The following is a 72089-nucleotide window of genomic DNA, read 5'->3' on the forward strand; positions in this document are numbered from 1 at the left end:
TCATTCAATTTATCCCCTTTTCTCCACCTTAACTTTTCATTGGCCTTAATACCTAGGTTGGCAAAATATTCCGCCACCTTGTTGTTTTTTCTATAAGTGAGATATATAACACTGTTCAAAGGATTGAATAATTGAAAGTGAAATATTTATCCAATTTGCTATGTTCCAAGAGGGACTTGAGACTTTTTAAAGGCATTGTATAATATTTTTTGAATCCCCTTCAATCCAAACCTTAGAACAATTCATCTATTTAGCAATCAGGAGTGCCTGGTAGGCTCCAATGGCTTCGACAATGTGGTTGGTCTAGGTACCCAAGGGGAGTACCACAACCAAGATACAAATGCCATTACTATCCCTTATCACTCCCCCATACCTAGCAGGACCCGGATTACCCTTTGTCGCCCCATCAAAATTAATTTTGAACCATCCCATAGGAGAACCAAGCCAAAGAGTCCCAACACGGGGTTTTCTTTCAGCTTGAAAACTCTAGAGATATCCATTTGAATTTATCACACCTTAGCCATCTTATAATCATAATTCGAGAAACTTTGAGTTTCTTGTCTAAGATTGGCACCATTGAGACAATTAAAATTTTCCTTAATAACCCTCTGAATTTTTTGAAAGACAATCTCAGCAGATAAGGCCATATCTCTGAAGATTTTGTTGTTCCTCTCTTTCCTTATACCCCAAACAAGATGTAGAAGAGATTAGGACCATAATCTTCTGATAATTTTATTGTTGCTAGGAGACCTCCATTGGTTGAAAAGATCCAACATAGAAGAAGGTAAGACCCAACTGAGATCCCAAAATTGTAGCATTCTTCCCTAGATTTCCTGAGCAAAGGGGCACGAATTGAAGAGGTGGAGAACAGATTCTACCTCAACCATAAGAAGAATACAAATGTTGGGTAATTGAAATCCTCTCTTACATAAATTATTTGTGGTCATAATTTTGTTTTGGAGGAGAATCCAAAAAAAAATATTGACCTTTGGAATAAGATTTTTCATCCAAGCTTTAGCCCAAATAGGTCTATAAGGATTTTGATCCTAAAACATCATAGCGAAAGTAGAAGAAACTGAATACTTACCAGAAGGGTCAACCTTCCACACCATCATGTCCTCCAATCGAACCATAGAGATCAAATTATGCAAAATTTGTAAAGGGAGAAGCTTCGGACTAATCTGAAGCAAATTGACCCAGCTACCATTCCTCCAGTAGTCTTCAACCATATGACCAAATATTCTAATGCATTCATCCCTAAAGGGATTGAATGAGGAAATAAGGACCAGAGGATCTTTACCAATCCAATTATCCTCCCTGAACAGGATGCTCAACCCATTACCCAATTTCTGACCATCACCTTTTGCAGCAAAACTTCTAGCTTTGTTCCAAAGATAAGATCCTTGAGGTAGACATTCAGAAGTTATGAATTCTTTAAATGAGGTGATTTAGCTTAAGTATTTATTGTGTAATATTGAGTTTCATTCTATTCTCTTTGAGTAAATTCTCCACACCTGCTTCACCAACAAAACCTCATTAAAATATCTGATATCCCTTAGACTAATCCCACCTAGCTTCTTAGGCTTATACACCTCATTCCAAGAAATTAGTAGAATTCTCTTCTTTTCATCAACTCCTGACCACAAGAATCTCTTCTGAATACTATCAATGGTGTCTGCAAATTTAACAGGAATTCTAAAAAGATTCAAGGCATAAACTGGAAGATTCTGCAAGGTAGCCTTGAACAATTGAATTTTTCCAGCCTGACTGAGAATGGCACCTTTCCAACTAGCAATTTTTTTATTGAATCTCTCCACCAAGGAAACCCAGAAAGAGTTTGGTGGTGAAGATCCCAAAGGGAGCCCCAAATAAGTGGAAGGGAAGTCACCAATTAAACAACCCAATAAATTTGCAATTTTATTCTACCTTTCACTAGGAGTTTTGAGAAAAAAGAGAGAACATTTACCTCTATTAATAAATTATCCTTAAGCATCTTCATAGCTAGCAAGGACTTTTTAAAAAGTTCTATCCTCTCCAATAGAAAAAGTTCCCATCAAAATGGTATCATCAAAAAATTGTTGATGAGAGCAAATAGTAGAGTCAGAGGAAGGGTGGAGGCACTTTAGGCTTCCCTCTCTAACCATCTTCTGAAGATACCTTCCAACACTTTCCCCCATAATAGTGAAAAAGACAAGGGAGATGGGATCCCCCTTGTCTAATGCTCCTAGAGGACCGAAAGAAATGAGAAGATGACCCATTGACTAAAATAGAGGTGTTGGTTGTAGAAATAAGCTGCCATATAAGCTCCCTTACCTTCTTTCCAAAGACAAAATCCTCCAAAATCTTAAGAAGAAAATCCCAATCCGTCCTATCATAGGCTTTTGAAAAATCCAACTTAAGAAGAAATCCATGACTCTTAGACTCAACAAGAGAATGAGTATTTTCGTGCACTGTAACTATTAAATCTAGGATTTGTCTCCCCAAGATAAATCTAGTTTGCTGAGAAGAAATGAGAAGAGGAAGCACAATCAACAATCTAGATGTGAGCACTTTGGATATGATCTTGTAAAAAGAATTACAAAGACTAATGGGCCGAAAGCATCAAAAGAATCAGCTCTAGGCTTTTTCGGGATAAGAACAATGAAAGTCGAGTTAATTTCTGTAAGGATCCTTCTAGATCCAAAAAACTCATTCACTACATTACAAATGTCTTCATCAACAATCTCCCAAATGCTATGAAAGAAAAACATAGGAAAACTGTCAGGGCCAGGGGCCTTATTGCCTTCAAAGGAAAAAAAAAGAATTTTTAATCTCTTGACTAGAAGGGATAGCTGATGACATTTTGTTATGCTCATTATTAAGAATATTTGGAATGGAGTTAATGAGACACTGTTGAACCTTAGGTCTTAGTCTCGTGTCAGCAGATAAGAGTCCACTAAAATAGAAAACAACCACACTACTGATATCAGCCTCAAAGTCAAACATAGTGCTATCCCTAAGAATGTGGTTGATCCTATTTGAGGCCCTGTGTTTCATGGTTGAAAGGTGGAAGAATTTTGTATTCATGTCACTAGCAGCTAGCCAAATAGCTCTCGACCTCTTCTTCTAGATTTCATCTTCCTTCAAAATAATATCATGTAATTTTGACAGGATCTCATTTTCTCTTGCTAAGTAGTCATCCTTATAACCTTCCGCCTAAATTTTGTCTTGACTTTCCTTCAAATCCAAATAGATAGCAGCCTTGTTAGCAAAAATATGCCCAAAGGACTTCTTATTCCACTTTGTAATATTCTTCTTAACCTCCCCAAGCTTCTTTGCCAATTTAAACATGGCAGAACCATTGATGTTGATATTCCACCACTGCTTGATATTGTAGACACCTAAAATTGTCATGTCTAATTAAATAAATATTTTATTTATTTAATTATTTTAGCCTAACTCTTCTATTAATTGAATAAATCTTTATTTATTTAATTAATTCATTTATCCTCTTCTAGCCTTATTTCTCATTTAAATAAATACATTTATTTATTTAAATTATCCTTTTCCTAAATTAAATAAATACTTTTATTTAATTAATTGATCCCACTTCTTCTATTAATTAAATAAATCTTTATTTATTTAATTAATTCATTAACCTTTTCTACCTATGACACATGTCATTCATCTCTTAATTCCTACACTACCTACCCTCTCATTATTTTCGTATTTCCTCTACCTACCCTCTAATCCTAGCCGACCATTTATCTTTTACACCTCTCAATCTTATCACTCCATTTCTTATAGTGTCTTCTATATAAGGAGATGCTTCCTTTATTATCAACCCTAATCAACCTATTATATTCTAATCAAACCCAACTACTCTAGCATTTGAACTTTCATATGTGATCAAGTCTACTTGCAACCACATTTTTGTTCTTTGTTGAGCTCTTGTGCACACATAAAATCTGAGAGCAAATATACCAAGCAAGATCAATGGAGATAGGAAGAATGGAAATCCAAACCCTATTGGACATGTGATGGTATAATCTTTGTGATTTCATTTGATTTGCATTGTCTTAGGTAATCTTCATATGTTATGGTGGATCTTTCTTGTTGTTAGGATAGAGTTTTGTGGTTGAATCTATTTAGTCTTTCAATATTGTTCTTATCCACTTTTCACCATAAACAGATATTATCATAAAGAGAGGGATGTGAAAGCCACATTTTTTCAAACCTAAAGGGAAAGTTCCTTTTCCTAGACACATAATCAGCAACAAAACTTATAGGGTAATGTTCAGAGCCAATTCTAGATAGAGTTGAGAGAGAGCACAAGTAATTACAGATCGAATCATTAAAAGCCAGAGCCTGATCAAGTCTAACCTGAATAAGGTCATTACCAACTCTTCTATTGGTCTAGGTGAAGGAGGCTCCTTTAAGATCCATATCAATCAACCCTTGGTTATTTATAAAATCCATTAGATCCAACTTACTATCCATCTGCACTTTGGATCCTCCAAATTTCTCAAAATCACTGATCGGAGTATTGAAATCATCTATGACCAACCAGACCTTATTCAAAAATTTGGCTTTGAAGTCAACTAGGGACTTCCAAAATTTTCTTCTCACAAACTTACTATTTGGGGCATAAATGTTAGAGAGAATCCAACTAAAATTATCTCTAATATGATGAAATTTAGTGGCCACATGATTAGAATCTTCCTAGACCTTCGAACCTGTTATAAAATTTAGATTCCAAAAAGAAACAATTCCTCCTGAAGCACCATCAAAACTATTATCATGAACCACACAATTAGCAAATAACTTCAATTTCTCGATTCTTTCCTTAGGCATTTTAGATTCTTGAACTAAAATAATATCCGGCCTGTGATCTCTAACAAAGTTACGCAAAATTTCTTGTTTATAAGAGCTATTTAGCCCCTGCAAATTCCAGGACATAATCTCCATTGCTAAGAAGGGGTTAAATTCTTACAAATCTCAAGGATAGTTCATTGTATCCCATCAGCAATATCTTGGTTGTTGTCTTATTCTCTATGCCATCTTGAAGATTTCCTCCCAACACTTCCTTTTGTCCCCACATCAGCCCTAACTTTGTTCCTAGTAGACATCCCAGGTGCATGTTAGAACTTGCGACACTCACACGAGTGGATATTTTCTTGCCAAATAGATCTTATGAGTAGGATACTATTGGCCCGCCATGGAACACGACTGTTGTGAATTTGTCAAGAAGTGTGTGCCCTGTCAACAACACGAAGACCCGATTCATGTTTTAGCACAAGATTTGTAGCTGATTACTACACCATGGCTTTTTTCTACATGGGGCCTTGACCTCATTGGTAAAATCCATCTCCCTTCCTCAAATAGACACAAGTTTATTATTGCATCTACTAAATACTTCACCAAGTGGGTTGAATCCATTCCCCTCACCCTTACCATTACTGTTCAAGTGTCCAACTTCATACTCTACCACATTATTTGCTTCTCTGGAGTTCCTTCCACCATCAAAACTAATAATGAGACACCTTTTAAGAACCAACACATGCATGATCTTTGTTCCACTTTTCATATACAACGTCATTGGTCCACCCCATATTACCCATGAGGAAATGGCCAGGGTGAGGTAACCAACAAAACTTTGCTACATATCCTCAAAAAGGTTGTCAATGAAACCAATCATGATTGAGACCTCCACCTCCACCTTAATCCTACACTTTGGGTATATCACACTAGCATCCGAACTCCAACTGGAGCCACTATGTATTACCTTGTCTATGATGCAGAAGTGATCTTACCAATCGAGGCTAAGGTGCCTTCCTTGCAGTTATTCTTAAAAGAGTTTGTTTTTTATGAAGATTATCAAGTGGCAAGGCTAGCTCAACTAGACCTTCTTAATGAACAATACCAGAAAGCATATGATCACCTATACGTTTATCAAACTAGGCTCAAGAGACAATATTAGAAGAAAGTTTACCCTTGTAAATTTAAGGTGGGTGATCTGGTGCTCTGAGAAAATTCATGAAATTAGCAGGACAAAGAGAATAAAGGAAAGTTTGAAGCTAATTGGTTGAGCCCATATGTAGTCACAACAAAATATGGTTATGGGGCCTATAAATTATCTACACCAAGGGCCCCCCTTAGCAATCCCCTCAATATCCTGCATCTTAAGTGGTTATATGCATAATTTGTGGTAGCTTAACTCCTATTTAAAAAAAATTTAAAAAAATGAAAAATGTAAAAAAAATTCAAAAAGCAAAAATAAAAAAAAAATGAAAAAATAAAAAAAGTATCAAAAATAGTAAAGAGAAATAAATTTGTCCTATGGTGAAAACTACTTCCTGTGGCACCTTGGGCATGTACACATGGTGAGAACCTAGAAACAGAAAGGGCAGTTTCATTATCCCTTATAACATGAATAAAAGCTTTGAGAGATGATTTTCAAGTAGGAAATATCTTTGAAATTCTAATGATGCCATATGCAAGAGTACTATGAACAAAAATAAGTAATGTAAAGTGAAAGAAACCATTATCCAACACATGATTTTGATAAGTGTAACTAAGAAATAAAATAATCATATGTGAAATAGAAAACCAATCAAATTTAGTTAATTCCATTATGAGAATTGGATTTGAAAACACAATTGAACAATTATGCAATCGACAAATTAATTTTTAAAAAAAAATTAGGGTTTTAAGAATTTAACCTCTAAATTTATGTAATTTAATTGCAAATATAATCTATGAATGTGAATACAAATCAAATCTAAGATAATGAATAATAAATAAGCATGTAAGAAGTTGGGCTCAGCAAAAGGTAATGGTATAATTTAGAATTAGGGTTTCACCGATTAAGATAATAAAACCACTAACTAACCAAATTAACCATTCATTAAAAAGGAGAATGAATCCAATAGATCTAGCCACAATTCAATTAGAAAAAGGGTTGTAATATTGATCATATTCACTTATAGGTTGTCTCTCCTTTTTGAGTTAAAATTGGATGGAAATTGTATAGTTTAAGGCATAACAAATAATTGATATGAAATGACAATACCAAACTACTACAAATATCAAACAAAGCCACATGCATAGATCTGAGCAAAAGAGAATCAGAACTTATTCTTGAAAGTTTGGGCTAATTTTTTGAGACTGGGGAGGTGTGTTGTCCTGGTCCTTTAATTCTGAGGTAGACAAGTAGGATCTATTTTGGATTAGGGAGATGCACTAGATTCATTTTTATAAGCTTGAGCCTAATCTCTAGGATGGGGGAGGTGTGTCACCCTGGTCCTCTACTTTTCGCTTCATCAAAATTTGAACCTATTTGTTGTCATCAACTCTATCAAAATCTCAGACTACAACTCTTGAGTCAACTGTCAACACATAGAAATAAAGGAAAAGTGTTGTGGATAGAGGTTTTCCTTAGGTCAAACCCCAGTTTAGGAATTAACCTTGAATTGAATAATGCAAATACTGAAGTAAATGTTGTAATATACTTTACGTCTGTAATGTAGATGATAAGTAGATTGATGATGCAATGCTCCTTTGATATGATCACAAATGTTGGATGTAATAGCATGGCAAACACATGAACATGAAAAACCTAAATCAAACACACATGCTTGCATGAAGATTGATGTAACTTTGCTCCACAATGCTTGAAGGATGAAATGCTGCCTTGAATTCCTGAAAAAATGCTTGATGATGAATCTTTGATGGATGCACAAATGATGGGGTGTGTGTGATCTTAATATATTCTAGGTGAAAATGAATTGATAGGATGTCTTTATATAGGATTTACTAGGTAAATTATCGATTAGGCCAACCTTCAATAGTCACATTAAGGCACGAGGACCAAAATTCATTAGTCAGGGGGAGTTCTCACTCTCGTTTAAAATAGGTCCTAATCAAGGGGGATCGGGATGCCATGGCATCCTAGTTTGGATAGGGACACCATAATGCCCCTATCCTTTGAAAATAGGACAAGTAGCTAATAAATAATGGGGACACTACCATGGGATGGGGTCCACTCAACCATATATGCAAGTGACATCAGGTCCAGAGTAAATCGGGGCCAAAACGGGCCTAGGGGAATGAAGATAGGGCACACTAAGGTAGGAGCACAAATATGAGGTGCAAATTGTACCAATTACAATTTACGATGCTATAGGTACTACTAATCTTTGATCATCTAGCATAACATAACTTTTTAGACTACGATCTATCTTTTTAATCATTATCATCTCTATGACTCCTAGCAATAAATTAGCTAGTGCCAAAATCATGTAGTCTCTTTGACATTGGTCGATTCTCTATCTTTTGGGCACATTCTTCCTTAAAATAATTATCACTAAATTCTTCTCTTCATTTTAGAATTCTTCTATGTGTTGTTTCTTGTTATTTTGGGGATGACACATAGTATTGAGACAACCTTTTGCATCAGAGTCTCTTTCACTCCATTGACTCAAAATTTTAGTTAGTTTGTTATTTACCTCTTTGTATGTGTTATGCATATTCTTGTATAAATATCTATATGTTGATCATGTTCTAAACTCATGGCTTTGTGACTTTCATATTCCAATCTTGTTGTCTTGTGCTAATTTTTTTGTGTAATATATTTATTTTGTAGGTCTTCACCCTGGGGGCATGCTTCCTTGGTTCAAAGAACTTTATGCTTCCTCCAAAATATCCTTTTGGCATCATGATGCTATTTATTTTTATTAGATTTCCTTTACCATGCACATTCATGTTGATTCATAAGCCCACTAAAGTGGAGGCAAAATGTAGAGAAAAAAATTGCATACACATTTGATATTTTACCTTCATTTTTGTATTCACTTTAGTGTCCATTTCCCTAGCATTGTGTAGGGTCATTTCAACCCTTGCATCAACCTTTTCCATTCTTTAGACAATAGGAAATGGTTGAAAATTTATAAATATGTCATCCAAATTCAAATGCCAGGGTTGGTGAAGAAGGGAATAAAAGAAAAGTGAAATTTGACATGAAATGGGGTTACATTTTCCAAATTTTTACTATTTTTTAGTCTGAGTTATTGATGGTACGACCATGTATGGTACATTACAAGCCTGAAACCAATGGGAAGAGTTGAATACATGAGTCTAGTTTAATCTAATTTTGGTTTGAGCAAATTTCGTTTGGTTTTGAATGAGTTATGCCATTTTTGGTGAGTGTGGGTTTGTTAAAAAACTAGGGTTTTCAATAAGTAAAATTAATTCATAAAATGAGTTTCCATGATTGAAAATTGATGAAATCTTGTGGAAATATCTATACCAACACTACCCAAAATCCTCCAAAAGGAGAGCTCTTGATTCATTTATTTCTGCGAGTTGTTAATGAATGCTATTTTTAGATTGCAGTGTGATAGTTTGAAAATCTAGTTTGAAGAGGGTTTAGTGTTAATAATGTTTTGTTTTGGTTTTCTCAATGGAAAAATTGGTAGGACAACCTCTCAATGCATTGTATAAGGCTTGGGTAGGCCTGGTCATATATGAAATTAAACAAAGTTGAAGAATGTGCTACTGCTAGGCCTAAAAAGAGAATTTTCAATCCTTGGCAATGAGAGTTTGGTGTGTTAGTGCATAGTTTGAGTTGCTTAATTGGGAGTGATGTTTTGAAAGGTTATCAAATGCATGGGAAAAGGATTAGTAAGTTAATATTGAATGGGATTGGGCAATGATTATAGTAGTATGTGTTGGAATCCAAGAACATTGAGGGGGGGGGGGTGTGAATCAATGTTCTATTGGTGAAATCAATTTTAACCTTATTAACAAAGTATTTTAGTAACCGGTAACCATAAAAGAATATAACAGTAAGTAGAAATGAAGTGACCACAATAACATACACCATAACAAAAAGATTTATATGTGGAAAACCTCAAAGAGGAAAAACCATGGTGGGATTAGTGATCCACAATATCTATCCACTGTCCAAATGAATAAATATTACAATAGGAGCCTGCACATGCAGGAAGGCCAACAACCTAGAGTGCACTGCTCATCACAAAAGGAACCTCACTGACTACAAACACCAAATATGGAGTTACAAACAAAATTCCAAACTCAAAGAATGCATCTACTATGCTGGATGAGTTTCGGTTCAAGCACTGTCTGTATTGATTTTCACTGTGCCCTCCCTTACCGGTAACCTACTTCGCATCCCAAACCTCTAAACCAATAACCAAGACCAACTACAAAATATTATATTCGCATTCAGTTGATCAACATTGTTCACATAATATCACATCACTATACATTCCATCTATCTGTGTATATCTACAAAATAACCTAACTGGACTGACTTAAATGCCCTTCCCAATCATAAACATAAATGCCTTGTGTTGGCTTACAATGATATTACAAGTTATTTACATGTCGGCCTAGACAAAAATAAATGCATTAAACTTCGTGACCGATGCCGCTGATCGCTATTGTGTAAACCTACTGGATCAATCTCCTATGTCGGCCTCATATACCAGTTCCTAGTTTGTCAGTTTCCTTGAATGATGGTTGTCAAATCATGAATATCGGTGAGTACTGGTTAAGTGTCCAACCCAAGATGATGTGTGTTGCCATCAATGACAACACAACTAAACCAGATGAGTGTCAATTGCCAACAATCTCCCCCTTTGACATTGATGGCAACACTCATGTGAAAAAATGTATCGCTAAAGTGTTATCCCAGTTCCTCCTGAAACTGATGACCAAAATTGATCTGGCTCCCCCTGAGCTATACATTACTTCTTATGTCCCTTAACATTTTTCACAGCAATTTCTCCCCCTTTGACATCAATGACAAAGGTCGGAGCAAATAAATGAAAGAATTAAATCAAAATGTGTTTACCAGATCTAGATGTACTTGAATATATCCGGGTAAGCGCCCTTTAAAAATCCTAAGTAAGTATCCCAACCCGTTTTCGATGTTCCCAAAATAGATACAAACCCATTAAGAATGTATGCATGTAGTTCTTCTTCTGTTAGATCTGTCGATGTGGGTTTATTCATCAATTCTTCACTTTCCCACTTATGAAGTAACAAAGTCTTCAACCGGGGACTAACCAATCCTCTCAATTCCTTGCTCGCCAGATTAATCTGTCCATATCTTTCTCCAAGGCTGATATCTCTGATTTTGTAACCAAAATTTGACCATCAATAGCACTAGTCAATGATTGAGTACCATCAAAATCATTAGCTAGATGTTCCAACCGGGCCTTTGCCACTTTTATTTTTACCTCCAAGTCAATTGTAACTTTGTTGGTGTTAGTACAAGACCTATATATACAATTGCACTAATTAAGAGCCTCATCAATCTTTGTTAGTTGCTCTGTCATCTTGACCTTGTCTGATGTGATCATATTGTCATAGGTGACCTCCTAGCTGCATTGTACCTCTCTATTAACTATCAGTTTGATATCTGTTGAAGAGTTTGAAACTCTTTTGCAATGTGATATGTCAAACTCTTAAGCTTACCAAAGGGGCTAACTACCAGACTAGTGTATCCTGGAACTAGCTACTGCATAACTGGAATGGCCTACTCAATGACTTGCTTGTCTTCTGATCCTTCCTTCCTTAACTTCTGAGCTACAATAAACATTAATTCAAAACTGCTCAGTTGCTTAATATTCCTCTATCCAAAATCAACTTGATCGAATGAGCCAAGTGCCAACAATGAATGACTAGACCCTCCAACTTGTTGACTGGCACTGGTGGCTTCGCCACTTGGTGCAGTAACTTGCTCAACCTTAGCCTCTTCTATATATGTACACTTGTTGTCGAAGGTTCAATATCCTCAACCTATTTATTGTTTGTATTCACATCAATAACCTCTACATCTAGAATGTTCTGTTCTGGTGTATCCTGTTTATCATGCACAACTTCAATGCTACCTATCGGTTTCTCTATATTATGTATAGGTGATACTGCTGGAGGAATATCCTCTGTTAGTTTCTGTTCCAAAACCGGCGAATCCAAACCTAATATACCTTTCCCCTTACCATCAACTGAGATGTTTTGAATACCGGACTTAGGAAAAGAATATCGGTGGAGTAAAGAAATCAGGTTTATCTACAAAGAATTTTACCCATACCTCGTGGGTCTCCTTAGCTATTTCATTTACTCTACCTACCATGAGACTCACATGCTGGTGTCTGCTCCATAATTTTTTTTTATTTGCATATTCCAAACACTATTGCATCTCTTCATCAGTTATAGCACCACAAACATTCAATAACTCCTGCATATTTATATATTTATCCTCTTCAACTGCAGATAATCTCCTAGCATCTAACTTATTGTACAAATCTCCCAGTATTTGTTTTTCAATCTCAAGTAATGCTTTCTTATATATATCTAAGTATAACAAAACTGCTTCCTCAATCTCTATTTATTCATTATCATCCATATGTACATAGTAATGCAAGATATTGCTCAAAATTCCATCTTTAGTTATTTGATCAATCAATTCAGTAACTAAGGGAGGAGGAATGACTTCAATACTCTTACTAGATTCGAGAGCTATATCTATATCTAATTTCTTCTTCTTGCTGAGAGTAGAAGTAGACTCCTTAACCAGTTTTCTCTTCTCTGTGGGTTTCCTCTCCTTCAAAATTTTCTTTGGGGCTACTGGAGGGGTGACCTTTACTTTCTATTTCTTTCCTTCCTCAGGCTTCTTCCTCTGTATCCTGATGTATTCTGGGGAATCTTTGGGGGCACAACATCAGTATCGAACTAGATTCAACATAGGCAAGATAAGTTTTTCGGTTTCTTTCTCTTCAATACACCCTTGCCAGTTGTTGTTGCCGGTGGAGTCTGAACTACCATTGGAGATGACCCTTCTGCTAGTCCAATGATCTATTTGATTTCAAGGGACATTTTCTCCACAGCTTCCCCAACCTTCTTGATTTTTCCTTCCCTTCTCTTCTTGCTAAAACCTATGTGAACTTTGGATACCTTGTTGTTTGCTTGATGCTTTTCTTTTTGAATGAGTTATCGGGATCCTAGTAAAACACAATGGGCATTTGATATGCCGGTAGGGAAAAAAAAAAATGCTATAAGAGGTTTGGGACAGGACAAGGAGATAGACTCCATTTTATGGGGTTATTTCAAATCATTTTAGAAGGCAATGAAGAAAAGAGAAAGAGTGCTTTAACACATTGTTGATAAGTACTCTACAAAAATATGCTTTATGGTGAAGAAGGATGAAACATTGATGGAGGCAGTGCAACCAATGCCAACACAACTAAACTAGATGAGTGTCAATTGCCAACAATATGTGCCTAATAGACCTAGTGGTAAGGTGTCTAGGAATGAGAACCTAGGATGCATCTAGATTGCATTGATGATATCATTATGGATCTTTGTGTATTTTTTTGAATTGCAATCCTTCCTCTGCATTAATTCTCAAGATTCTTAGGACACCTTTTCAGTAGCTACTTTTCTATGTCATTTTTGTGTTAACTGCATGTTTCTCTTGTCTCACATTATTTTTTAGTGTGATTTGTTTAGACACTAGCACGTTGCATGGATGTCCATGCATTACACTAGTGTCCCATGACATTTTAACATTAACAACTATTTATGAGCATTTCTCCACTTATCACCTATCTAGGTGAGTGGAAATAACTTGGAATATTTTGAAACAACTCAACAATCAACAACCCTTTTTTTCCCTCGTATTCTCACTTTGCAATCTATATCTTTCATTTTGCACAATCTCTCTTGGTTATCTTTTGCATTCTTTGGCTTTCACAACTCTCTCTGTCTCTGTCTCTATCTTTGTCTCTATCTTGTCTAGCTTGCACAACTCCATATAGCTTTCTATAATTGTCTTTGCAACACTCTTGGCTTCCTCAAGACTTGCTAGTAATACCTTTCTTATGCATTTGAGAATTTTGGGATTTATCACATCCATTGTCTACTAAATCATTTATCATTTATTTGCCTATTTGCCTATTTGTCTTTTGATCTATTTATCTATTTGGCTATTGTGGAGGTGGAAACACCAAAATAGGGACTTAACTACGGCAAGTCTCCAAACAACCCCAAACATTTTTCCTCTTCTTTATGTGTGCAGGTATTTGGAGACATTCAAGTTCATAGAGTTTTTCTTGTATCTATTTATCTTATTTATGCTTATTTTTATTATCTAACTTCTTTGCTGCTACAGTTTTTAATTTTGGCTTTTGTAGATTGGTCAAAGTATAGAGTTGGGTTTTCATACTTTTCAGTCTTTTCTATTTCAGTTTGTACAAGATTATAGTGCATCATGAAAATGTCTATGTGCTGCACTAGCGTCCTTGGTTGAGACACTTAGATTTGGATTGAAGATTCCCTATCGTCTGCACTTTATGTTTCTATATTTACCACCATTTTATTCATCTATAATTAGATATCTTCACCAGTTTAACTAGTTGTAGATATCTGAATGTATGTTGTGAAATTATCTCTCAAAGGAATATAGTTTTCCTTTTGCGAGGTCACATTTCCTCCATTATAGTAGGTCCTTGTCTCTCTTCCTAGATATCCAACTACTAATAGTAGAAACATTGTCATTGCAAGGCCTTGATAAAACTATGGCATAGCTAATCTTAGTTGTCACCCTAAAATCTCTTTCATCTACATTGAATTACATAAATTTTGAATTTTATTATCAAGATGCCACTACTAACAATTGCATCCTTCAATGCCCATTCTATGCTACCAACCTTCCTTCAACTCTACTATTTAGCCTTTTTTTAGCATCACCAACATTACCAATACAATCCTTATTACCAATCTTAATCTAACCGCTTTGCTAAATTGAAGTGAAAACTATTGTCTTGTTTATTTCTTCAAATTTTTCGCTACAACACCCTCATTTGAGATTTATAACCCATTATCATGAAAACATTAAGCTTTAACATTGTAATTGCTACCACAAAATGTTCCAATATAAATTTATGTTTGTTAGATCAAATAATCAAGAAGTTCCTCCCTCAATTCAACAACATCAACTTTGACATTAGTACTAATAATGTTGCATTTGATTTGTGCACTACTGATATAAAACATGATAAACAAAAATTATTAGTGCATATGTACTTAAAAAACAATATTAGTAAGTGTAATTAGAGAAATATACCATGAACAACAAGATCGACACCAACAAATTCCCAACTTGCCATCAATGCTTTAGTTCTTTTGTAAAAAACATAGCTACTCTTCTTTGGGAGCTTTTACAAGAAGCCACTTCAAAGATAGTTCACATGACCACTTAAACAACCTTAGATACTCTTAAACATTATTGCCTCTTTATTTATTTAATTTTTATATCTCCACACTTTACATTAAAAGCATAAACAGAGGAAATTTTGAATGACGAGGATTTAATGTAGCTCAATGTTTTGCTTTTGCAAATTGTAACATAGAACCAAAGCTAACATTTATATTGAAGTTCTTCCTACTCCCTTTTGACTATCATGATGCCATTTTACCTATAGCTATCTCACTTTATAATCATTTCTGTCTTTGGGATCCTTTTATTCTCCTACACTAAAAAAGTCATATAGTATGGATATAACAACTTCATTGTCATTAAAAAAGTATAACAAATAAAATACATAGTTAGATTCTATATTTTGTTTAGTAATTTTATAAACACTTAATTCATTACATATACTTTCGTTTCCTTTCAAATTTTTACATTATAAATCATATTGCTAGATTACTTATAAATTTGAGATAGTCATTGTAGGAATATTTAAAATGTCTTTATGAAAAGATCAACTAAAAAAAATGGCCATTCCTATCCTGCAAACTTTGATTGTCATTCAATTAAGACATGTGCCACCTTTTCATTTATTCTTACGTCACCCTCAATGCATTAAAAATGAAATAAGCAAATTGAACAATCATCTACAAGGACAACCACTTCATCTGCTTTTATGATCACCCATCATTTATGCTAACCCCACCCTCAAATCATTGAAAATGAAACATATATTGCAATCAACCATTCACTAGCACAACCACTTGATCTAATTTTACTTGATCCCCAAATTTATTAGTTCTAGTTATATATGAATGCTACTATAATCATGTATCATATTACCAAAAACATATTTTCTTTTACATTATAATTATAACAGTATACTATATATCAAAATTGTATCGACTCTATTCAATTCAAAACAAAAAATTATTGCTCAAAATCGTAGACTCTATTCAATTCAAAACAAAAAGTTATTGCTCAATATTTGAAATGAACCCATCCTTGTATGAAATCACCTATTTTTAATATATAGTTTGACATGTTCCAAATATTAGCTCAATCCAAATGCACTCACATCATAGTCGAATGCACTTCAAAATACAACCAAAAAAAACTACTAAAACACATTAAACTAAATAACTATAGTGTAAGCAATTTAAGGTCAAAATAGTAGTAGGAGCTTAAAAAACATGAGAGATCCTCTGGTGGGAGTACAAGAGAACCTTTTTAAGCTCGATACAAACCTAGTCAAAGAGTTCAGTCCAATTGTCCCCTGCCAAACGCGTAGGATTGCGCGTGGTTCGAGAAGAAGTTTCCACTCTGCTCTAATCGCCTCCACTGCACACACAAGAATGATTATTAATGAATAGAGTCCGACTTCATTAAATAGCCGCACCATTCGCACCATTGTTGTATCAATATCATCCCTCCATAGGCCCTTCCTCATACGTACCACTAACATAATGTCGGTGGAAGAATTGTATCAATCAATTACAAATAGATTGTTCGTGAAAGGATTGAATCAATTATTGCTAGCTGTTGCACTCCAGGTTTTAGCACTGATTGTTGAAGGGTTGGCAGGATGGTTTTTGTCGATTGCCAGCAGGATTTTCTTAGGGATTTTCTCATGGATTTTCTCGTTTGCAAGATGGATTTTCTCCTGCATTGGAAAATTTTGCAGCAGGCGTGGGTCATCTTTTCAGCCTTCATCTTCGAAGACAAGCTTACCCATTCCAGAAGTAACTGTTCCAGAAGCACCTCTTTCAGAACTATCCGTTCCAGAATTACCCAACAATCCCGTGGGTTTGGATCATCAAGTATGGGAGTTGAAAAGACGGTTGTTTGAAAATCGTTTTAACAAGGTGGGAGTGAGCGCAATGGGGGGCAGTGGCAAAACAACCTTGGCAGCTGCTCTCTGCAGGGATCCTCAAGTCAAAGGTGCGCTAATTTTCTGTATTGTATTTTCTTTCTCGATTACCAAATTCTTTTTAGTGCACTTTTATATTGACTTGGCTATAACAGAAATTTGACGGGACAATGAGGGAGGTATTTTAGATCTGGTCTTTCTCAACCCAAGTATTGGACAACCTCAGGGATTTGCTGCAAAGGAAAATATTAGCGGGCTTGTGATTCCCTTGCTTATGCCAGGGCTTAACTCTTCCGAGTTTGGTCAAGCAGGGTAGTTCTCTCACTCCTCCAAGAGCAGAAAAAATTCACTCCTTAACCTGCTTTCGACGGTGCAGTTTTCTCTCTTTCTCCTCCCCGATTTACAGTGTGGGTTTTCTCTGCAATGAAGACTCAGAAATACATTTCAGTCCCTGTGAATAAATTCCATGGTATGCTCTGTTCCTACAAGTCATGCATTTCAAAAACAGTATATAGGCCAAACATCACAGAAAATTGGATCAATAAATCCAAATGAACAGATGATAACCAAAGGAATAGAGACAGCAATATTGGCATATCCTTCATCAAGCAATACCAAATTACAGATAGGAAAACTCCTCTAGATAAGAGCAACACAGAACCTAAAAAATCCCTAAATAAGGAGTCACAAAAGCCCCCAAAATAGGAACTGCCAGAAACAGCAGTTACAACTCAAAAATCCACGAACAGTTATTAAGGAGCAAAATTGATGGGTAGAGGGGACCTATCAATTAAACAGCTGTTACATGATCTTCCCCATCTTCAAAAAGTCTGAACCTCCTTGTTTACAAAAACTGGACCATATTGCCACCAGTATGAGGGTACAGACCTTTCAGAAGGCATGTCATCAAGATATTCTCTTGGAAATCCTTCGCACAATCCGAGCCATGCTAAATTTCGAACCCAATTTCAGGAGTCCAGTACTGATTCCATCATTTGGTTTGGCAGGCAAAACTAGGCAAAGTCCCCAATGTAGAGCCAACAAAATAATCACTGCTGCTATCACCAATAGATTTGAAATTTACCCCTTTGTCATGTTGACGTGTTTTTTAGAACTACGCCAAACACAGAATAAAGTTTCCAACGGTCACTTCACTCTCTCTTTTTTAAAATCAGACTGTACGCTAAGATTGCAAAGAAAGATCAAACGGTTAATCTCAAGGTTCCTTTTGCGCATGGACGTGACTCGGTTAATCTCAAGGTTCCTTTTGCGCATGGACGTGACTCGGTTAGTTGATGGGTTTGCTGTTAACCCAAGGGGCCTTATGTATGCTTATAGAAGATCTTAACAAACTTGCGGGTTCAAGGATTTCTATGCGAATGATTTGCAATGAAAGCTCGATTTTTAGATTTTTTTGGGTTTAAAATGTGCGGAAAGTAATTGAGTGAAGGGTTTAGAAAACTAGGTTAACACTAATCTAATCTTATGAACATGGAGACGGGACTACTTATGTGAAATCCAACCACGCTTCGCTTCGCCAGCAGATCACAACTACACGAAGGTGGTGCAATCTTCAGAGGGTGTGTTAAGGATTTTCAAATCACCAACAGAAACCATCAAATTGAACAATCTCCACTGGTAATTTAAGTTAAACATACACATATAACAGAGGCTCAGGCTAACTTTGCACAGTATGCAACAATCAGCTACACACCAAAAGTATGAGCATGAACTTTGCAACAAGCAACCCTATCAAAATTCAGGTCATCTAACAACATGAAAGCAAATCTAATCTATATGAAGAGAGTGAGACCATGCAAGCTTCAAAACAACACAAGAACACACCAATAATTGAACAATGTATTAAGTGTTTGCTTCAAAAACTCTTAGCAACAATCTCTCCTCTCTTTACAAATGAGGGGGGTCACCCCTTTATATAGGCCTTGGGCAATGAAAACATGCAAACCCTAATTAGGGTTTCACCCTAAAAGATTCTCCACTCGAGATGCAACAAGGTGGGAATCAACAATTAATACCCATCATGCCCATATACTATTAATTCAATAAGCCCAAAAATGGCATCCATTTGTGCATTAAATGCACCCCATTACATCAAATTTGCCCAAAATATTCCCCATGCAAACATAAATGCCCATCATTCTTCATGCGACGACTGCATGCAAAAAGATTCCTCATGCATTCAACATGCATGGACTGGGCCATCACTAAGTCAAAATATTCCAGCAATAAATGCGCCACGATTACTCATGCAAACATAAATGCCCATCATTCTTCATGCGACGACTACATGCAAAAAGATTCCTCATGCATTCAACATGCATGGACCGGGCCACCACTAAGTCAAAATATTCGAGCAATAAATGCGCCACCACTACTCAGTCAAAAGATTCTCGTCCAAAAATGGATGACCATTATCCCGTTCACTAATTGCATACGCAATGAACTTACCGATGACGACTTCCAGCTCTCCTACGGAGAGACTTGGCACACTTCCAATGTCAAACTCCATCAAGGTGATTTTTCCCTCGCTCATGGAGAAGAAGTTTTCCCATTCCATAATCATTTCCTGTGCCTTTTTCATTGTGTTGGAAAATGAGGAAACATTCTAAAAATGTTCTTTAGAAAAGAACCTAAGAAGAAGAATTGATTTCAAGGACTTCATCGTTATTCCATCCTCATTTAGCCTCTTTGCGAACAGTGCTTCGATCACATTATTGACTTTCTCCCGCACTCTTCTAATTGAGTCTTTCAAAGTTAAAGACTCCATGCTGAACTTTTCAAAGGTATTCTTCCCTAAGCAAACAATGCAGAACCATCAGGAAAAGTCATAAATTTCATTCTCTTGGATAACTTTTCCATCAATATGTGTTTGCTTCGGAATCTTCATTAGAGCCCCAAGTCGTGGAATGGTTAAGTCTTGATAAATGTGGACATCTTCCCACAAACCTTCTGCTATCTCCAATCTGTTTAGGAGGGCCACAAATCTGGTATGAAGTTGAGCCAAATCTTCAATGAACTTTCCAGCCACAGTAAATACGTCTTCCACCCATTTCCTAGAACTCTGGGCCATCACTCTGATTACTTTTGTGTCTTCAACAACTTCCTTAGGGAGGGAGGAAGGAGGAATGAAAGATGGATCTGCTTCCCTGAGTGGCTGCTTGAGACTTTTGATATATTCACATAATGCCCTATTTTCTTCCTTCAATCTTTTACATTTTGCTTTTGTTTTCTGCATCTTTTCCCTCATGGCCAAGGAAGATCCTTCGAAGTCTTCAATTACCTGTCCGGTGGAAGCGTGCCCAAGGTCAACTTGTCTAATCACATAATCTTCCGGCCTAATCTTATTCCTTCCTTTATCTATTGCAGGCTCACTTATATGCAAGGTTCAAGATCCAGATTCATCCCTCACAACCTTGGAGAATTTCCAGGGAGCCTTCTTCTTTGCTGGCTGATCCATTCTTTTTAACAACTCTTCTAATTCCCGTGCTGGATCAATTTCCTTTTCCAGCTCCTTTCTTAATCTTTCCATTAGCCAATTAGGATCGGGAATGGAGTGATTGTGAATTTCCATCTGCTCTTGCTCCTGCGATACTTCCTCCATCTCACCAAGGATGGCCTCCACGAAACTATCCTGATGAGTATCTTTCTGATGAGGAGGAATTTCTTGTCTCTGACGTCCTAGCTGATTGGGTCTATGTGAAGCACTGACGCTAAGAATATCTTGTGCTGGAGCACTGTCGAGGATGTCGCTTGGAGGTGGATTTACTGGATTTTCTTGCGGAAACATTTCTACCTCCTACACATTGGAAGAACTTGCTGGTGATTGCATTCCTTCTACCCTTGCTCTCTTTTGCAGTGGTTCTTCCTGTTGCATTTCCTACTGAACTTTCTGATGAATTTCTTGTTGGACTTCCTGTTGGGCCTTCTGTAGGGCTTCCTTTAGGACAACCTTCTTCTTTGTTGTCCTCGGCCTTTTTGGAGCACTTTTCCCTCTATCAAGCCGGATTTCTCCTTCTTCCTGAGCTTGTGAAGATCCTTCAGTTGCTTCACTATGGGAATCTAGACTTCCCATCAACTGAAAAGTCAGGTGAACATTTCCCTCCTTCAACCTTATGATGTGCCTATCAACCCAATGTTTGGTAAACTTTAAAATAGGTCTGGCCAAGATGTCTAGATTGTAAATTTCAGGTTTTGACAAGTCTGGCAATTGAATGGGTTGATCTTTCACCCTTTCGAATTTTGGTTGCACCAAGTCCAAATCTTCCTTCACTTGATCCGGCACCTGCATTATTTCACCTATCCTGATGGTGTCAAGGGGCAGTCTGGAATACATTTTCTTCCGAACTTCAAGGTCATCCTTGGCACTTGCCCAATAGTCTTCTAGGTGAAACTTATGTATAAATTTCACCCTAGCAACCTTTCTGATTTTGCAATAAGGATCATATTGAGCTCTAGATGTGTAAAATGCTAGGCGATAGAATGCCAACTCCTATGCTGCTTTCTCATCTGCCTCCAAACTCGGGCACACCTCCACATAATCACCTAGGACAACCGAGAATTCAATGGACTGCTTCTTCTTCTTCTGTAGTTGATCATAGGTTGTTAACTGCCTCATGAGTTCAAGCAGTACCAATTTGTCGGATGGATACCTTGGCAATTTGTATGACAGGAATGAGAATCCCTGTGTCCTGATATAGGTGAATTTTGGAAATTGCAAGGACTTGGCTCCATTTTTTTGGACTAGGGCCCTAGCCTATGGTGACACGCTTGTGTGCAATTCATTCTGCATAAGTCTTGTCAAGTACATAGTGAGGGTGTCATTCGCTAGCTTGTAAGAATTAGTATTATGAAGATGTAGTTGAGGATAACACTCTTGCACTTTTAGCTATGCCAGTCCGCAACCCATGACTCCTTTGGCCGATAGACCGTCAAAACTTCCCCTTCTTGCGAGCATATAAATCACGTAAGAGCTCATGAAGAAGGATTGGGACTTCCTTTCTTTCAAATCTCTCAGCTGTTCGTGCAAGTAGTGGTTGATCAACCTGGCCCAATCCACTAACCCATTAGAATTCATGATTTCGCCGATGTAAAAGAACTTCCATGGTTCAAAATTCACAGTATGTGAACATCCCACTATCCTGCTTAGCATCTTTATCAAGTCCACATATTCCTGTTTGAATTCGAAGATAGTGAGAACCTTAGGCATTTTGGAGACATACGGCCTAGGCTTTAGCAACCACTGTTTATTGATCATATCCGCACATTTGCCAGGTTCTGCTTCATAAACTGCCTTAGCTCCATTTATGGTCCTGTATGTCATGGAATGGTTTGAAGGAATTCCGAAGGCTTCATCAATTGATTCTGGAGTCAATGTCACCAACACCCTGCCATCTGACGTTGAAATTGTCTTCCGCTTCGGATTTTAATGCTTTGCACATTCAAGAATCAAGTCTAGACACTGGCTAGCAAGAGGAAAACCAATTGCTGCAACAATTCCACTTTTGACCAACTTGATAGTTGTAGGGAATGGATTGTGCCCTGCTGTTCCAAACACCTTGATCTTGAAGGCAACCAAGTTGAACGTGCCTAAGTTTGTATCACTAATCTCCTTCCACCTAGAAGCAATCTTGGAATCTGGAAGAAAACCCTTCATTTCTGCTTTTATCTATGCTTGCCTGGTGATAGTAGCCGCCTTGCTTGATTCCGTCATCTTGGAAAAGGTCCTTGAAAATGATGAAAAACTCTCTAAGTATGACTTTCTTCACTTCTCCAATTCTTCTTTCTTAAATCCTGCACATGAGAAATGAAATGCATCTTCACGATTATATAGAATTTCTCCAATTGCACTGCTAAGTTGGGAGGAATCCAATTTGGTAGTTTCATTAATTGCGCGTCATACCTTCTCAATCATTGCGCCATGCAAATGGAACCTTCCTTTATGGCATTGAGTTGCATGTCTTGTTTAGAATATTCTTTTGCCAACTCACTACTTTCCATTTTTAAAATTTTGGAGGGAAATTGGAATATTCTTCAAGATTCACCTAATTCGTCTCCTTGGCTTGACTTTTCTTGCTCCGGAAGGAATTTTCCATGCATTTTTCTTAAGGGGATTTCCACTTTTCCATTCCTCCTTGACCCTTGGATTTTCATACCTTAGATAATTACCCTTGGATTTTCATACCTTAGATAATTTCCTTAGTTTTTTGGCTTGAGTGTGGAATTCTGGTGGAATTTCATCATCATTTCCATGCCTTAGTCGTTTTGAAGCTCATCTTTGTGCATGGGCGTGGATTCTTTCCTGCCATGGAATTTAGCCTTTTGAGATTTTGCATGCCTTGTGTGTTTTGGCGCCTTTGTTTCACCTTGAGCACTATTGGCATGCAAGGAAGGAATTCACTATTTCTTGTGCTTTCCACGTCTTCCTTTGTTTGGTGCCCTTGTCAATTTCTTGGGTGGAATTTCCTTCAAGGTAAGGATTTCATCCTTTTCCCTATTTTCCATCCTTACCCCTATTTGGCGCCCCTCCTTGGACTAAGGCACAATTCTTCACAAGGCATGGAATTCAATGTCTTCTATGCTTTCCTTCACTCCTTACCTTTGGTGCCATGACTCATGCCTTGGGCGCTAAAACTCAACGAAGGAGAAATCCCTTTATTTTCAATTTTTCCTTGACATTGCCACTTTAGTGCCCTAGTGGCTACTTGGGTGCTATTTTGCCTTGAAGGAGGATTTTATCACTTCCTTTGAATTCCATGAGCATTAGAGTTTAGCGCCCTATTGCTTCCTAGGGTGGGTTTTTGACTTTGGCTTGGAATTTTGCACTTTCCTCACTTTCCATGGAATGCTTCTTTTAGCGTCCTATCCAAGACTAGGGCAGAATTTTGCGTTGGGGATGGAATTCCATCCCTTTCCTGAATTCCAAGGATCCTTCTTGGCGCTCTATTTTCTTCATGGGTGCAATTTTGCACTATGGAAGGAATTTTAACATTTCTTCCTTCCTTGATGCCAGACTCCTTCACTTGGGTGATTTTTGAACTTTCCACTTCAGGACTTGATGCCAACACTTAGCCATTCTTGATCCAGTATGTTTGCTTCTAGCTTTCTGGATTTGGAAATAGTCGTGAATTTTCAATCTTCATTGCTTGCCTGAATGGTCTTTGTCAAAACAAACTTTCCAAAATAGAAACTTTTCAAAACGTCAATGCTAGAGCCCAAAACAAGATGCAGGATGACTTACTATAAATAGAAACTTTCTAAAAATAGAAATTACTAAAAATAGTAAGTTTGATTTTTGGCCAAATGAAGATATTTCGGGACACATTAAAATCCCTAAAAAATAGAAAGTTGCTCCGATTTCGCTCAAATTTTATTGGGAGGTTCCACGAAGGGTCCTGATTCCAGTTATGCATTCGGTTTTTCAAAAACCCTAACAAAAACCCCTAAAATCTAGGACTAAAGGCAAAAACCCTAAAATTGACAAAACGAGCCCTAGACTTCACCAAATTCACTCAAATGAAAAGCAGACTTGATAATTCAACCCCCAAACACTCGCAAAGCAGAGAGACTGACAAGACTGCCACCAAAAGACCCCCAAAAAAACAAGACAAAAGACCGAGAGGGCCTAAAAAGTAGGGGGTCCCCATTTGGAATGGGGTGATGTGTGATTAAATCACAACATGTCCCAATGATACTTCATATCGCTGCTCTCAGACTGAGTTATGAGTCATTTTGACCAAACTCTTGAGCACATTCTTGGGATGTTTTCCATGATTATCCTTATAATCCTACAACTCACCATCCCCTTCAATCCAATGAGAGTAAAGGCTACAGTTAACTAAAACTTCAACATCTATCTCTTGAGGCGTATCTGTAATCTTGTTAGTTGAATATTGTTGCAATTCCACATCAAATTTTGGTTGTTCAAATTATTTGTCTTTTCTGCTCCCAAATCTGCCTCTAGCTCTATTTTTGGCTCACCTAGAAATATTTTTTTTTCTCTTCAAACTCAAATTTGGCTTCTGCTAGAAGAGACATAGCTGCCACTTTCAATGTTCCTACCTCTTTCCAAAATTTTAGGAGATATCTCCTTCTTTCTTGTTGTATCTCATAAGAGAGCTCCCAATTATGATGGATAACTTTCCGATCATATTGCTAGTGTCTTCCTAATAGAAAATGACACACATCCATTGGCACCACATCACATAGCACTTCATCCACATGAGGACCAATTTTGAAAGCAACAAGACCAAATTTATCCATAAGTACACTATGGTCCTTATTCAACTGGACAAGCTTGTAAGAGTTGGATTTTAGAATATAAGTAAACCGTAATTTGCTAACCATTCTGTACTTACCAAGTTGTCAGTAGATCTGTCATCTACGATCACCTTATACACCTTGCCCATACACTGGCGTTTAGTTTTAAGGACACTTTTTCTCCTCCAATCAGCTTTAGGGGCCTCTTTGTTCCTGGATATTAATGTTCTTGGCAACATTAAACTTTCTCCTGTCTTTGCTTCAATGTCGCCAGTTGGAGGTTCCTCGTCTTCTTGGGCCATCATCACCCTTATGGGGTTTTGAGGGCACTCTTGGGTTTATGGGGTTTCATTACAAATGAAAAATCTCAAGGGCCTCCAATCGCCAAAAGATTGATGTCCTTGTCCTCTACCTCTAAACCCAAGACAGTCTTCTCATTCTTACCTCCTAGTTCTTCACTCATGGCAAGTTCTGAAGAGTTTTCATTTCCTTTATAAATTATGTTGATTGTTATTTCCCCTTTAACTGACCATTTTATTTTTCCGGTTCAGTTTTTCCTTTTCCTTTAAAGCATACACATAAGCTTCATATACTGTAGGTATTTTCACCAATGCAATCTTGCCTTGAAGTTGAAACTTTAGTCCATTCACATATCAAACTGCCACTTTCTCTTCACTCTCTGGTACATCTGTTCAAATTTGAAACCTCATAAACTGTTCAGTATAAGCTTGCATTGATTGATCCCTTTGTTTCTAACTTCAAAATTCTTGAAACAATTTCTGCTGGTAATTAGAGGGCAAGAATCGAGCTCTCAAATGTTTCAGCATCTTAGACCAGATTTTAATTTTTTCTTTTTTTCGTCTTTATCAAACTCTGCATGTTCTCCCACCACAGGGCTGCGTGCAACTTCAACCTGGACCCAGAAATTTTCATTCTTTTTGGATCATCCTTGTTGATGTCTTGCATGTTGAAGCACTTCAACTCTTGGACCCAGTCAAGAAATACATCAGGTTTGAGCTTGCCTTTAAAATTGGAAATAGCAACCTTTCCCTTGGCAATTTGGCTTGTCAAGGCTTCAGTAAGCCTCTCCGGAGGGTCTAAAACCCTAGCAGCATTTCTTTGAGGGTCTGCATTCCTCCTGCACTTCCAACCTAATTCATGCGGACTCCCCTTTGGGCCATTGCTGATACGAAAAATGATGCAGATAGAATCTCTGTTTCCAGCAATTAAGACTCAGAAATGCTGTTCAACCCTGTTAACAAATTCCATAATATGCTCTGTTCCTGCAATTCATTCATTTCAAAAACAGTATTTTGGCCACACATCACATAAAATTGGATTTACATATCTAAATGAACAGATGAAAACCAAAACAAATAGAGACAGCAATATCATTCTTCATTAAGCAAAAACCAAATTGCAGATAGGAAACATCCTCCAGATAAGAGCCACACAGCACCAAAAACACCAATAAAATCGCTAACACCAAAAACTCCTATTAAGGAGTCAACAAAAGCCCCAAGGAATTTTTGCTAGAAACAACAGTTACAACCCAAAATCCACAAACAGCTACTAAGCAGCAAAACTCATGGGTAGTGGGGACATATCAATCAAACAGCCATTACAGTAGAGTCTAAAGGCTCCTAGTGCCTCAAACCATTATTTTTTGGGGTTGTCTCTCTTTCCAATGTTTGGTATTTCAATCAGATCCTTATCTGTAAAGACCTTACAGTCAAGTTCCCTGGCCAATAGGACAATTCCTTATGCTTAGATTAGCTTTAATTATCAGTGTGGAGGTGATGTGGACCTTAGCTCATTGCTTATTGTTTCAGCTGAGGAAGTGGCATGTTTCGATTTTGTCTCCTACAAGGTTATCTCAAATTTATAGAGAGACTAGAATATATGACCTCTCATTTACTGTATGGAGCTCTCTCTAGTCATGAGTGTGGATTGTTAACAAACTCCAAATTGGGATCAGACTTGCCTATCCAACTCTCAATAAAGAAGTCAAATACCAGTTCTGATGCTTATACACCCAATGCACCCAATGCATTCTCATGACATTGGTGGGAGAATTTGGCAGAATTGATATTCTGCCAGGTGTTTTCTAAGCAGAACATTAGTTCAACCCATGTGATTTGTTAGCTATTGCATTCAAGAAATAAACAAGTGTCTTAATAAGACAGAAAGAAAAGAAACAGAAATGAAATACAGATTCAATCAATTGGTAAATTAGTAAATTATGTTTGTTAAATAGATTGGTAAATATACCATATATTGTTTATTTGTAAAAATTGGGCTTTATGTTGTATTCTAATAATCCATTCTTCTATTCGTTCTCAGCATATTTTGGAAACAAGATCATTTTTCAAAAAGTTTCACAGTCTCCAGATATTCAGAATATTCTTGAGAGCATATGGGTGGGAATTACTGGAGAACTAGAGCCTAATTTTCAGAGCATTCAAGATGGTCGCAGAAGGCTTAATGAATGGCTTAGTAGCAAGGAGCCACAAAATATTCTTGTTGTGCTAGATGATGTGTGGCCAGAAGACAGTAATCTGCAATATTTGTTGTTTGAAGCGAAGGGATACAAGACTGTTGTTACAGCGAGGCACACTTTCAGATGGCTTGACGACACTTATGATCTACCTTTACTCAGAGAGAAAGATGCTCTGTCCCTGTTTTGTTATGAGGCCTTTGGGCAAAAAAGCATTCCAGATAGAGGATATAACAAGACACTAGTGAAACAGGTATACCTCTGTCTCCCCGTGTACCCATGTATTCATTTTAATGAATTTGAAAGTCCATTGAATTTGCCACTATAGGATGACATGATATTCATTAGTTGAATCTGATGTAGCACTGAATCAGGTACTAACTAAATGTCTTTTCCAGGATTGCTAGCTTAGTGGAGAAATGGTTTGGTGGGGGGAGGGGGAACGGACATTCTTATAATATTATAGTGTTGTGAACTGCCCTATTCTTTTTCTTTAAGGGAAAAGGGAACAAGTGTCATCTGCAGGATTAACTATTTGGTTAATTAAGTAGAGTTGTTTCAGGGGACTGATGCTGTTCTGGCACTTTTTAAAATTTTTGGCTGTATATAGGAACTTCTTCAACTAGTGGTGATGGGAGGTACAAGTTATTTGGAGTTTTCATTTTCTGATAATGTAAGTTCTGTGTTTTTGCCGATAGTTATTGTAGTATTGTTTATCTTCTCTGTATTTTGACTTATGATTCTGCTGTGCTTGATTACTATTTTTATTTCTCGTTTGCAAGATTTGATTTTCTCTTGCATCAGAAAATTTGTGAGCAAACGTGCATCCTCTTTGCTGTCTTCAGCTTCAAGTGCAAGCTTATCCATTCTTGAACTACCTGTACCAGAACCACCCATTCTGGAACTTTTTGTTCAGAACTACCTGTTCCAGAACCATCAATTCTGGAACTATTTGCTCAGAGCTACCCATTCCAGAACTACCCAACAATCCTGTGGTTTTGGGTGATAAAGTATGAAAGTTGAAAAGATGGTTAATTTGAAGATAATGTTAACAAGGTGGGAGTGAGCACAATAAGGGGCAACTCCTCTCTGTAGGCATCCTCAAGCCAAAGGCGTACTAACCTCTTGTATCGCATTTTGTTTCTCAATTTTCAAATTCTGTTTAGTGCATTGTTATATTGGCTTAGTTTTAACAGGAATTTGATAGGACAATTAGGGAAGTATTTTAGATCTAGCCTTTTGTAGCCCAAGTGTTGGGCAACCTCTGGGATTGGCTGCTAAGGAAAATTTTCAGCAATTCACCAACCTGGGCAGAGTAGATATTCCATTGTCTCCAGGGTAAAGGCCATCCTTTGAAACATAAATAATACCCACAAAGTTATCTGTGCTGCAAGGAGATATTTTAGCTTTATTTGCTTGCTATTCCAGCACTTAGGTAATGGTTTAGCTTTAGTTTTAGCATGTAATCTAATGCTTAGATTGGGGGCTTCAATTATTACCTTGCTTATGTTAGACCAAGTCTGTAAGCTATATAAGATATTTTAGCTAAGAAAATGGTGCCAGCTTTTGAGCTAATCAAGCTGGTATGTATTTTTCTATATGTCAAACAGAAGAGTCTAGTGGTTAACCTTAGATTTCTTCAACATAAATAACATAAATAACATTCATTGAACCATTTGTTGTGGGAGAACTCTTTAGAGTTGGTTAAGTGGGTTAGTCCTCTCCCTTCTCGTCCTAGAGCCTAAAGACTTCATTATTTAACCTGCTTTCGTCAGTGCAGTTCTCTCCATTTCCCCTCCTTGATTTATGATCGAGTGTGAATGTAAAGGTCCTTAATACCTCTACTTCATTTTTTGGAGAAGTTGTCTCTCCTTCTTGTTGACGGGTGTTTTGTGACCACACCAACACAAATAAAGTTTCCCAATGGTCACCTTATCCTCTCTTGATCAAAATCAAATGTATGCTAATACTGTAGGAAGATCTTACATTGACTCCAAGGTTCCAACTGCATACTAGTGACTTTATGTGGATATAGGCTTGTGTGGGAGATGTTTGCTGGTAATCCAAGGGGACTTACGTTTATCATTCTTTCACATCTTTTCTGTGGCTGGAACTTCACCTTCAGATATGGCAACTTTGTGATGCTTCTACTTTGAATGAACTAAATTGGAATTAACTGAAATTAAAGGGGAAATGGTTTATGAAGACTAAGCTAAAACTAAGAACTTAGTAGATAGCAATGTCTAGGATAGGATCGACCACACTTCACTTCGCTATGTTGAGACAATTACATGAAGCGGGTGCAATCTTCAAGGTCGTGTTTGAAAGATTTCAAATCATCAATGAATACCATCAAAGAGCAATATCCATTCAATAATTCGGATTTAATGGCTCAGTCCAACCTTACATTGTTGATAACAATCAGCTACCAACAAAAGGTATGAGCATACGATCTTTTCCTTATAACATTGCAATCAATTTCATTTATCTAACTGCTTGGAAAATAAAATTCTAGTCTAAGTAAGAAAGTTGAAACCATGCAGGTTTTGAAAAATAACTTAAGTGAACACCATCAGAGAACAATTTATCACTGTTATAATTTCAATAACTTATCGCAACAATTTCATACAAAACTCCATGCTTTACAAATGAAGGGGTCACCCCCTTATATAGGCCTCAAGCCTTGATTACATGCAAACGCTGATTAAGGTTTGACCCAAAAGATTCCACACACATGATGCAACGAGGTGGGAATAAACATTAATGACCCATTATGCCCATTATTAATTAATTACATTCCTGCCAAAAATGGTTTCTATTGTGCATTAAATGCACTTCTTTCAAATTTGCCCAATATGTAAGAAATGCCCCATTAAAGCTAGAACTGCCCATTGTGCAATAAATGCACCATCACCTCCAAATTCGCCCAATGTGCATTGAATGCACCATCACTTCCTAGAATATCGTAGCCGCCATGCATTAAGTATGCCACCACTTGGTCAAGATGTCCACTAGCAATAAATGCACCATCATTCTGCCATGCACTCAATAGATTCTCACCATGCAAATAGACCCCACCATCATAGGAACTTTTATAATTTTCCGGGTTGTGCTTCACTAATACGGAATATTCTCTTTGCATGTTGCTAGCTCATCCTTTACAAGAATCTTTCTAGGCTCACAAAAGACATTTTGGAAGATTTTCTTGCCTTGGAAGAATTTTAACAATCTTTTCCACTTCTAAATGATCCCTATATGTCTGGAATTCTAGGAGAGAGAATTTTTGTAGAGAATTTTTTTTGTCCTAAAAGAATTTTTTCACATTTTTGTGCTTATCTTCTTCTGAAGGAGATTTTTGACCAATCAATCACTTTTCCTATTTTTTAGGATTTTTTTCATTTTTTGAGCTCTGGAACTCAGGAAAGGGCAAATTCTATCTTGGACAATTTTTCCTTGCCTTGAAATTTCCTCACCAACTTTGGCGAATTTTCTTCCTGAGAAGGAAATTTTGAATTTCCTTCCCAATTTTGGTGAATTTCTACCTTGTCTGGAATTCCATTCACCTGGAAGGAAATAAATTAATTCCTTGTCTTGTTTTGGCGATATTCTTCATGTCTGGGTGCTGAAACAACCTTGTGGAGGAATTTGTGCTTTGGAGAAAAAATCCTCCAAGACCCCAATCTAGTGCTCTACCTTTGAGTCTGGGTGCAATTTGCATGTTGTGAAGGATTCTTGGGAAACGTGAAAATTACTCCAAGAGGCCACTTTGGCGCTCTACTTCCATGCATGAGTGTTGAATCCATGCTATGGAGGAACTTGTGTTTGGAAGACATATTCCTCATGACCTCTACCTTGGCTCTCATGCTCTAGCTTGGGGAGGGGGGAATTTGACTAAGTGAAGGAATTTGGCCTTGGAAGGAAAAATCCTTCCTTACCCCATTTGGCACCCTGACCCCTGATTTGGGCATTAGAACCATGTGATGGAGGAATTTTTCCTTGAGAGGAAATTCCTCCTCAATTTGGCGGCCATCCCCCTTACTTGAGCGCTAGAATCACATTGTGGAGGAAAACTTGACTTGGAGGAAAATTCTTCCATGACCTGAATTTGGCACTATGTCTCCTTTTAGAATGCATTTTTGCCATGGTAAGTGTTGTCATTTTTATGACACCCTTGGTCCATTAATAAGAATCAATCAGAGATATGTTCCATGGACCACTGATACCCCAGTTGATCAAGGATAAAAGCAGTGAAATCATGGTTTGAAGTGTTGCCTTATCGGAAGTTCCTTGGCCCTCTTTTTCTCTTCTCCGGAACTCCGGAACCCCGAGGTTCCGAGTTTCTCTACCTTAGCCGCTTTCTTTCCTGCTCCGGAACTCCAAGGTTCCGAAGTTCCCTTCCTTCCCTTAGCTTTTCTTCTATTCTCCTCCTTTGGAGCTCCGGAACCTCGAGGTTCCAAACTTCCTTCCCTTTGCCGCCTCTCCTTCTCCCTCGGAACTCCAGAACCCCCAGGTTCCCAAGTTCCTTGTTCTTCAACCCCAGAACTCCGGAACCCCTAGGTGACCTAGGTCTCCGAAGTTCCCCCAACTACGGTGACCCAAGTCTTCGAAGTTCCCCAACTACGGTGACCTAGGTCTCCGAAGTCTTCCAAACTTCCTTCTGGCTGGCAACACTTCCGGATGGCGTGATCGACACTTAGCTTTAAATGCTCCGACAGTTTTGGTGACTTATGCACTTTTTTTTTGTGGAGCCACAGGGGTGCATTTAATGTTTTTGGCAGGATTTCCATCAAGGGAGGTACGGGGCCATGCTTGGTGACTTGTGTCATGACTGCATACTCTGACTTTGGAAGGTCAGTCAATCCACCTTCTCAGGGTTTCCCTTTGTGGGTATGGCTAGGTTGCTTGCATGTACAAGCCAAGTGCATGCACTTCCAGACTGATAGCAGGGGTCATGATCACCCTTGTGACCATTTTCTATATATTGGCTTTTAAGCCTCATTGTAAAGGGTTCTCTCCTTGCTGCCTTGAGCTTTTTCTATGCTCTCCCACTTCTCTTGTATTTATCTTGCATTTATGCAACTGTAAGTTTGGCCTTTGGCCTTTGAATGAATTGAAACTACCATTCTTGCCTTACTTTAACTTATGCATGCTGTGTATGTGTTCTTACCTCCATTATAAGTGTATGTTGTGGTTTTCTTTCACATGTATGCTGTGTTAGCTTGTCTTCTGAGTGTGACTTGTGGGAATCCTTCTCCCCTCTTGACACCTAGTAAATTCTAACCTCCACACATGTATTGGGATCATTCATACAACCAGTGTTCCACGGATGTTGGGGACGGGGAGATGGGGGGATGCCGGACGGGCTTCGGGGATGGGGGGACAAAGGGAAAAAGTTTCGGGGACGGGCTTCGGGGACGGGGGGACTTGGGCCTAGGAGGGGGAAACGCGTTTCCGTGGAACACTGCATACAACTGAAGTTTTGCATTTCCAGGGTTTTTCAGTTAATTCCTTGTGTCATTTCGGTAGGGAGAGAAACAATCTCTTCTTGGTGCATCACCCCCCTTTATTTCAAGCAATTCTCTCTTCCTTTACACCTGCAAGTTGTTAGGATAGGCTTAGGAGTTAGTTTTGAAGTGTTGAGTTGGTTCAACACCTGCACCTAGATTGAGAAGGAAGCCGGCCTTCTTCGAAGATTCAACCCCCTTGCGCAAGGTTCCACACTTCGGGGTTGTTTCAATGTTTCACAAGGTTGTTGAGTCGATAGCTTAGCAAGGGTGCAAGCTTTTGTGATAACAGTAAGGAATTCATTGCCTTGAGAAATTTTCATGCTTTTACCTCCATTTTTGCTCATTTTCCAGCTTTGGATGCCATTTTGGGATTGAAGTAGATTTTCTGTGCCTTCAGAGATTTTTTGATGCTTTTCCATTTCAGGAAAGGATTTCACACTTAGTCATTTCTCTTATCAACTGTTTGCTTTTTTTTTCAATTGGATTTAGACAAAGATTTTCAGGAATGCTCTGCCTTTAGTGTCGGGACCTCTGCCTGTGATGAACCTGCCAGAAATAGACTTACTAAAAATAGTAAGTACTTCAAAACGTCAAAATTAGGGGAAACTAGGGTAGGACGACACTTACTAAAAATAGACTTGCTGAAAATAGAAATTGTTAAAAACAGTAAGTTTGATTTTTGGCCAAATAAAGACAATTTGAGATGCAGTGAAACTTATTGCTCAAATTTCATTGGTAGGTTCCTTGAAGGGTCTTGATTTCATTGCAACACTCAATTTTCCCAAAACCCTAAGAAAAAGACCTCAAACCTAAGTTTGAAGAGGAAAACCCTAAAATAGACCAAACGAGTTCGACTTAGACAAATTCACTCAAACGACTTGCAGACTTGATCAGAATTCATTAGAAACACTTGTAGACTGGGGAGACCGAAGGGTTGCTGTGAAAAGACCCAAAGAACCAAAACCAAAAGACCAAAAGGACCTAAAAAGTAGGGGGTCCCCATTTGCAATGGGGCGATGTGTGAAAACGTCACAACACTTCCCATGACCTATCTATCACATCCTCATCTATGAAGACCTTATGGTAAAGTTCCTTGGCCAATTGGCCAAGTTACCATGCTTGGTTTAGCTTTTTATTTTTTATGGGGAGGTGGTGTGGACATGTCATCCCAATGCTTATCATTTCAGATGAGGAAGTGGTATGTTTGGACCCTGTCTCTTACAAGGCTATCTCAAGTTTATAGTGAGACTAGAATATACTCTCTCATTTTCTGCCTAGGGCTCTTTCCAGTCATGAATGTGGATTGTTAATAAACTCTAAGTTGGGATCAAACTTCAACATCAAACTCTCAATAAAGAAGCCAAATTCCAGTTTTGATCCTTATACACCCAATGCATTCTTGTGACAGTAGGGGGAGAATTTGCAAAATTGATATTCTGCCATGGTGTTTTCTAAGCTGAACATGAGTTCAACCATCGTAATCTGTTAGCCACTCCATTCAGGAACAGCCCTCTTAATAAGGCAGAAAGAAAATATATTAGTAAATAAACCTTCTTTATATTTGTTTATCTATTGAAAGTAGGTTTTATGTTGTTTTCTTATTATCCATTCTTCTATTGGTTCTCAGAATGTTTTTGAGACTAGATCATTTTAAAGAAAGTTTCAAGCCTCCAGATATCAAGAAGATTTGTTAGAGCATATGAGTGAGGATTCCTGGGGCTCTAGCAGTGACTAATTTACTGAGCATTCAAGGTGGTCATAGAAGGCTAAGGGAATGGTTTAGTAGTGAGGAGCCTTAGAATATTTTGGTCATGTTAGGTGATGTGTGGCTTGGAAACGTTAATCTTAAAAAAATGTCATTTGAAGCAGAGGGATACAAGATTACTCTTATGTCCAGGCACACTTTCAGATGATTTTACAACACTTGCGACCTACCTTTGCTTGGGGAAAAAGATGCTCTGACCCTCTTTTGCTATGAGGTCTTTGTGCAGAAAAGCATTCCTGAAGGAGGATGTAACAAGCCCTTAGTGAAAGAGCTATGCCTCTGTCTACCCATGTACCCATTTAATCATTTAAATGAACCTGAAAGTCCATTGAATTTGCCATTATAGGATGATATGATATTCTTTAGCTGAATTGATGCACCACCGTATCAGGGACTAACCAAATGTCTCTTCCAGTATTGTTATCTTAGTGGAGAATAGCAATGTTTTGAAGTGCCGTTTTCCTTAGGGGAAAAGGGAACCAAGTTTCATCCGCAGGATAAACTAGTTGATTAAATAATTAGAGATGTATTAAAAGGCTGCTGCTGGTCTGATGCCTTTGTTTGGCTGTACGTAGGAATTCCTTGAATTAGTGCTGAGGGGAGGTAGAGAGGTATGAATAAAAGAGTTTTTGTAGTTTTCATTTTGTGATAATAATCTGCTGATAGTTATTTTGGTAGTGCTTATCTTCTCTGCATTTCACTTCTGATTTTGCTTTGGTCAATTTCTGTTTGATATTGCTCATCTACACCGTATCTCTTCTCTTTTGCTGTGTTCATTTCTGTACCTGCATCTGTTGGGTTACTTTAATTTGCAGCAACATAGGTTTTCTACATAAATTTGATATCAGAGCATTCAAAGATGCTGGATGTAGTGACTTTGTCGGACAGCCTTTGCTGTTATGGAGGACAATACTGAATAGCTCAGATGAGAGCTGTGGTTATGGCTATGAAGTTATGAACGTAGAGTTGCAGTTGTTATGTGATGTGACAGAGAATAATCAAATTGGAACAATTATGAAAGGAAGAGGCAAAAACAAACCTTTGTGAAAATTGGAGTTTTAGTTGGGGAAATTATGTTAGATGTTGGAGCAGTATGAGGTAAGCGATAAGAAATCAAGATAAGAATACTGGTAAAGAAAAAGAAAGGTGAAGCAAAGGTATTTAACAGTTGTAAAAAGAAGGGGCTTTTTCTGTGATACCATTGACTTCAGTAAATCTCAGAAGGATAAGAAACTCACGGAGATGATTAAGATCTACAGAGAATGCCTTCACTTGAAAAATATGGAGACTTTTCTGAAGTTTGTTTACTCAGGCAACAGCAATCTACTATTGGCTGAGCAAGTTGAGCATATGTTAGAACTGGCTAGTGGGTTTAGAACACTGTACACCCATAAGCCCAAATAGGCATATAACACTGAACATTCAAACATGTAATTTTCTCTTTTTGGTATTAATTTTAAGGGAGCTACCCCCACTTGTAGCGTTTGCCAAAACAAAAAAGTTCTGAAAAGATGGTAAAGATTGGTGGCAATACATACCAATCTTGTGAGCAAGAGCTGCTTTAAGAGAGGCAAGCCATAGAGTCTAGGACGCTAGAGATTGAACTGTTAAACAATGATGTCATGTCCCTTTTTCAATTTTTTTTTTCCAAACATAGCAAGTCCAACCATCCCAAAATAGTAAATAAGGATCATATGATAGTTTGGGAAATATTTTTAATTTAATACTTGTTTGTTGTTGGAAATTCATATTTCTTACAACAACCAATTTTAAATTAGTAACTTCTTATTTTGGGTTTTGATTTTAGAAGCAACTTGTTGGCTTTGGAAAGTTGGCTAGTAGTGCATGTTTTCAAAAAGTTTCCTTGGCACCTTTGGGCAATTTGGCAGCTAATGTCTTTGTAATGAATTCTTATGTAAGTTGCCAAAAATGATTATTTCCATTTCATGCAAGTTTCCTCTATTCTAAGAGGTGGTTTGTTGTTATATGGAGCCTAATCAGACTCGGAGGTTAAATTAACCCCTTTTATCGGCGCAGTTTCCACCCAAATTATTCAACAAGGGTTTGGGGGAAGCGCCCCCCAAGACGGGGTCAAGGGGCAATGGGAGTTATTTTTCTATTGGCTGACATATACTAACCCTATTTTTTGTAACCGACATAAGTCTCGATAAAACAGCTAAGGGTTTTCATTGAGATTTTGTAGCATTTTGTAGCAGTATTGAGTTGCAAGAGATTGCTATTTGTAATCGGTTCGATTTACTGGATAATAATATTGGACTCTGTTTGGTGGATGTAGCTCGAGTTTGGGTGAACCACATTAAAAATTGTCTCTTCATTGTTATTATTTCTGTGTTTTTCATTCTTCTGTTTAATCTTTATTTGCATTTAATTGATATTTTCTGCATGCAATTCCTAAAATGGTTTTGGGCCAAATTTAAGTTTGAAAGTGTTTTCATATATCCTTGGATTTGGCTCCATTTTGGAATGATTCATGTTGCAGATTTTATCAAAGCTTATGCTTGTTTTTCAGTGGCTGATAAACCAGTGGAGAAGGAGACTATAGAACGGGATGTTTGAAGGTTTCCAAGTGATTTAAGGATGGGATTACCAGGTGGTCTAAGACGGGAGTCAAGTATCACCATAGAATAATCTCGCTCAAAGATTATCATTGTGCTTAAGGATTCAACAGTTTTAGAGTTTTGGCTTGCAAGCGAGGGTTTGAAGTGGCAGTTTGGGATTTGAGTTCTCTATTTGTTGTAGATGTTTATGGAAGATTTTTGGATGTGGATTTGTTGGTATTTCTTTTTATTCAGTGTTATTTTATCATAATAAACCTTGGTGTGGAGTTTGGATAGTTTTCTTGCAAGTTAGGTAAAGATCAGTTTGTGTTCGGGTTTCATTTTGCTTCCTATTTTGTGAGAAGTCGCAGCAGATGTAATTTGTTATTAGCAGCAATTTATGACAGAAAAATTGGTGTATTTTCAAGATGCAAATATGTTATAATAATTAAATATCAGTTCCATGAAAGCTTGCTATAGTTTAGGGTTTTTTTAGAATTCATTTCTATTGAAAGTTTGTACCATTTCTATTGTTTGCAAATTTTAATAAAGAAGTTTCCAAAGGGTTTTCAAATCTAATATTTATTTTCCAAGGCACATTACAAATGAAAAATTCAATCCTTGAGGAGATGGTAGGATTACTAGTGGATTGAAGACCATAAATATGCTCTGCAAAGAGTTTGAGAGAGGAAATAGTTAATGCTTGGAATTTTTTTCCTAATGAAGTTGTGATGAAGGTTAAATCTGTGTTATCCAAAATAGAACTTAAGATGAGGAGAATGAATAGGATGAATGGGATGAATATGTTAAGCTATTTTATCCTAAAGAAAGGTAAAGTATTTATGGTTACTATTGAAGTAGGAAGATATAAGAGTGTGATGAAGAAGAATGCAGCCTATCATTAGAGGTTGCTCAAGGTATTGCAACTATGGAAATAGTTGTTAGTAGAGATGAAGCAACAATAGAAATGTAGATCTTTGGAGGCCTCATATTTGATTAGGGAGAAGATGAAGTTATATTGACTTTAGAGAACACAACAGAGGAGGATCTAGAGTGTCGTCTTTGTTACAAGGTGTGCGCCCTTGGTCTCCTTGTGCTGTGTAGTGCAGCACTCGGGTTTGTGACATGGGTTAACTGCCTCCAATGGATTCTATAAGTCTAGTGGTTGTATTGGGCATGAGCAGGTCGATCTTTTGGTGCAACGGCAACAGTACTTATAACAAGTGGTATCAGAGCCTGGGTCATAGGTTCAAACCCCCTCGCTTGCGCGGGGGGGGGGGGATTGGTGGGGTTGTTTGGTCTCCTTGTGCTGTGCAGCGTAGCGCTTGGGTTTGTGACATGGCTTAACCGCCTCCTGCTGATTCTATAAGTCTAGTGGTTGTATTGGGCATTAGCAGGTTGATCTTTTGGTGCAACGACAACCGTACTTCTAACAGTCTTGAAGATCCCAATTCAAGGAAAAGAGAAGTAAAGTTAAAAGAACTTTGTAAAGCGCTAATAAATGGTGAAGCTAAAATGAAGCTTGATGTTGCAATACAAACAACAGAAAACAAAGAAATGAATGCTAGCTTAGAAGCAGCCATGAGAAGAATGGGTACCAACTTGATACCCAAAACATAGAGGAGAAGAAAACTGAAAAGAGAGAAGAATAGCTTAGTTGGGCCTAAATTGGTTGGTTTAGAAGTCCAACAATAGGCTGGACAAGTGATGTGAAAAGTCTGACTGGCTTTCAATGGAGGACAGATAGATTTTGGTCTAAACATGAAGAGGCTAGAACAATAGAAAGAGAACAATTTGGAGGAGGTGGATGGACTATGCCTCGGAGATGGGCAAGGGGACAAGGACAAGGAAAAAAGAAAGGCAATCAGAGCTAGGCCGAGAATGGTTTATGGTTCAGCAGGAGGCTAGAAGCAGAGGAAGAAAATATGTGAAAATTGTAGAAGTACCTAACATGGTGGAAGGGCATGCCATGCCCTTCTTTGTGTCAAAAAGATGGATTTTGAGCACCATGCTCACAAACTCTTATATATTGCTTTTGCATTTTCTGGGTGTTTTGGACTTTCATGAAGGCAGATTTAGGGTAATCTGAACCAGGAGGTCAAGAATTCAAAATGTGAGGGGAATCGCTTCCTCAATTGTTAGCTCAGTGGAGAAGTTGGGGGAGGGGGGCAGAAGCGGGGGCCCAACTGTTATTCTAATAATAGCATTGTTTTGAACTGCCCTGTTTTTTGGGGGAAAAGGGAGCAAGCGTCATCTGCAGGATGAATTTGGTGGTTAAATAAATAGAGTTGTATTAGGGGACTGCTGCTGCTCTGATTCCTTTATATAGCTGGATTTGGGAACTTTTTGAATTAGTGATGAGGGAAGTTAGAGGTACAAATAAAATGGTTTTTGTAGTTTTTATTTCCTGATAATGAGATTCCTGTGTTTTTGCTGATAGTTATTTTGCTATTGCTTATCTTCACTGTATTTTCACTTCTGATTCTGCTATCGATTTCTATTTGGTATTACTCTTGACACTATATTTCTCATCTATTCTATTGTGTTTAATTCTGTACCTGCATCTTTCGGGTTACTTTAACTTGCAGCAACAGAGGTTGTCTTCATCAGAATCTGTGTAGATCTAATGGCCATCATAAGATGGCATGGTATTGTTTGGTTCAATCTGTATAGATCCAATGGCCATCCTTTGCGGTTATGTAGGGTGCTAACGAAAATTTGTTAACAGGTAGCAGCAAAATGTCAAGGATTACCACTTGCATTGGTGGTGATTGGGCGTTCTCTATATAAAATGAGCGATGATGCATACTGGGAACATGCCCGAGACAAGCTTTCAGAGGGAGGATCAATTGATCAAGCTCATGAAGAGGGGGTTCTCAAGAACCTGGCTGTCAGTATAGAAATGCTTGATGAGAAAATGAAACAATGCTTTTTGGACTTGGCATTGTTTCCAGGAGTGAAAAAAATCCCTGTTGATATGTTATTCGATATTTGGATTTATGCTCACAACTTAAAACAGAGCCATGCTCGTAAGAATCTGCTTGAACTCGAAAGACGAAGGCTATTGAGCCTTGTAAATAATAATATAGGGTGAGTGTCTTATGTTACATTTTTGTTGAACTTGTGTTTAAAAATGCAACATAGAAAGATATACGCAATGATGAAAATGCCACAATTATATCGTAAAATTAACCATCTGAAAGAAAAAATCTTGCAGGTCTTTCAGCACAATCTAAATAGAGGTTGGTTTCAGTGATTTCAAATCAGAAATTTTAATAATCAAAATGCTACTACTCTTGCTTGAAAATAAAATACAATGCTATATATCTTCTATAGAAGACTGAATATATCTTGACTTTTATGTTTTTTCAGAGAACATCTAGGGATTAATGAAGGCAGCACTTGTGAACTATATGTAGTTCAACATGATGTTTTGCAAAGCTTGGCTATTTATTTGGCGGAGCGAAACCAACCTGCAAACATATGCAGAAGGCTGAAATTAGATCCACTCTGTAGCTGGGAAAACCACTCACATGAAAATATCAAAGCTGCTGAGATTATTGCTATTCGCACAGGTGGATTGCTTCAAATTGGTTTACTGATATACTCATATGCATCAAGCTTCAGCCAATTTAGTGTGGCCCATATTCTTCCTCATTTTTTCAAAATATTTTATAATTTTGCAGGTCCAAAGAAAGAGAATCGATGGCCTGAGGTGGAGTTTCCAAAGGCCCGGGTTCTTGTATTAATATTTGCTGGAAATGAAGTTTTTCTTCCTGCAGTTGTGCAGACAATGCTTGAATTGAAAGTTCTCATTATATTCAACATGAATTCGACAAACACTAAACTTTGTGGTATGTCAGCCTTTGGTTCCTTGACTCGACTGAAATGTCTTCATCTTGAAAAACTGACTGTCCCTCCACTTCAAGATTATTGCTGCTGTTTAAAAAATCTCAGAAAACTATCATTGTGTTTTTGCAAAAGTGATAATGAAGCATTAGACCTAGAGGTGTGTTCACAGCTGAGTGCACTAGAAGAGATTAATGTTAGCTACTGTATGGATATCAAGGAATTGCCTACTAGCATTTGTGATTTAGCTTCCCTAGAAAAACTAACTATCACAAACTGCCATGAGCTTGACAAGATACCTGGAAATCTCGGGGAGGTTGGAGGATCTCTGGTAAGGCTGACGTTGGGTGCTTGTCCGGCACTCGAAGAATTGCCCGACTCAATTTGTAAGCTTGGAAAGCTAGAATTCCTTGACATTTCAGATTGTCAGTGCTTGGAGACACTTCCGTCGCAATTTGGTAATCTAAGCAAACTACAATATCTTGACATGAGGGAGTGCAAAAAAATTATGAGAATTCCTCAATCGGCTAGTGGGCTTACATCTTTGCGGCGTGTGATCTGTGATGATAATTTGGCGAGTCAATGGTCTGGCCTCCTTCCTAATATTGAAGTGACAATTGCAGAACAAAAATTCGATTTGAAGTGGCTGGAATGATAATTTTGCTTCAGCAATCAGTTCTACAGGGAGTTCGATATCAAGACCAGAAAGAAAAGAAAGTAATTGTCTAATGTGTTTAGTAATTTTATTTATTTATTCTTACCGTGGAGTTTGAAACAAAGACCAAAAAAGGTTTAGGAAAAAGTGATGTGTAATATAAGTTAAAGGGATTTAACTGGCTGCTGTTATTGTAAGAAAAGTATAATTTATATAATTGCTTTGAAATATACTAAAAAAAAAAATTTAATAATTGTCAAATTTTCCAGATAAAATTTTAACTTTAAGAAAGTTCATTATTACAGATTAATTTGACAAACAAATGACTATCAAATCCATTATTTATACGTTTTAATTTGACAGACAAATGACCATCAAAATTCTTCTTGTAACAAAACTTTATTTCTTGATTCTCTACTAGCATGAATTAATCAAGATGCCATTTAAAGATATGCATGTGCCTAAGCTTGGAATTGGTTTTAGTGTTTGTTTAACATTCTTTCACCATTGTGCATTGTTGGGGAGTCTATCTGCCACTTTGATGGAATGATATCACTACTTGTAAATCTTGAACCTACCTCAAGTTAAAAACCTTTGAACTTGCCTCTTTTATGCAAACTTCAACCATTGTTAGGCAAATTTTCTAGGGAATTCATTCTTTATATGCTTATCTCCACTTATTATCCATTAATATATTTGCTTGTTTCTTGCATGGCATTGCTTGCTACAAGATGATTGTAATTTGAAACATATCAAGATTTGTAACTTCCAATAAACTGACCAGTTCGAAATGTGGAGAAGTGTAGGTATTCATTGTTTTGCAACGAACAAAATTGTTGGTTAGGACATGTTGTATTGTCAAAAGAAAAAGTGGATGAAATGAAACCATAATGTAGTTACATAAATAAGTGTTAGTTTTGAAATTGATAATGATGGATACGGTAGTGTCAAGACATTTTTGGAAATGACATGCAACAAGAAGATCAAAAAAGAAAGGTGAACAATCGACTCTTTAGATATGGTTAAGTAGAGGGTCAGTAATAGATTGAGTGAAAAGTACACATGCATAGCATTCAATTTGATTTATTAAATAGACAATAAGTATCCATTTTGCATTAGATGATTAATATTACATAAGTTAGGATTGCTATTTGGCACCTATCATGCAACGTTACTCCTCTCAAATTTAAGATGTATTATGAGTCCAGGGTATTTGTTTACATTTTAACTAGTGGTTTGTAAACCTAGTTTTATTAATACATTCTAGTAGATTGTATTTCTATATAAGTGATTTCACAGTCACAAATCCCAACATTTATAACAATAACAAATCATTCTGGTATCATAGTAGATTCAAACATGAGGGAATTTCACCTCTCAAAATTTAGGTGTTTTTTAAACTAGCAATTTGTAAGCATAGTTTCATTCCATATTTTAGCGAGTACATTATAGTAGATTGTATTTCAATATTTAAGTGATTTCATTGTCACAAATCTCAACAGCTATAACAATAACAAATCATTTTGGTACCAGAGTAGTTTTAGACTCGTGGGATTTAGTGGAAAGTGGATTGCATGACAATAATGAAAGTGAGTTGTGACAGTAACAAGATCTTCATGTGAGCAGAAAATTAATAGATAGGAACTCATTGTTAGAATCGTGTAATTTGCATGTGGGTGATATAAATGCAAGGGTTTTAGCCTTAGAGATTCATGTAGAGTAGCCGATGAAGCATCAACAATGACTAATTTAAAGACATAAGCAAATGGTGAAATAACAAGCTAAAATATTCAAAATTACTTATCTACCAATATCCTAGTTTGAGCTTTAGCAAATAACTCTGGGAATGAAAATACTAGAGAAGACATAAGGTGTAGCAATGATTGCATTTGTGAAGAAATAGACCTTGAGGTAAGCATTGTAATTAACCCATTTATAGTTGAAACCAAGGTAGATATTGAATATTTTTAAGGTTATACAAATTAAAAAAGTTGATACCTGGAACAAGAATGTCAATATGTATACTTTAGTGTCCACATCACTAAAATATGAAACTTTTTTTTTGCTCATCTAAAATGAGTGGACTTGCACTTGTATGGTAGGAAAGCTATCCCTCTGTGTGAGAAGAAGAAAAAACCAACAATACCAGTTGAGTGTAATTTAAGAACTTTAGATAAAGTTTTTATTTGATGGGTCATGAAATAGATCAAAAATAAAATGGCTCTTTTTAAAGCAAAGCCATGGTTAAAGTGTACAAGATTTATAGTACATAGTGTGATAGAGAAGCCATTAAGTTGAGCATGGACTTGGAAGAAAAATATACCCTCACTAAGTATCATGGAGGTCACACATGAACCTAAGAAGGAAAGTCATCATAATCAAGCCAACTAATTTGGATGAGGTTTGCTTGTTGGCTCATTACATAGATTATAAGAAGAATAGAGGTGGAGGGGAAACTTTGTAAAAATGGACAAGAATACAAAGAACAACCCAAGGAGAAAAAGGGAAAGGAATGTAAAGGTAAGAAGACCAATGTTGTTGTCCATAAGGGTAAAGGATTAAAGAATCATTGTTTGCATTATAAAGTTGAAGGTCATAGAGAAATAAATGTTGGAAGTTGCACCTTGAGTTGCATCCTAAGAATAGGCTCTAGGAGGACTCCAAGAAGCCCATAGCTACCATTTAAAATGAAATGGAATTAGAGAGAAACTTGGATTCTAAGGAATAATTGGGTTGCATAGCCACAAGGATTGTCATGAGTGAACAAGAAGAAGCAATGAACTAAATTTTCTTTCTTGCTCTCCTAGTGAAGAAAACAAGGCTAATAGAACTTGTAGACCTCAATTCTGAATATAATTTAATTTTAGTTAACATAGTAAGAAAGCTTGCTTAGAAAAAATATGATCATCCTCAACCTTATCTATTAGGTTGGGTTAGGAAGGGAGTAGAAATTCGAGTAAAGAAAATGTATAGGTTATTTGTTGCTATTAATGCTCTATATGTAGATGAAGTAGAAGTAGATGAGATTTGTCTTGATGCGTTTGATATTATGCTTGCGTGTCTATATTTGTATGTGCTAGATACTATATATAGTCACGAGGAGGAAAAACAAGTATCAATGGGTTAAGGATGAAATCAAATATATTGTTAAGGGACACTAGATAAAGCTAAGATTGCCATGTTAAGTTCCACTCAAGCACTTAAACTCATACAAGAAACCAAACAATTTTGTCTTTTTCTTTTGAATGAGAAACAACAAGAGCATGTTGAGATTTCTTCAATGTCTCATAGTAACAAGATAACTTAAGGGTTAGATGAATTTTTGACATTCATTTGATGATGTATATTGTGAACTTGAAGGGTTGCCTCCTAGAAAGGATTGCATGAGGTTCATTCACCTTTTATATCTTCTCTACCAAATATAAGATTATATAGATAATCCAATAAAATAGGAGTGTCTAAGAGTTGTTTTCAGCAAGGTGTCATAGATTCCAACACTCCACCATATGTGGATCACTTATAGTGATGGGTGTCAAGAGTTGTTAGAGCAAGGTGCCATACATTCCAACACTCCACCATGTGGATCACTTATGGTGATGGTAAGGAAGAAGGATGGTATGTGGATCACTAATAATGATGGTAAGGAAGAAGGATGGCCTTGGCGAATGTGCATAGATTATCATTCTCTCAGCGAGATTACTAACAAGAATTGATTATCATTTTCGTAAATAAGAAAAAGGAAAGGGGTTGAACTGTGACAAAACAATGAACCTAACTTTAGGCGAGGAGGCCAATATTCTCCATAACTCAAACAGGAGGAAAGTTCCATCCGGGCTTCGCAGGAATCATGTTGTTGGTTCAAGGAAGCCTCTCGATCACTCTGTAATATGTATCATGAGCTCTAATACCAGTTCAATAACTGAATACTAGAAGCTTGCAATCTGAAATAATTTGCCGAATTTCCTGAGAAAATTTTCGAAATTTATCGGATTCTTCACGGTACCTTCTATACAAATTGTGTCTTTCGAAAATGATGAAAGCAAAGAGGTTGAACTGTTACCTTCGTTTACGCGAGGAGGTAAATATTCTCCATAACTCAAACACGAGGAAAGTTGCATCCTAAATCTGTCGATTACTCTGTAATATATATAATGAGCTCTAAGAAGAATTCAATAACTGAAAAATAGAAGCTTGCAATCTCAGAGAATTTGCCAAATTTTGTGACACAAAGCTCGACGTTTTTCAGAGAATTTGCGAAATCTTAGACTGACAATTTCATTTCGGCAATATCGAATGCACGATGTTGTGAGAGAGACATAGTCTCATTTCCAGGATGCAGTCCTTGACATTTGAGTTTGTTTTCCAAAGATGGAGATGAAGATGAGGATGCCCTAACAGAAATCTTTTGAATCCAGTCGGCAATAAAAAAAAATTGAATCATTGGATATCTAGGCACTAGCTTGCTTTGGTTGATGGTAAGATGGAGATCTACCCCTTGTGCTAGAGATTTCTTTGTTATTTTCGTTGATTATTTTATTGATAGTGATTTTGTTTTACAGGTTGGAGACTGGATGCGGGATTTGCATCCCCTCTTGCTTCATCCATGGTCTCCTTTTGACCCTCTTTTGGAATTGAGGGGTTTCACCCTTTTTTTTTTCGGGATATTTTCTTTATCTCCCCTTAAAATTCTAGTGTAAATATGTCTATGAGATGATTGGAAATGCCTTGGGATATTTTCTTTATCTCCCCTTACAATTCTAATGAGGTGATTGGAAATGCCTTGGGACATTTTATGAGGGTGGGTGTATTATTACTAGTTTTTTTCACATATCTTTTTTTTCTTTTTTTTTTTTTTGGTGGATAGTGATCAATCAAAAGCTCTTATAAGTGATATTTTTATAAGTGGATGATCATCCTTGGATTCCGTTAATTGATTATGAAATAATTTCATTTCAATGTAGATGTCACTTTGCTATGGGGCATTTGGCCTCTAGTTCTTCTCATGGTTCTCATAAGCCCTCTTTTTCTTTGTGGAATAATTCTCTTCCCCAAAATATTGTAAGGAAGCAAAGGTGTGCGGAAACGCTTCCTACGCTAATCTTGAGAGGATGATTTTGCAAATTTCAACATAACTATCACAGAGATCACAAGAAGCAAATAAAGTAGAAATAAAACAAGAAACACATAACACAGTGATTATCATGGGGAAAACCCATACGGGTGAAAACCCCCACACTCTAAAACCTGCATAGTATATTAACAAATCACCAAGAGATTACAATACACTTGCAATGCAAGTTCTTACAAGAGCATCACCTCAACTCAAGCTCAGAGAGACTTCACTAGCATCCTTCTAGCATCCAGCCTTGCAAACCAAAACTCCATCATGCAAACTCCTCTCCAAGCCCTCATTATATAGGAATTTTACAACCTGGAAACCATTTGTGGTTTTACAATACCATGGGCAAAACCTCCATGACACATGTTGCCCACCCTTGACATTTGTTTTTCCAAGATAAGAAAACTAGGTTAAATATAGTTACTCACGTCCAAACTCTTATCCTCTATTTTTGACCCAAATAACTAACATGAAATGTGTCATATGATCTCTATAAAAGGCCCCCCTATATTATACTATGGACAGGGCATCTTTTGACAACTCATATACCTTTTTCCAAGGCACCGACACATGGAAAACCTCCCAACTACATTATGAACAATTTACTAAAAATTGCAAGGTTGAGACACATGTATCTCAACATTCTCCCACTTGTCGAATACCTTGCAAGAGTCAGGGGATCCATATTACCATGGACTCAACAGTCAGGGGCCAAGAGGCCCATAGACTCCAAACACCATCTGAACTTCTCTGTGCTCACGGGCTTAGTTAATGAATCAACAACATTCACCAAAGTTTCTACCTTCTCTAACTTCACCCTGCCATCTTCAACCATATCTCTCACAAAATGATATTGTACATCAATGTGTTTGGTCCTGGCATGAAAAGTCAGGTTCTTCGCTAGGCAGATTGCACTCTGACTGTCACTATAAATTGTCACTGCACCCTGTTTAAACTCTATATCTGAACACAATCTCTTAAGCCAAATGGCTTCTTTGTAGGCATGAGTAGCTGCCATATACTCTGCCTCTGTAGTGGACAAAGCGACCACAACCTGTTGCTTGCTCATCCAACTAATTGCACCACCAAATTATGTAAACACATATGCACTGGCGGATCTTCTTCTATCAACATCACCTGCCCAGTCTGAATCCACAAAGCCTCTAATATCCAAGGAATGTTCATTTCTTGTTCCATGAAAACATATAGAGTACTCTGAGGTACCCTACAAGTATCTAAAAACTCTTTTTACTACATCCCAATGTGCTCTTCCTGGATTAGACATGTAACGGGAAAGAACTCCCACTGCTTGGGCAATATCTGGTCTTGTGCAAACCATAGCATACATTAAACTTCCAACAACACTTTGGTATGGTACTCGACTCATCTCTTCCATCTCCAATGGCGATGTAGGACACTGTGGACTAGAAAGCTTTGTTCCCATTGTAACAGGAACACTCAGTGGTCTAGAATCTTGCATATTAAATCTTCTCAGAATAGTACCAACATACTTACTTTGGCCTAGCCAAAACTTTTTGTTTTGTCTATCTCTTACAATCTCCATTCCCAAAATGTGTCTTGCTACACCAAGATCTTTCATATCAAATTTTGCCAAGAGTTGAGATTTTAATTCTGCAATCAAACCTTTTCCTTTCCCAATAAACATGTTATCAACATACAAGGCAATAACCAAAAAACGATCACCATCAGATTTGAAATATATACAGTGATCAAATTTAGACCGCACAAACCCCAAACTCAATACATATGTATCAAACTTTTGGTACCACATCCCAGGACTTTGTTTTAAACCATACAAGGATTTCTTCAACTTATAGACCAAATTACTTTTACCTTTTACCACATAGTTCTCTGGCTGTGTCATATAAATTTCTTCCTCCAAATCTCCATGGAGGAAAGTAGTTTTTACATCCATTTGTTCGACCTCTAGATCATAAGCTGCTGCAATAGAAAGTAAGAAACAAATGGATGTCATTTTGGCTACAGGAGAAAAAATCTCACCATAATCTACTCCCTCAACCTGGGAGTAACCTTTTGCAACCAAACGTGCTTTGTACTTCTCTATTCTTCCATTTGAACCTATCTTCCTTTTGAACACCCATTTGCAACCAACAGGCTTTCGTCCTTCAGGCAATGGTATAAGGTCCCATGTGTCATTCTTCTTAGGAGTTGCCATCTCTTCATCCATGGCAATTTTCCAAGACTCTGAATCATTCATACCAAGAGCCTCTTCTACAAATTTCGGTTCATCAATATTAGCATTCAAAGCAAATATACATCTCCAATCATCAGGAGAATATCCATACCTTTCAGGTGGTTTTCTTTGTCTAGTAGACCTTCGAACAAGTTCAGGTTCAGGTTCTTCTTCTTCCTCTGATGATTTAGAACTCGTAGAGCTCTCATCAACTTCCTATCTTTCTAAGGGCCTCGATTCAACTTTTTCAGGTGTAGCAGGTAGTTGAATCACATCTTTCTTTTCTTCCTTTTGTTCTAGCTGCACTGTAATAGAAGAAGACTTAGTTTCTCTAAAAATAACACTTCTGGAATAAAATACCTTTTGTGCAACAGGATCCCAAAGCTTGTATCCTTTCACACTATAACTGTATCCAATGCATATACATTTAACAACTTTGTTATCCAATTTTGTCCGCTTCTCCTTTGGCACATGAGCATATGCCTCACAACCAAAAACTCTCAGATGATTAAGTGAAGGCTTGTGGCCCAACCACGCTTCCATTGGTGTTTTATCAACAAGAGCTGATGTAGGAGAGCTGTTTATCAGGTAGCAGGCAGTGGCTACAACTTCAGCTCAGAACTTTTGTTCTAGACCAACACCATTTAGCATACTCCTAGCCTTCTCCATCAAGGTCTTGTTCATTCTTTTTGCAACTCCATTCTGTTGTGGAGAATCCAGAGTTGTCTTTCGTCTCTTAATACCACAATCTTTACAAAATGTGTCAAAATCATTGGAGCAATATTTACTGCCATTATCTGTCCTTAAACATTTTATTTTCTTTCCAGTCTACAACTCAACCATTGTTTTAAATTCTTTGAAATGACTAAAAACTTCAGCTTTACTCTTAAGAAAATAAACCCATGTTCTTCTATTGAAATCATCAATGAAAGAAACATAATAAACTAATTTACCAATAGAAGAAATATCAACTGGACCAAATACATCCGAATGGATTAGATCCAAAACACTTGAAGACTTATAAGAACAGGAGTAAAACTGAATGCGGTTTTGTTTTCCATAAATACAATGCTCACAAAAATCAAATTCAAGATTGCAATCATTCAACCCATTAACAAGGTTCTTATTTTTCAAAGTTCGTAGACCCTTCTCACCTATGTGACTGAGTCTCAGGTGCCACAACATTGTCTTCTCTGCAGGCAACTTTGATTCGATAGACAGAGCACCCTTGGGTACCCAAAAACCATGACCATCTGCTGAAAGAGACACCCTCTCCTTTTCCAACATAGTCTTTATCACATTCTTATCAGAAGTGCTATTACACTCAACTGTGCATGCATCAAGCTAGTACAATGTACCCATTCTGCTTCCTCTTGCTATTACCATAGCACCTCTCACCATTTTCACACCTACTTCAGAAAACTATACATGCACACCCACATCTATTAGTTTGCTAACAGATAACAAATTTCTTGCTAGTCCCGGGATATGCAAGACACCATCAAATCTTCTAGTTCTACCATCAGAAAATTTAACATGAACACTTCCACGACCAACAATATCAAGAAAGGAGTTATCACCCAAATACACCTTATCACCATCAAACTTTTCATACTTACTAAACTAGTTTCTAATAGGAGTCATGTGGAAAGATGCACTTGAGTCTATCAATCATGCATTGTCACCTACACGAGTGGCCAAGGCTGCAATAAAAGCATCTCCATCTTCCTTCTCGGACTCAGAATCAGAATCTTGCTTCTTCTTCTTTTTCTTCTTTTCTTCTTTACAGTCCTTTCGGAAATGTCCAAGCTTTCCACAATTCCAACAAATTACCTTGGACTTACCAGGAGATTTTGATCTCCTCTTATTCTTGGACTTAGAACGACCATTCTGCTTTTCATTCTTGCCTCTTTCTTTTGGTCTTCCTCGAACACTCAGAGCCTCTTTGGCATTCAGAGAAACCTTCCTTCTCATCTCCTCATAAAGTAGAGAACCAACAACATCCTCCATCTTCAAGACAACTACAGTGCTCCCTATGGCCATCACAAGGTTGCCCCATGAGTCTGGCAACGAACATAGCAGTATTTGGCACCTTTCTTCTTCATCCATTGGTACCCCAACTAAGGTCAACTGAGTCACCAACATATTAAAACTTTCCAGATACTCAAAAATTCATCTACCTTCTTCCATTCTCAAGGAATGCAACTTCTTCCTCAAGAAAATTTTATTCACAAGTGATTTTGCTTGGTAGATCTCACTTAGCTTCTTCCAAAGCTTCTTTGCAGTAGATTCTTCATGGACATTAATCAGAATTGAGTCTGCAAGGCACAATCTTATGAGACCTTTAGCTTTTCTATCCATTACATCATATTCTGTAGCTAAAGTCGGATCTGCGAGCCTCGACTTATTCTCATCGACTGCATCCCATAGATCTTGATCAATCAATAGATCTTCCATCTTCAGCTTCCACATTTCAAAGTTTGTGCCAGAAAACTTCTCTACATCAATCCTCCCTGATATACTTGCCATCTTTACAATCCTACAATACAGAAATGAAATACTCTGCACAAGCTCCCACTCAAAACTTGATTAGCTCAAAAAACCCTGTACCCAACAAATAGAACCAAAACTGGCCAGGCTCTGATACCACTTGTAAGGAAGCAAAGGTGTGTGGAAATGCTTCCTACGCTAATCTTGAGAGGACTATTTTGCAAATTTCAACATAACTATCACAGAGATCACAAGAAGCAAATAAAGTAGAAATAAAACAAGAAACACATAACACAGTGATTATCGTGGGGAAAACCCATACAGGTGAAAAACCCCACACTCTAAAACCTGCATAGTACATTAACAAATCAACAAGAGATTACAATACACTTGCAATGCAAGTTCTTACAAGAGCATCACCTCAACTCAAGCTCAAAGAGACTTCACTAGCATTTTTCTAACATCCAGCCTTGCAAACCAAAACTCCATCATGCAAACTCCTCTCCAAGCCCTCATTATATAGGAATTTTACAACCTGGAAACCATTTGTGGTTTTACAATTCCATGGGCAAAACCTCCATGACACTTGTTGCCCACCCTTGACATTTGTTTTTCCAAGATAAGAAAACCAGGTTAAATATAGTTACTCATGTCCAAACTCTTATCCCCTATTTTTGACCCTCATAACTAACATGAAATGTGTCATATGATCTCTAAAAAGGCCCCCCTATATTATACTATGGACAGGGCATCTTTTGACAACTCATATACCTTTTTCCAAGGCACCGACACATGGAAAACCTCCCAACTACATTTGGAACAATTTACTAAAAATTGCAAGGTTGAGACACATGTATCTCAACACATATTACTATGTTTCTAGATGATTCTAGTGATTCAAAGGATTCTAAGTTGCTATCTCCTACATCAGTTTCCTCTAAACCTAACATTGCCTCTTCTAATCCGATTGTTAACAAGGTTGATGCTCTTTCTGTTGTTTCCACTATTGCTAAATTTTATTCATCTATTTTTGAAACTCCTATTAAAGTTGTTTTTTCTCAACACGTTATTTTTCCTTAGTGTTTTTCTACATTCCCACCTTCTTATGTTGGTGTTGTTCCCTTAGTTGAAGCTATTGAAGGAGTTTCTTCTTAACCTTCATCCAGGTCTTTGAGTTTGTAAGGTATCTCTGGTTGGACAGAAAAAATAAAGATGTGAAGGTGCTTAAAATTTATTCAAATGTTGTTCAATCCTAACCTTGGTTACCTCTTAGGTAACCTTGTTCTCTTGTCCTTATAAATGGATTTGAGCTTTGTCAAAAACCCACTTATCTTAATAAAAAACATCCTCTATAGTGCACATTTCCATTTTTGTATTTAATTTAGTGTGCATATTTCATATAGTCCTTACACATAGTAATGTGGTAGCAAAACATAACATCAAATATTGCATACCCTTGCAATTTTAGTCGTATCTTGCATTCACTCTAGTGTCTTAGCTTGCATTATCGTACTACCATGTTTTAGCACCATTATTTTGTGTTTTTCTTCGTTTTTGTGTTATTTTCATTGTTTTAAATACTAAATTAGAGATTTGACCTCAAGGTAAATCTTCAAACAAGTAAAAAAATATTTCTTCTTCTTTTCTTTTGTTGTAGGTTTCATTGAAGATTATAATATTTTATCTTCCATGTTATCTAATGTTATAGTCTTCCTTGTCATTTCATCAATTTCTTTAATAAACTAGTTTATTTCATTGTTCTTATTTCTAGTAAATTCCATTGTACTCCCTATTTTTTATTTCATGTTTGTAGATGATGATTTTGTGTCCAAAGTAGTGTTTTGAATCAACTACAAACATACAATTTAAGTTCCTTTTTTATAATCATTTTCACTTTTTCTTTTAACTTGTGTCTTCTATTTTTTTTTGTTATTAGCATTAGTTTCTTTCTTTTAATTATTTTATTTTTTATTTATTAAACAAATATTTGTTTAGAATTAAAACACTAAAAAGATTCATTTGCATAATCTCAATATTTGTTTTCTCTCTTTTGCTGCCTTTGAGCTATTGTATTAAGGGTCACCCTTGTTTTACTGCCTTCTTAATTAAATACAATAGATTAGTTTTAAATAAAACCTAGACTAATTGACCCTATTATAGAGTAATTGAAATCATTTGGTAAGACAAGTAACTCTCATTTAATAGTCAGATTTTGATTTTTACAATTGTATACACGCCAACACAATTTTGTGTTGAGTTGATTCACAATGACTAGTAAAATAACAAATGTTTACACTTGAATTTAAATTTTGAAAATTTAATGAAAAAAATTATGAATGTTAAAAAAATGTGGATCAAGATTACACTCACATATTTGATCTAAAATGACAAGCATTACAAATAATAATCTAAACTAAATCTATAGAATTTAATGATAATGAAATTAAATATAATAATACTAAAACCACAATAATATAAATAGATACCCTTCAATCAAAATGAATGTAGGTATGAAATCACAATATTAATGAATCTCTTTTAGAAAACTGAATTTCTAATCTTTTGGGCTGTGATGATGACATTAAATACTCTCCGTGATTTCCAGTGTGCCAATGTGGACAGAAAAATGGGATTTGCTAGCAAGGGAACGGAAAATGAGTCAATTTATGGTGATAAAATCGTGGCGATTTAAAAAATAGTCTTTTTCTTTACAACATTAAAATTACAAGTATGTCAAATGAGTCATCGTAGTGACAAATGCACATTAAATGCTTCGCGTCCGATTTCAGTTCGTTTGATGTAAATGCCGGGATAATTCGAGATGCTTGGCTTTTGTCTATTTTATCCTGAAAGCCCAGCAATTTTATTCACAGTGGAACTTGCCTGAAGTAACCTGATGTTTATGTAATTCATTTTCTTAATTCTAGTTGCTAGAAGAAACCCTGTATCAAGATTTAGATGTATCTCTACATTGCTAACTAATGCTATACTGGAGAAGCTGTTATATATAACTAAACACTAAATGATGAGGAAAATTGTGACACAACCTACCTTCTCTGGAGCAAATCTTTGTATTATCAATATCATGGGCTCTTCTATGAGGTTTTTATAGTTCTTGCAACTTCAGTTTATTTTTGTGATTGGCTATTTTTACTTCTAGTTAAAGATTGTGTTGTACAAATAACTGATTGAATGTGGTGCATGGGCAGAGATATAGTTGGAGAGATATTAAAGCGGGTGGACGGTCCTACGCTTGCCAGCACAGCATGTTCATCTTATGATTTTCTGTCCATTGCAAATGAAGAATGGAAAATAAGTTTAATCATCATTCAAATTATTACATTATCAAAGTCTAATTCATGATCTTGATACATAGATAGATGACATATTTCATTGACCCTTATTATACAAAGTCTTTTCCATTTAACAGATATCACCAACTCCTGTCCAACTTCATAAAGTGGTCTTATCAATTGATCTAGAGCTCTTTTAGTTGATTCTATATCTACTCTACCTATCTCAAGGCCAAACCAAAGCCTACCCTTAGACTATCTTACAATGTGTGAGTGAGATTTTTCATATAAAGAGAGATATTCTAGTAATATTGATTAAAAATTGACTTCCAAAGGGAAAATTATAGTATGAAGTGCATTAGAATACTTTGATTATGATAAAACAAACGATTTTCTTACCAAAAAGTGTCAAATACACCTTTATTAGATAGAGAAACACCTTTCCTAATGTTTTTCCAAAGTAGTTCTCTATTAAAGATGGAAGTAAAGTTGGTAGAAAGAATATTCTAGGCACAAGCTTTGACCTAAGATTTCTTAATGCATTATTTTGGTAGAAGATGAATAGGGTAGATTATTATAATGGAAGTAGGGGTATTTTCCAATGAGCATAGGGTTTCCATGTTATGAGTCAAAATTGGATATTGTTCAAATGAGTTTGATAAACATTAGGTTGGAGAGAAAACACTTCCATTCAAAATTGGATCTAAAGTCAGAAAGGAGAAGAAAAATCAAGGAAATGGTATATATCTTTGAGGGGAAACAAAGCAATCTTGGCACCATTCCTTTAGTGCTAATATTTAACGAAGCTACAAAACTATATATAATTGTGTTATCCTAATTAGGAGTAAGGACTAAATGAGGGTTGTAATTTCATAAAATAGTAGCAAGATTTGTAGGAGATGTGTTAAATTCTTCTTTCAGATGCATTTGATTCTTCTAGCTAGTAGATGTTAGAAAAAACTAATATGTCTCTGAAGGCTTCAATTTATTTCTTATAGAATTTTTAGCCCCTATTACGCTTGAATAAATATATAGGTTAGTGATTAATTTGAATATATGATTTGACCACACAAAGGATAGGAAAGATAAGCCATACCTCAAGGAGTGATAAATTTATTTGAGTTGAAGAGACATTTATTTTTAGGCTTTTCAAATACCATTAATTGCATAGAAGCTAATATTTTTAGAAACGATTCAATGTTAGGATCTTTCCTTTAATTTACTTCAAGAACCATGAGTAGCAGTACAAATAGTTCTATGTCAAATGAGATTTATCCATTGAGCTTGTTCTCGAATAGCCTAAGTAATCCATGTAAAAAGTAAACATATGTATTGTTTATTATGATCAATAATAGCATGCCTTCTATATCTTTGGATAATCTTAATGTTGATTGGTGTAACTTCTAGGAAGTAAACAACACCCCCTTCTTCTTGTCTTATTTGAATTAAAAAAAATTACATATTAAGTAGGTGAGTCATAGTTGTAATGATCCTTAAAAGGAATAAATAAAACAAGTAATAATTTGTGTGGTTGGATATGATTATCTTGTTGGTGTCTTTAATTCTATGCACTACTAAATAATTTTTTTTAATCTAATTAGGAATTTTGCCCTAAAGTTTGTTAATGAATCATTTTCAAATGTTTGGAAATTTGACATTGATCTCAAAAGGGATGCCAAGGTATTTGGATATAACCCCGTGTCTAATAATTTTCCATTCTTTATGAATCCACTCTAGTGAATAGGAAGTAAAATCTCTAATTAAGTACTTAGTGTTCTGCATGAAGAGGTAGGACCTAAAAATGTAATAAAAGAGATCTAGCAATTCTATAGTAGTAGGAATCTATTCAACATAAATAGAAATGAAATTTATGTAAAGGCATCTCATTGGTCATGCAATGCACCACACAAAAATATGTTTGGTGGAAATGTATTAATTATACATATTTAAAAAAAAAATTGTACGCCTTTTGAAATGATTACCCATCAATACTACTATTGGGCTAGTGAAATTATTACAAAATAGGTCATCTAATTTCTTTAGCATATATGTTTTGTCTACATATGCATCTCTTTAAGGATGCAACTACTTTTTATCATGCATGCTTTAAATGGTTTCAAGTGATTCTTGTTTGTGTGCATAATGCCCATGTACTTTTTTAGTTTTCAATGGTTGAAAACTATTACTTGATTATTTGGTCATTGTATAAAGATAAGTATTTACTAGGAATGTAAAATATAACTATATTTCTCTATTAATTTTATTATCTGATATATTGTGGGTACATTCTCTTTTCTAGTTTTATAAGTTGATTGAACTATTGAGTGAGATTCAAACATTTTGATAGAAGTTCTCTATTATTCTAGTTGTACAAACAACAATGCTTGGAATAGATGTTGTGTGACAAACTAATGTGTTAGATGGTGTTATCCATCTTTGGGGTGCAAAGTTCCTTATTTTCTAAGATTTGTGCTTTAAAGTTACCTAATTTTTTAATTTGTATTCTAATAAATTAGCATTTTAATTCCCAACTTGTATTTATGTAATTGAATTTAAATTATATATATTTTTTTCACCTATTATGGTTCCTAATCAAACAAATAATACATCTCTAGTTAGGGGGGTATAACTTTTTGGATGTAATTTGTGCTAATTTGATTTCCTCAAGATTTGATATATAAGTTTTACCCCCTCTTCTAAACTCATTTAAATATCTAAGTTCTCCCCCTCTTTAAGTCCTTCATGAACTTCAAGTTATTTTTTTCAATCTTTAGGTTTGGTTGAATTAAATATTTCTAGTCATCATTTTTTGGTTGGAATGTAGTAGAATAAGGATTAACTTCTATAAAAATGACACTCCAACTAGATAAAAATCTTCTTGTCTACAAGATAGAAAACTTGCACCCTTTCATACCAATACCATAACCAATTAAGTATATTCTTAATAACTTTATTCTCCAACTTTAATCAAGATTCTTCTAAGGGACATAGGCATATTCCTCATAACCAAAAAATTTAAGATGTCTCAATGAGATATTTCTTTCCAACCATACCTCTACAGGTTTCTTCTCAATAAGAGATGATGTAGGAGACCCATTTATCAACTAACAATTCATGGTAACTACTTCTACCCAAAAATTTTATTCTAAACGAGTCCCACTAAATATACTCTTATACCTCTATACCAGTGGCATCTCCATGCTTTATGAAAATCCATTCTACTAAGGGTATATGGAGTTGTCATTTGCATTTTTATTCTATGATCTTTATAGAAGAAATATCTTTAAAAAAGCACCATCACTATAGTCCTTAAATAATTAATCTTTAGTAGAATAAATTAGAATGTATTTTTTATTTTTCATATATGCAATGTTTACAAAAAAAAACTCAATTTTATAATCATCCAACCCTCAATAAGACTTTTATTTTTCATGGCCTTAAGATGCTTCTTACTAATGATCTCGATCCTACAATGCCACAATATTGTATTCTTTTTAGAAAGTTTGTTTTACAAAGAATGAGAGACCTTATGTACCTTAAAATCATGACCATCAGAAGTAAAATCGACAGACCTCTTTGTTGTTGGATCCAATGGTGAAAATTAAGTTTGTATATCTTCTTATTATAGTAGAAGAAATATCGCACTAAACTATGCATGCATTTAGATGAAACAATGTGCCTATTTGAACACCCTTAGCAATCACTATAGATACTCTAACTATATTATACCATCCATTTAGAAAAATAGCATTCTCAACAACATTAATTAATTAACTTATAGTTAATAGGATGCATAGTTACTGTCTCCACTTGTCCATCAAGGAATCTAATCAAGAATCTTTTAAAACTAATGATATTTTCTATATAATCATCATCAAAGTACACCTTCCCTCCATCATATTCTTTATATTTTTATAAACCAACTTTGATATGAGATCATGTGAAAAAATACACTACACTAATAAGTCACACACCTTTTGATGCATGTGTAGCTAAGCCTAGGAAAAAGATACCACCATCATCCTGGGATGATATATAAATTTCATCATCAAAATATATATTTTTTCTTCTTCTTTTATTCCTTTTTACAATATTTTCAAAAATAACTAGCATTATTGTAGTTCCAATGTAACAACTTGGACTTTCCTAGATAATAAGATCTCCCATAGGATTTATATATAGATTTATCCTTTTTGGGCTAAGCGAGGAAGGGATGCGACATCTATCAATGAGGTAGCCAAATTTAAGGCAATTTTGGCAAAATAACCCTGCATTCTCATACACAATAAGTTGACATCTTTTCCCATACTTAGAGTTAAGAATAACACTCTGAGGGAGGGGCTTATTAATTTCTACCTTAACAAATATTTTGCCAAAAAAGAGATGGGATTTTTGAATAATGACATTTTTTATGGTAATAAACGTCCCAAAAGTATCAACAATACTTTTCAATTTGTCAAGGCTCTAGTATTCCAAGGGGAGTTTCTAGTAAATGAACCTAGGTAGTGACTAGTCTACCTAGGTTCATATTGGGGTCAAAACCAAGCTTCCAAGTTTATAAAGAGAAAAAATATTACAATGTCCCTTATAAAAAAACCAGGTGTCTTTCAAGAGGACCCTAATCATGTGTTCCTTTATGAAAAATCTGAAAAAGGAACAACCCTTCAACCATAGCACTAATCAAAACACTAGCCTTTGATTTTAAAAAATTAGAATCCCATTGACAAAAAAGATCCACATTGGGTCTAAAAGTATAGAACACACCTATCAAAGTTGTAGATAGGTCCATACTAGTGTCATCCAAGAAACTGTCTCGAAGAGAAATCTCAATGTCAACTTTAAAAAAATTAACTAAAGAGGAGACAAAATAATTGAAACAAGAAGTAATTTTTCCAATAAGTTTATCCACTGAAGTAGTGGGGACCACTCCTCCAAAAAAGGATTCCACTTTTGAAAGATCCTCATTCTCTTCTAGAGAGACATCAATCACTTTTTTAGAGAAGACAAAGTATCTTTTCTCTAACACTAGCATTAATTGTAGATCTTATCTTCTCTCCATTAGTGACCACAAAGTTTCTCGGGTCAAGTTGTACTTCCTAGGAGGCTAATAATAGCCCCTCCCCCCCACCTTGAATGACATTTCCCACAAATGACCAAAAAATTGAAAACTAGCGAGCCAAAAGCTGCATATCATAAGTTGCCTCATCTTACTATTTACAATTTGTTACTTGATGAAAATGAAATGCAGTATAATTGACATAAATTTTAAGTCATAGAGAATAGAAAATGGTAAGATTGATTGTAAATGATAGAAACTTTGAAGGTTGTTTCCTAGGATGTTTCATTACTTAAGAAAATCTCCTACATATATTATGCAATAGGTGTGGGTTTAACATAATTAATGCAACATTAACTTTGAAGGTCATTTTTTTTAATAACCACGATCCTATAACATTAACTTTAAAGGGCATTTTTTTTAATAACCACGATCCTATAATTATAGTGTCATTGCTTGTTTTCTCTTTATTTATTTATTTTAATTTTCATGTGTACCTAGGCCAAATACTTAACATTCTTTCATTGCATGTAGACATTGATTCATGATTATTAGTATATTTTTATTGCGCTTAAAATCAAATGATTTAACCTTTTCATAAAACATGATAGTGACCATTATTATTTTAATTGTTTAATATGAAGTGAAGCTCTTTTTATCAAAATAATTTAAAACAATCTCTTATATTTTTCAATAATGGAATATAATGTTGAACTTTTTTTTGTTTTTTTGTTCTAGTCTTTATCTTTTATTATAGTTGGTTTTAAATCAATTGTCATGCTCTACTCACATGGATTTATTAAATGATTGTCTATTTTTATTCTTTTGTGAATAAGTGTTAGCATAAAAATACACATATGCACAAAAAAATGAATTATAGGTGGATAAAAGTTCACACCATCTATTTTGAGTTTTTACCTAGTTTAAAGTTTGATTGTTAATTTTTTTTTATCTTCATCTTTATTGTATTTGTCATCCTCAATACTCAATAGACAAAATTATTTTCCTAAATGTTTTTACATATTTAATATAACATAGACACTTTTACATGTCATCATATGAATGCCAAATGACAGTGTGTGTCATTGTAGAAAATTTTGAAGTTGCTCTCAAATGAAACACTCTTTTCTATATATCTACACATTTATATGACTTCCCAAATATTTAATAAATACATTGTTATTAGATTTGCAAGGTGGAAATACCTAATCTTAATATACATTTCAGTAGAATGATAGTTACCATAAAATTATTTTAATCATTAACATCAACCTCACTTCATTGAAAAACATAAAGTTCCTATCTTTCTTAAAATAGAGATACATGGTCAAGAAAATTATTTAGACAAGATTCAAGCATACATCACTATATTGCTTCTCTAAGCTGACAATGATTCTACTAGTTAAATAACACAGAAGTTGGAAGGTCCATATGAACCCGTGGAAGCAATAGATATTCAATTATGTGTGATGATCCTCCATCGTCTTTAGCAATAGATATTCAATTATGTGTGATGATCCTCCATCGTCTTACTTCCATGTTTGTGAGAGGTTAGATTATTTGAAACACTCACTTTCTCAATTACCTATATACAACCTCTTATGGTAAAGAGACAACTTATCACACACGGTTATGAGGTAGGATTACTCCCTTTCTCTTGAACAACTGGCAACAAGTGCTCGTACGTAATCATGCCATTACTCAACATACACCAATATTCAATTAGGAATCAATCACATGTCAATTTGGCAAGGTAAACATCAACAACATCGTTCCAATTAAACAGGTTGGGAACGAAAATATTATAATTATTATAATACATATAATCCAAGACTAAAGGCTAAAGCCGTCCCAATCCAAGGTGAATACCCTTCCAATTTTCTATTCTCTGAACTTAAATCAAACCAATTTCTAGGAGATTCTAGATGCTTGTGATGAAATTGGGTGGAGTGACGTACGATTGATCTGGATAACCACTAAACACCCATGACGTAGAAGACCTAAATAAAAGCATTTATAAACGTGTAATATCTATCTAGATTTCATTATACGTATTCATCAAACCACAGAATTCAGTGTGTTTATTTTTGTAATTGATCCAATTGCAGTATTATGTCATCGCTGAGCAGTATTAATCTGGGAACTGACTAAATGTCATCGCTAAGCAATGATATAGTGGTTGCAGAAATATTGAGGCGTGTGGATGGAATCTCCCTTGCAAAGGTGGGTTGTTCATCTTGTGACTTTCGATCCATTGCAAGAGAAGAATGGTTGTGGGAAAATATGTGCAACTCTCTTTGGCCGTCCACACAAAAGGAGGAAGTGAAGCAATTGATATCTTCATTGGGAGGTTTCAGAAAGTTTTATGGAGATTGTTTTCCCCTACTTAGTGTGTCCACACATCCCATTGCCAATTTTGAAAAAAATTTCAATGTTACGTCTGATGAATATGATCAAGAAGAGCCTGATGTTCTAGTTTCAGTTTCTCCCAGTGATTTATTGTCGCTTGTAGATATTCAGTATGACAACAAATCAGTATATTCAAAAGTCATAGCTGCAAATGATATGATTGATTATGATCATTGGAGGTCTTCCATCTACCCATTCCAGGTAAACCTTCTTTGTGATTCTGATGACATCTTTCCTTCGATTGCAGCTGATTTTATTCAGAGTGATGAAAATTCTGAGAGCAAAACATTGGTGATGAACATGAGGCTCAGCTGGATCTGCATTAGCACTAAAACAAAACATGCTGTGAATCTTTCCAGTTGGAGGCCTCTGCAAGCACAGAAGAACGATTGGGGATATGATAATCATTTCACAGTACGTTTTGGGTCCATTCTCCCTGCTCCTTACACTCTTCCCTTGGAGTTAGCCGAGTGTAATATTGTTGTAAGGTGTAGATTTACTGGTGGGTATTTGGAGAACACGAATTTGCAGATAAGTGAAGTTAGTATCCAATTGGAAAACATGATGGGCAATCGGATGGATCCTCTGCTTAGCCTACACAGAGCAGTGGAATGGCGTAGGAGGAGTATAGACCATGATAAGGTTATGCAAGTCCTCCATGAGTTGTTACAAATACAGAATGATTATTTGGTGGAAGAGAAGGTATCAACAGGTCTAATGAATCCGCTTTACATAATGATTTCAGTTGTTGCTGTAGCTCTGCCTTATTATTTCATTTCAGCGTACTTGTAAAACAATGAAAGAAATACCAGAATGCTTCCAACCTTCGGAGAGATCTGGTGTTGGAACTTTCTTAAATTGTATTTTCTGCCCAAGTTTTCCTGTCGTGTGTGAATATAGTTTAATTATCTGTTTTATGTATTTGCTCAGTTCCAGCAGAAAAGTGAAAATTTGGCCGGAGTTTATCAAAATTTATGACCTAAAATACTTTTACACAAGCATTAAAATAACGAGATAAAGCATCATGCATTCCCATAAACGTAAACTACATTAGATTGCAGGTATGGTGATTGTTATGGGATAGTGATGTTTAATGGGGTGTCGATACAATCCATCAGAGTTGCTTATAAATGATACATAAGATATATAGAGTAAGGAAGAAAAGTGCAGATCATTCATTTTAATAGTATATAGAGTTTAGATTAGATTAGTTCGGTAAGGGTTCAGTTTTATTTGCATCTAAGGTAAAAAAAATTAAATTTCTTAAGGACTGAGATTAGGAAAATAGAAGACATTCAAACAGAACAAATCAGCAGAAACAACAAAACATAAAGGATCAATAGAAAATCAGAAGGCAGTAGAAAATCAGAAGGCAGTTAGGAGTCGTTGAGGGACATCAAGCCCTTAATTGCCTGCCAGTCTTTTTGTAGAAATTTGAGATGCTCTTCAAAACACACCTCCCTCAAAAAACAATGGAAATCGCCACAACATACGAAGAATGAAAAGCAAGGAGGGTCTCTACCATTTGCTTGATCTTTTGTGATGATTCAAGGGCTATAAAGAGCATGAAGCTCCAGATCCCTTTGCATGTGTTTCTATGTTATATAGAGTTATATCATAAATAAATAATTATATTTATTTATTAGATTTATTTTGTATGTAAACTGATTTTCATTTTAAAATTTATTAGGTACTGAATTATCATTATAGATTTTTTAGTCTAAACTCATTTTAATTCATCACATTTTATATATGAGATTATGTTGCAATTGCAATTTATTTGTGGAGAAGGCTACATGGCATTGTCTAGTTCAACTCATCTAAGATTATTATTTTTGCTCTAAAATTGACCCTTTCTAAATATAGCTATTATTTGTCAACTTACATACAAAAAAATATTAAATTAAGTAACAAAGGACATGCATTTATAGATGGTTAAGTAACAAAGGACAAGCATTTATAGATGGTCTTAGATCATTAGCAAACTAATTGAAACTACAAAGGATTGACTATCATTCATTAAATTGCTTAAAAGGACAATTTTACTTCACAAGTACTCTAGAACTACATTTATGTATCTATAAGTCTGATTCACAAAAAATTTGCATTTCATCACTTGTAGTATGACTAAAACAAATTGTTCAATCTCTTCGAGGTTTGACATGCTACTCGGAATATCCCAAAGATTACTCTTCACATATGAATGAAGGAAAAAATGTGCTTTCCAACACAAACCTCTTTAAAAATAAATTCAAAGCACATTTTTCTATTTTTTTTGTTTGCATTTTATACCATAACACTCAAATATTTCACACCCCATCCTTACACCCTTTGTTATGCAAGGCACATTTACGTAGTAATATATTTTAATTTGTTTTTTCAATGCATGCTAGTGAAATAGCAAGACAGTTTATATCTGTGAATTAACTTTATGCAGACTCCTTATCCTTTTCATATATGTGTCTCACGATGGACATGTTTAGTTAGCGCGATCACATGCTAAAGTAGATTAGTGTGAAGTGCTAAAAGAATCATTTCTCTATTATTTTTTTATTTTGTCTGAGAAGTTCATGAGAAATGGTTTTCCATTTTATGGGTATTGACATGGTGTCTTGTGATTGAGCAATTTCCCCCACACGGGGTACTCACCCTTAATGCAACCCTTGATGTTCACGTATCAACAATATATTTTAATTATTGCAAGGTTGAACATGTCATTTTACTAACGCGTAATAACTTCAATAGCTAAATAGTAGTCTTGATTGGGTAATCATTTTAAAAGGTGTAAAAAAAAAAAAAAAAAAAGTGTTTAGTTAATATCTATCCACCAAATATATTTTTGTTTGGTTCATTACATGACCAATGAGATGCTTCTAAATAAAGTTCATTTATAAAAATGTTGAAGAGATTCCTTCTAGTATATATTTTCTTGACCTCTTATTTAATTTTTAGATCCTACCTCTTCATACAAAAAACTAAGTACTTTTAGAGGTTCTTTTTCCTATTCACTTGAGTGGATTCATAAAGAACGGAAAATTATTGGGCATGGGGCTATCTCCAAATTGAATCCCTTTTGAGATCAATATCAAATTTCCAAATGGTTCCTCAACAAACCTTATGAAAAATTCTTATTTACATAAAAATTTCATTTAGTATTGGGTAGGATTTAAGACACTAGCAAGTAACCATATCTAACCATACAAATTAAGATTCATTTTTATTGCTTCCTTATAAGAATCATTACAACTAACTCAACAACCTAATATGTAATTTCTTTTTATTCAAATGGGACAACAATAAGGGGGTGTTAGTTTCTTCCTGGAAACACCAATCAACATTAAGATTATCCGAAGATATACATCACATTCTATTATTAATCACAATAAGTAATACATATTTTTAATTTTCAGATGGATCACATAGACTATTTAAGGACAAGCTCAATGGATAATCCTCATTTGACATAGAATTATTTGTATTACTACTCATGGTTCTTGAAGCATTAAATGCAAGATCCTAATATTGAACCATTTCTTAAAATATCAACTTCTATGCAATTAACGATATTGAAAAATCTTATAAAGAAATGTCCCTTCAATGCAAATAAATTTATGACTCCTTAGGTATAGCTTGAACTTTCCTCGACTTCCTTTTTGTGGCGTAACCATATCAAATCTATCACTAGGCTCTATATTATTTCAAGCACAATAGAGGTAAAAAATCTTTAGGAAATAAATTGAAGCCTTTAGAGACAGGTTAGTTTTTCCTAACATATGTTGGAAGAATCAAATGCATCTAATAGAAGAATTTAGCACCTCTCCTACAAATCTTACTACTGTTTTCTAAAAAGCCAACCTTCATTTAGTCCCCACTCCTAATTAGGATGATACAACAATATAAACTTGTGCAACTTCATTAAAAAATAGCACTAAAGAAATGGTGCCAAGATCACTCTATTTTCCCTCAATGCTATCTACCATTTCCTTGATTTTACTTCTCCCTTACGACTTTAGATTCAATTTAAAATGGAAGTGTTCATTGTCCAACACAAAGTTTATCAAACAAGTTCCAATAATATCTAATTTTGAATCACAACAAGAAAACCCCATGCTCATTGGAAAATCTCCTTGCTTCCTCTGTAATAATCTACCCTATTCCTCTTCTACCAAAATAATCCATTAGGAAATCTTAGTTCGACCCTCATTCCTAGAATATTCTTTCTACCATTTTTACTTGTATACCATCTTTAATGGTGAACTACTTAAATGGAAAAACATTATGAAGGGTGTTTCTCTCTCTAATAATGGCGTGTTTGACACTTGTTCATAAGGAAATTGTTTGTTTTATCATAATTTAGATGCTCTAATGTACTTTAGAATATAATTTTCCCTTTGGAAGTCATTTTTTTTATCAATATAACTAGAATATCTCTCTTTAGATGATAAATCTCACTCAAACATTGTAAGATAGTCTAAGGGTACACTTTGGTGTGGTCTTGAAATAGCTAGAGTAGATCTAGGATCAACTAAAAGCGATCAAGATCAATCATCAAGACCTCTCTATGAAGTTGGACATGATCACTAGAGAAGATGGCAATCTCTCTGAAATGGGAAAGACTTTGTAGAATAAGGGTCACCGAGACTATGCCAAGTGTCTATATATCAAGAGCAAACATTAGATTGTCAATTACATGATCAAATGTGTTGATACCTACATAAAGACTTGTTCTCCATTGCCTAGCATAAACATCTAATGATTAATGTGCTAACTATATATATGTGGAACCTACTTTCCATATAAAGAACTGTTATTGACCACAACATACCAGAATTATAGTCTCTTCTATTCTCTACAATTATTACTCACTCGTAAAAACTCTATGCTTGATTGCTTATACTGATGAATTTAATGTTTAATTCCTCTTATTTTGCTGCAATAATGCACTTTCATCCTTCCACTTATAATGCAAGATCATGGAAATGAAAAATGAAAACTAAATTCTCTCCAACTATGTCTCTTCTCACGCACCACATTTAATCAGTTGTTTGTATAACACAATCTTTTTGTTAAAAGAAAAAACAGCCAATCACAAAAAAATTAAGTTTGCAAGAACTTTAATAAGCTCAGAGAAGAGTCCATGATATTAATGATGCAAAGATTTGCTCCAGAGAAGGTAGGTTGTATCACAATTTTCGTCGTCATTTAGTGTTTAGTTATATACAGCGGTTTCTACAGAGCCCAGCATATCATTAGTTACCAATGTAGAGATTACATCTCAATCTTGAGACAGACATTCTTCTAGAAACTAGAATTAATAAAATGAAGTACATAAACATCAGATAACTTCAAGGAAGTCCACTTTTAATAAAATTGCATTATTCAATCAGTGCTGGGCTTTCAGCATAAAAAAAGACAAAGAGCCAAGCATCTAGAATTATGTGGGCAGTTGCATCAAACGAGCTAAAATAGGACGCGAAGCATTTCAGGTGCATTTGTCCCTACAATGACTCATTTGACATGCTTTAAATTTAACGTTGTAAAGAAAAAGTCTCTATATTGTTTTATATTGCTACGATTTTATCACCATAAATTGACTGATTTTCTGTTCTCTTGCAATTAAATCCCATTTTTGTGTTCACATTGGCACACCAGATCAAGGAGAGTATTCATGTCGTTATCACAGCCCAAAAGACTACAAGTTCATTTTTTAAAGAGATTTCAATGATGTTGTGATGCTGAAAATTTCATATCTACCTGAATCTATTTATATGATTTTGGCTTAAGTATGATTATATCATATCTACCTGAATCTATTTATATGATTTTAGCTTAAGTATGATTATATATAATTTTATTATCATTGAGTTTTATAAATATGATTTTGATTCTTACTTTTTATGTTTCTATCATTTTAGATCAAGTATGTTGACAAATTTTACTATTAAACTTTCAAAATTTAAATATTTGTTCCTATTTTACTAGTCATTCTAGTGAATCTAACATACAATTTTGTTGGTGTATACAATTCTAGAAATCAAAACTTGACTTAGTAAAAGAGAGTTACTTGTCTTATCAAGTGATTTCAATTACTCTATACTAGAATCAACTAATCTAAAATTTATTTAAAATTAATTTATTATTGAAATTATGCAAATGAATCATTTTAGTGTTTTACCTCTAAAAAATATTTATTTTCTAACTAAAAATAAAATAATTAAAAGAAAGAAACTAATGCTAATAAATAAATAAATAGAACTCACAAGTTGAAAGAAAAAGTGAGAAGGGATATAAAAAAGGAACTTGAATTGTAAATTTGTAGTTTACTCAAAACACTAACTTGGACACAAAATTATTGTGTAAAAACATGAAATGAAAAATAGGGAGTATAATGGAATTTACCGTAATAAGAGTTCAATGTAAGAATAATGAAATAAACTGGTTTATTAAAGAAGTTGTTGAATTTATAGGAAAATAAAGAGGTAGAATATATCATTGGATAAGATGGAAGATGAAATATTCTCCTCTTTAATGAAACTTATAACACAAGAAAAGAAGAAGAAATATTTTTGTAGTTGTTTGGAGATTTACTTTGAGGTCAAATTTCTATTTTAGTATTCCTACCTTAACAACAACCCATTTTTGAAGAATATTTAGAAATAAAATGAAAAATACAAGAACTATGTTAAGGATAGTGTGAAAGAATAATTTTAATAACACTATATATTGTACATGCAGTCCTAAATGTTGACAAAATCCAAGATACAACAAAAAAAGTAATGAGATACTACGAAGAAATTGGAGAAACTACCAATTATGATGTTGCACCTAGTAAATTGAAATAGAAGGTAATTACATAAGAACATGGTTGTAAGCCACTAGATCTCATGAACAAGATCCATTAACGAGTTCCACTAAAATGAAAGAACAAAGGTATCACCTCATAAAACCCTTGCCTACTCATTAGGCACCAACCACCATCCCTATCTATTCACCACAATAATAATGTAAAACAAAAGACAACCTATTAACATGTTACAAAACATCAAAATACCTTAACTCTTGCCAACAAAATCAAAATCTCCTTTGAATAGGAAATAAATTTTGGGACAACCATAAAGCTACGAGTCTAAAGATTTGCTCCATTTTTGGTATGGGAGTGAAGATTCTTACTAAAAATTGTCTCACTTTTCTTCTTTTTCTTTTGCACAACTATTTAGGAACCTCCTAGAGCCTCACCCCTACTAACACTTCTGCATCCCTTGAGTTAATTTCTTGGTCTCCAAGGATCAAAGATCTAGAATTCCCCTCAACCACGACCTAATTGGAGATGTATTGTTTCTTTGATTACTAGAAAATATATACTTCACCTAATTGGAGATACATTGTTTCCTTGATTACTAATCATAAAAGATAAAATTTCATCTAATTTAAATTTAAATTTAAATCAATATGAGTTGGAAATAAACATGCTAATCTATTATGAAATAAATTATAAAATTGAAAGCTTGAGTTTAAGAGAATAAATCTTAGAATAAGGAACTCGACACCCCAAATATGGAGAACACGATCTAAGACACTAATGTGTCACATAGACATTTATGCTAAGCATTATTTTTTGTACAACTACAACACTAAAGAAGTTTGTAAAAAAAAATGAATCTCATTCAAAAGTTCAATAAATTTATAAACACTGCAAAATGGAAGTACCAATAATATACTACATAATAAAATTGATATAGAAATATAATTATGTTTTATCTTCCTAGCTACTACATAGCTTTCTACAATGACCAAATAATCAACTAATACTTTTCAAATACTCAACAATTTAGATAGTACATGACTATTATGCATACAAAAAGGGATCACATGAAACCATCCAAAATGTACACTACACAAGTAATTGCATCCTCATAGGGAAGTATATATAAACACCACACCTAAAGGTTAAACGAATTACAAGAACTATTTAGTAATAATTTCACTAGCCAAGTAGTATTTTTAATTAAGCAACCATTTCATAAGGTGAGTAAAATAAAAGAATTAATGTGTAGACAATACCTATGCAACATATGTGGTTTAAGGTATTGCATTGCATGACTCATGAGATTCCTCTACACAAGTCAAACATAATAATGTTGAAGAGATCCCTAGTACGATAGATGTCCTCGATCTTTTTTTTTTATTTTAAAATCTCACCTTTTAATAAATAAAATTAAGTATTTTTAGAATTTTGATTGTCTATTCAATCTAAGTGTATTTCTAAGCAATGGAAAATTATTAAGCATGGATAAATATCTTGGCATCCCTTTTGAGATCAATCAATTTTACAAACAAGTGAAAATGACTCCTCAACAAACTTTAAAATGAAATTCTCAATTTTATAAGAAAATTCTTTTGACAATCAGTAGGATTCAAGACACCAACATGATAATTTTAGCCAATCACATAAATTATGGTTTGATTTTCTCAACTTCCTGTAAGATCATTACAATTAACTTATCATAGTAATATATAATTTTCTTTGATCCAAATGAAACTAAAAGAAATGAGAGTCTCTTCTGAAAAAACATCAATCAACATTATATATATATATTATTAACCACAACATACCAATAACATATATATATATATATATATATATATATATATATAAACAACTATTATTGACCACAACATACCAATAACATGCACTCTTCTATTTTCTCAAATACTCACCTTCTCGTTAAAAATGTATCCTTGATTGTTGTATTAATGAATTTAATGTTTAATTCCTCTACTAGTTTTCTGTAGCTTATTCAGTAATAATTAAATAATTGTAGGAAATGCACTTTCGTCCTTCCAATTATAATGCGACCTAATGGAAATTAAAAATTGAAATTTAAAGTCCGCTCCTAATGCAGGGAGAAGTAAAAACGTCATATTGCATGATGCCACTGAATATAGAAACCATTTCAAATTTCAATGTTTCATTTCATTTTCCCTACTCACACAACCAAACAATAATAACAAGACAGGATTACTACAGCAACCGAGAATAGTAGCCAAATCGGGTACATGAATCCTTGAGTTGCTTGCCTCTTCTCTTCCATCAAATTGTTCTGGAAAAAACCATCATATCTTTGCTTAAATTGATTGTAGTCCTCCATCCTCCTACCCCACTTCATTGCTTTCTGTATTGTAAGCACACCATCCCTTGCATTTAACTGATTACCCATCTCATCCTCCATGTGTAAGCTGATTTCACTTATCTGCAACTTCATGCTCTCTGTA

At 35.5% G+C, this 72089-nt stretch overlaps 3 protein-coding genes across 4 annotated transcripts in view; 2 read left to right on the plus strand and 1 right to left on the minus strand.

Annotated features, from left to right (window-relative positions):
- Positions 1–16486: 16486 nt before the first annotated feature.
- On the plus strand, positions 16487–42482 carry LOC131029498 (probable disease resistance protein At4g33300). 2 transcript variants are annotated; one of them, XM_057960003.2, is made up of 6 exons: positions 17066–17197; positions 17282–17595; positions 27747–28153; positions 40459–40820; positions 41103–41305; positions 41417–42482. In XM_057960003.2, the coding sequence occupies exons 2-6, from the start codon at positions 17550–17552 to the stop codon at positions 42232–42234; spliced, it is 1836 nt and encodes a 611-aa protein (XP_057815986.1). In that variant the 5' UTR covers positions 17066–17197; positions 17282–17549; the 3' UTR covers positions 42235–42482. The 2 variants fall into 2 exon arrangements, with proteins under 2 accessions (XP_057815985.2, XP_057815986.1); XM_057960002.2 differs by lacking the exon at positions 17282–17595 and having other exon boundaries at positions 16487–17197.
- Positions 42483–62558: 20076 nt separating this feature from the next.
- On the plus strand, positions 62559–63608 carry LOC131029493 (F-box protein At3g44326-like). Its single transcript, XM_057959996.2, has 2 exons — positions 62559–62796; positions 62866–63608. The coding sequence occupies exons 1-2, from the start codon at positions 62559–62561 to the stop codon at positions 63606–63608; spliced, it is 981 nt and encodes a 326-aa protein (XP_057815979.2).
- Positions 63609–71803: 8195 nt separating this feature from the next.
- Positions 71804–72089, minus strand: part of LOC131029492 (probable F-box protein At2g36090) — a 1050-nt gene continuing 764 nt past the window's right edge. The window contains exon 1 of the mRNA XM_057959995.2: positions 71804–72089. This exon is cut by the window's right edge and continues 764 nt beyond it. Within this exon, the coding sequence (XP_057815978.2) occupies positions 71804–72089 (286 nt within the window).

The sequence above is a fragment of the Cryptomeria japonica genome, chromosome 11, assembly GCF_030272615.1.
Source record: "Cryptomeria japonica chromosome 11, Sugi_1.0, whole genome shotgun sequence".
In the NCBI taxonomy this organism is placed as follows: domain Eukaryota; kingdom Viridiplantae; phylum Streptophyta; class Pinopsida; order Cupressales; family Cupressaceae; genus Cryptomeria; species Cryptomeria japonica.

Excerpts from the sequence above, each read along its gene's own strand:
- LOC131029498 (XM_057960002.2), top strand. The coding sequence starts at position 16,723 with ATGTCGGTGGAAGAATTGTATCAATCAATTACAAATAGATTGTTCGTG. Across the intron at positions 17,198-27,746 it reads CAGGGATCCTCAAGTCAAAG|CATATTTTGGAAACAAGATC; the intron begins GTGCGCTAATTT and ends ATTCGTTCTCAG. Across the intron at positions 40,821-41,102 it reads CTTGTAAATAATAATATAGG|AGAACATCTAGGGATTAATG; the intron begins GTGAGTGTCTTA and ends ATGTTTTTTCAG.
- LOC131029493 (XM_057959996.2), top strand. The coding sequence starts at position 62,559 with ATGTCATCGCTAAGCAATGATATAGTGGTTGCAGAAATATTGAGGCGT. Across the intron at positions 62,797-62,865 it reads AGATTGTTTTCCCCTACTTA|AAGAGCCTGATGTTCTAGTT; the intron begins GTGTGTCCACAC and ends AATATGATCAAG.